This window comes from Hakea prostrata, chromosome 1, assembly GCF_041222555.1.
Source record: "Hakea prostrata isolate BN-2017 chromosome 1, UWA_Hpros_2, whole genome shotgun sequence".
In the NCBI taxonomy this organism is placed as follows: Eukaryota; Viridiplantae; Streptophyta; class Magnoliopsida; order Proteales; family Proteaceae; genus Hakea; species Hakea prostrata.
This window is the reverse complement of record NC_142600.1, coordinates 16,389,430-16,455,818: the sequence shown is the minus strand read 5'-3', so window position 1 is coordinate 16,455,818 and position 66,389 is coordinate 16,389,430. Positions and strand designations below refer to the sequence as shown.

Below are 66,389 nucleotides of genomic sequence, written 5' to 3'. Positions count from 1 at the left end.
TGCTTCTCTGGCGAGTTTAATTGCCTTTAATTTGATGATTTATTTAGGGAAGAAGTGAAGGCTGATCAATTGGAGATTTATTTATTTTTATTTCCTTTTATGATTAAGGACAAAACTAGTCAACCCATTAACATTTTCACTACGTAGCTTCAAAAGTTCTAGTATGGCCCAAGAAGGTAGGAAATTCCATATATAACATAGTAGCTAGATATTTAAGATAGACACATGTATCTTCTTTTCTTTTTTTCCCTATTTGTTTTTTAAAAAGATTATGATTAATCTAATTAAGAACTTATATAATTAATCAAACCCTAGTTGCCTACAAGGTAACTTAAAAGTATCTTATATTTAAGATAGACACAGGTATCTTCTTTTCAAATGGGTGGCATGCATATACTGAGAGATGATATTTTTGATAGACACATTATGTGGAAATCAACAATCAGTCAAATATCCGAGGCATTCTTTAGTGTTAAGACTTCTTGATGAGAATAAATCATGAAGTAAAGAAATAACAACCTTCCAGTTTCGGAAATGAAAAGATTAGCAAGCCACTATCTACGTAACCTCACACCAAGTATGGATTTCGGCTCACACGGGGCTAGCCCAGAATTAATTTGAATAACGTGTGAATTTCACCCTTTTCTTATTAGGGTTTGTGTGCAATTTCTCCAAGTAAGGTTGAGACTTGTGACCTCTGAGTAGTAGGGGAAATATGAGCATACAAGGAAGAGGGTTTTCAATTTCACGCAAATCTTGCAACCAAATGAGGCAAATGGGGCAGCTTTTGGGGTTCTCTCACCCTTTACATAGGAAGTTTGTAGAGGATAACACATGTGATCTCTTGACCTTTCGGTGTCATGAAGAGCCCAGATGCTAGCTTCATTGCCAGCAAAACACCCTGACATTGTTTTTTTTTTTTTGTTTCTTTGTTTTTGTGTGTGTGTGTGTGTGTGAAAGAGAGAGAGAGAATCCTTCTTCTCTGTCCTAAGTTGTTTAAAGAGAGTTTATAAAGTTCAAGCATTCATGTGAATGAGTGAAAAAGTGTAAAGAAATACAATACAGACATGGGTCTGATCTCATTGAAACACTGGGTAGATCAAAGCTTGTAATATATAGGTGTCGAGTACATTTATTTGCATTGAAGCTTTATCAAACATGGAAAGCGCATATGTTGCTATGTAAAGTAGCAGGGACTCCAGAACCCGAGTTTGTGAATAATAAGTGATAAGACGGTGGTGATAATCCTCAACATACATTATATACAGGACTTTGCGTGATCTGTCATGGCCCTTCACTCTCTCTCTCTCTCTCTCTTTTCATTTAATCTTTCGTAGAATCATTTAAGTTGTTTTGTTAAGGAGGAGGAGATCCATATTCATAATCATATTTAACTGTGCATGGAATTCGCAATGGGGAACAAGGCTTTGTTTTCAAGTAGGTCCAGGTTTTTTTTTACAGGGCAACACAGATTAGGGTTGAATGGGGTCGAGCATTAGACATACTTGTCGTATCCATTCTGATCTTCCCATCAAATGGGAGACAATTTTGGCTGCAGCCCATCTTTCTACTGTTGCTAATCATAGGCGCAATAATGGAATTTTCGTCTCACCTTGTGGGGTTACAAAATATCTGCTTACGCCTTCAGCATTTTCCGAACTATCTCTCTAAATTTCAAACTAAAACTTACAATTAAGCATGAACAGAACTGCAACCAATTAGAACTTTATTTCATTTTCAATCCTTAAAATTAAATCTGAAGGTCTAGAAGTAACGAATATAACCCTCCCACGTAACCCAATCCCACCATAAAACAGAAACCCTTAAAAGAACAGGAAAAGCTCACTACAGCCCAAGAGTTCAATATGACAGGCTCTATTAACAACCAACCACCAACAAAAAACTAATTTGAGCAGTGGAATATCTTCATCCATTTTCCGATAACACTATAGTTCTTTGCAGATTTTTCCTCCCATTGATGCTGATTGAAACAGACTTATCTCTCCCAGAAGTGAGCAAAATAGTAGCACAGAAAGCCACCTTTTCGATATTTCCATACAGTTCCATACTACACTGAGGGCATTTGATCTTACCATTGGATAAATCTTGACCAAAAACATATCTCATTAGTCATACTGCTTCTAGTATTATAATCACATTGCTACTAAATATACGTAAATTTCTTTATTTGATTTCAAGGTTTTGGTTGATTCAGGTTGAATATAGCTGATTCTGATTTCTAACTAATGAGGCGCTAAGCATTTTTTTAATGGTTGGATGGCCCTAAAACCATTAGCTTGATGAGGAATTACAAAACGAATTAACATCACTATCAAGACGAGACCCACTAACAAAGGAGTCCGAATCTAATAGATTTGGAGTTGCTCACAGCGGATAGTGTTCCCACACCTAAGAAGTGGCTGAGGTCCATGCCTTTAGATGTGAGGCCAATACTGTGAGAAAAAACAAGAGCTCATTATAGTCATAACACCTCTGCTACTATGAAAAGAGAGTTGTCTTCACATTTCCGCATCTCCCTGACTACGATTGAAGATATTTATTTGGGGATTCCGCTCTTTCTAGGTAAACTGAAACGCAAACATTGTACTACTCTCCTTGATCGAATTAATAATCTGTTGCAAGGATGGACATCCAAATACTTGGCATCTCCTGGAAGGCAATCTTAATACAATCAACTGATCTAGCGGCGTTACGCTCACATTGTAGGCTCTCCTAAGGTTGCAGATCTTGATTGATAATAAAGATGGAGGTCCTAGAAATTTTTTTTACACCTCTTACTTCTACTGTTTGGAATTTCTTTTTTTTAATCTTCAAAAGTTTCTTATTTTTCCATAATTTACATTAAAGATATCATGTTCCCCTCATAAATAGGTGTTGATTAATTGAAAATCAGGCTTTTTCTTATTCGCCACCATTTAAATTTTTTTTTAAATAGTTGAAAGTTGAAATGGACTGATAATATTACTTTGGTTGTATATCATTCAGCAAACAAATTAAATATGTGCAGGATGCATGGAACTTGGATAATGAAAACCCAAAAACTGAAATACTTTCATTAGTCACAGATGGCCACGAATGAAACTTTTCATTGAGGTGTAAAATATTAAGTTATTTTTATGTAAAAGAAAACACTAAAGGCATAAAGGACAATCTTACATATATGTACTATGAAAATTTATTTTAGTTGTTGTGGTGAAGAGAAATTTCACTATTCAAAATATTTAAAATCTTTAATGCACCTAGATCATTGTTCCATTGTGGTCCAAATCTATTTAGAGTTATTTCTAATATTTCTGGGCATTTTTCGGTTATGAGGAATTTTTTTTTGAGCTATGGCTTTTATTTGTTTATTAGAAAAACTCTCTCATGTTTTTGAGAGCTTGAGGGTTAGGAGACAAGTTAGGATAGTATTCTTTGATCTTCACTTTCATAGTAAAACAGTACAGTACTCAACCGTAGATGTAGCCTTTAGGTAAATCATGTAAAATTTTGTCTTGTGCATATGTGATTTTCACCATTTTTGACATTTTCTTTGTCTAGCATTTCCCACACCAGCTTTCATTTTTATTCATTTACCTTATTCTTGTATTTGAAGAGAAATTATATCTGTTCACACCCCCTAATGGAACTCACACAACTTTTCTATGTTGCAGATATAAGAAGTAAATGAATAAGAATGGAAGTTAATTTTTTATATAATCAATAACTATTTACCCTTCCATATAGGAACAAATCGACTAATGTATGTTTATCTATTCTTTTTCTTTTTCTCATTTTTTTTTTGGATAACCAACGATTTTAAATATTGGGAATCGAGGTATTACATAATAGGTGAGACCATGCCCTAGCCCCGATGGAATTTGAAACTATGATCTCCTACTTGAATTTGTTGGTTTTTTACCAACTAAGCCACCCTAAGGATTATATGTCTATCTATTCTTTTATAACTCTAGTCATCTTTCTAATAATCCAAACAATTAACAATACTTCTTAGTGTTGATAATTCCATTATGTTTAAACTTCATAAGAGTATTATAGGGACTATGTATATACTCAAGTTTCTTCTGTGCAGAGTCTACAGACTATAAAAACCCATATTATAGAGATAACCTCATGAAAATATTTTCCCCCCAGGAATCTGTTTGGACAATATTTATTTACCGATTAACTGTATTATATAAATGTATATGAGAGCCTATCCGAAAAGACGAAAAAAGAGAGTACATGACAGATCGAATTAAATGAAATTCACCAAAGGTGGGTCCTATAGAATGAATTCCATTTGATGCTTCACATCTCTTCATTACTTCATACTCACATATATAAAGATCTATTGGACTTCTTCCATTCTTTTCTTTCTAAAGTAAAAGAAAGAAGAAAACTTCATTAAATGAGCGGCAGGATAGCAGCCACATACAATATAAGCAAATAATCTACTAAATGAAAAATTTTCCCCGTGGACCATAAACATCTCTCTAGATGATATAAATCTAACCGTTGCCTACAACTAACTTCATCTATCATGAATCACCAAGTAAAAGTCGTTTTTTAAAGAGGGGGTGGAAGTTGGGTTTAGAATCACCAAATAAAAGAACAATCACCATTTTCTTCTAATCATTCTGATTATTTTTTGTTTTCTGACTACTCAACTAGAGTAGTCAAATCACATTTTTTAAGATAAAATAAAGGATTCATGTCTATTCCACTAACGTTATCTTTATTTTTATTTATTTGTAAACAACATTACCTCTATTTAGTCAACCCATTATTTAAGATGTAAGATCAAAATCAATCATGAGCAGCGATGCAGCTCCTGACTGTTTATTAATTAAGGTAGTTTATCCATGTAAAATTCCTTATAAAAAAAAAAAATGTAAAATTGAAATGCAGTACTTCTGAAAATCACAGGATAAATTTGTATATCTAAAGTATATACAATCAATAGAATTTATGACAATGAAAATATTTATTTAGTTATACTAAATTTTAAAATGTTAACATGTGACTAATCTGGTGTATTATTTTAATTTAATTCAATGATCGTATAATTTGAAATCTTTCAATCCAAAGCACGACCTATAAATTAATGATCTAAGCAGTAAGCATCAATTTGAAGTCACACTCATAAGGGTGAGTTATCCAAAGAAAAAAAAAAAGAGGAAGAAGAAGAAGAAAGAAATAAATAAAGAAATACAAACTTGGCAATGGTGAATGGCATAGGAAGGAGGAAGCAGAGCTACAGTTAAGATTGTCATGAATGGTATTGCTCAAAGCCCTTAAAGTAGACCTTGGGCCACAGGAGTCATGAAAAAGAAAGAAATTATAATAAATAAATAAAGAAATGGAAGGTGGCACTGGCATAGAAGAGGTGGACTCATTGAATTCCAATAGTGACACAAGGAGCATCACATTTAATCCATGAAGCATGCCCAGATGCTCCCGCAGATAATCCCAGCCCGTTTATAGAAATAATAAGTAAGTCAATGCTTTAACATATGGTTGAGAAACACTTGAATAGGAAAAACGAATTGCCAACCCTTTAATTGATCATATTCCTCTTAGATATTGGCTCCAGCCCTTTCTGGGCAGCTTTGTGGATGGATGGGAAAGAAAGTGTCCTTGCCCTGAAGGTGGAGAGCCATCCAGGGCACACCATTCTGCAAGACCCAGTTAGAATCTTAACCTTGTGTCAATAAGCACTATGGGTAAAGGATAGTCTCAGCTCAGGTAAGGGAGTTTCTACTGAGCAGGTGCAAAATTGTTATTAATGAGGCTAGCTAGATTGGTTGGTATACAACGATAGATGTAGTGACATTGCCATGTAAGTTTATGCTCACCGCCCACCTTAGAGCTGTTACTATTAGGGTCGTCGAGTTTGTTAATTGTAGGAATTACATGTGGTTGCTACCCGTGTTGCGAGAATGTTCCCATCATTCTAACTCGTAGCCAATAGAAGAACTTGAAAAGATATTCTTGAAAATATAAAAAAACCCAAGAGGCCAGACTTGAATCACCCAGACACGCATCCACATAGAAGGAGTATGATTTTGGCCACTCAAGGTCTCAGCATAAAGAAAGCCAACCCCATCTTCCTTAATTATATTCAAAAGAGAATCAAGCTTCTTTTTTTTTCTACTTTCCACCATGATAAGTCGAAGAGACCTGTCATCTTACTTAATGGTGATGAAAGGAAGAGAAGAAGTTTCTATTTGACTGTACCATGCATTCCTGCAAAACACAATAAGAAAAACGTGGTTAGTTGAGTTTAAATCCTCTCTAACCAACTGTCGGTCCTCCCATTTCTGTTTTATGAACGTAAGAATGAGAAAAGAGGAGAAAAGAGTGGAAAAGATTAATGGTGCCAAAGTCAGAATATGACTAGGGGCCAATGAGAATGACTGATCAATGTCGAGAACTACAAAGCCTTGTGAAAGTACTCGCATACTCGTGTAATATATATACTTCTAGACAATCTAGTCACTTATAAGTGGTTTAATGATACTATTTATGAATTTTTCTTCTGGATTGAAATATCATTAGGATAACAAATCGACTTTTGGTATGATTTTTAATCTGACATCATTATATTTTTTGGGAATAGAAATGCCATCCGATCTGGTTTGTAACACATTGATCATACCAAATAAACAGTTGAAATTAAAATAAATATTTTAAATGATTTTAGCCCATTAGTGAGAACTGTTTAACCTATACCCGCCCCACCCCATTGCCTCTCCAAGACAATGTAATAGAAAAAGATAGTTCCCATGACTTTCTTAGCAATGATCTACGCAGGAATGGATTTGATTTTTCTTTTTCTTTTTATTTAAGCTTATACGTCTAAAAGCAAGAACTACACCAAGCACAAGACCACAAAATTTTAGCGAATCTGAAACATATTAGCAAATAACCAATTTAATGCATTTTTTTATGTCTAGCTTTCAGAAAAAAACATCGAAAAAGGTTTTTCCCATTTGTAGAATGGGAAAAAAATTAAGAGTAACATGACTCGGCCTAAAGTCCATAGGTTTTTAGTGAAATCGAACCAAAAAGGCATGGAATTGACTTTTTAAAGGTTGTACAAGCTCGATTACTTCTCACAAAACTATAACCAACACTGCACATTGGTCTTTCAAAAAGCTGGTTTTGACCTGATGGCAATCCACATATGACCGATGAAGAATTGGAAAATGGAATTGGGAAAAACAAAAATGATTATCAAAATCACTAGGATGGATAATTCAGGTCCATAGATACATCATATAAAAGATTTCCCTATAATCTGCATTTCTGGAACCTGTAGCCATGCAATTTGGTAAATGATCTTGATCCACTGAACAAATATGGATGTCCCAGAGTATGGATGCCTCAGACTGTCATATAGCCACCAAATGCACAATGTAATCGTCATGAAGGAGAGGTAGTTTCTACAAGTGATGGGAGGGAGCTATAGCCAAACATCTGGATAAAAGAATTTCCATCTCATTGCTCTAATCCATTCACGCCTTTGCCTTCAGTTTCCTCGGAAACTATTTTTGAAATCGCTTTATAAATAAATTTACAAATTCTTAAAAATGAGATTTAAAAAAAAATCACCTGGGTACACGGGTGATAATGTAATGCCCCTTTTCCAGGTCATACACTGTCTTCAGTTGAGGTTTCCTCCATTTCAATACATAGAACGCAGCAATAGCTGCCAAGAAGAGAATCCCAAAAAGCGAGAGATACGTGACTCTGTCATTCCCAACAATGTGTCCCAGGATTTCTGATTCCAATTCAAGAGGCTCCATTGTCTGAAGGATGAAAGCTCCTAAAGTCCAGTCAAAGGGAGTACTGCTATCCTTAATTGCAAATCCAATCCTGCAAGGGGTGGGGGGCACTAGTTAAGCTTCCACTCATTTTATTATCAGTATTGTCCTCATTACATGTCCCATATAGATTGAACTGCTAGCTTATCCCCTAGGTTTTTAACCAGTGTTTTGAAGCCTGAAGGCCACACAAAGTAAGTACTCATTCACAGGGATGTAAGTGCAATGCTGTTCCAATATGCATTGGTGAAAGGCACCACCAAGGGAAGCGGTTGCAGTGTCTGGTAAACTTAGTGAAGCCACCTTGTGTTGAACGTTTAAATGTTGTTAATAGCATAATCTAGCACATAGTCCAGGTACAAAACAGAAGCATTTCACTTGATTTTCTGTCCATTTCTAATCTTACGTATCATCAAATCTAACATAGGTTTCAACCGAAGTTCCATCTGAGAGCAGGATTCCTTGCTTTCTCATAGAACTCATTGTTCATTTAGTTGCCAAGATCCTGTAGCTCATTTATGGATAGCCTGGCCAGGTTGATTGCTTTTAGGAACAGAAAAAAATTGGGACCTACCTGGTCATGGTTTGAGAAGATAGTGGTCAGGAGACTCAGGACAACTCATCACTGGGTTGGAATCAAGTGCTTTTCATATTTCTTGCATTTCCCATTTTCCTAGTTGTAGTTTCTTTTTCTTCTAATAGGAGCTGACTGCTTTTAAATAGGACAAATAAAATAAATAAATGCACAAGAGCACTAGGATTTACCTCTTATCATCCATTGAGATTCTGAGACTGTCGTGTAGTAGTGCTACAATGAATGCAGACGAGAAACAATATCTCAACAAATCCACCTCATCAATGCCATGATGCTCTTCTTTCAGTCTACTCCAATCATCTTCACAGTACTGCACTCCTGCCAACTCCAGTTCTGACAGTGAAGCTTTTGGAACAAGCCCAAAAATCTATAGGAGGTCAAAGGAAAAGAAAGGGACAAAGTTAAGGGTTTGAAAACATAAAATGCCAAGATATTGTAAGCAGTCCCATTATAAATTATTTATGAACTGATCACAAAGAAACAATCTGTCAATAACCTCCTCAATTAGGCTTAAAAAAGTCACAAAATGAAACAACTGATTAGAGAGAAAAAAAAATCTTGCAAACTTCCAAAGTCAATTCCTCAGACAGTCGAGACTACAAATAAATGTGATGTAATGCATAATTAAAAAAAAATGAACAGTCAAAATGTATGGCACTCTGTTGTTCCATTGGCCTAAAATGAAGGTGTTGTCATTGTTGGCAACTTAAGTGGGCTTTGATATGGAAATTAGATTTGAGAGAAAGAATCCAATTCAAATAAAGAAAACTCAAGAATCCCGTTTTTGAGGGTCTCTGTCCAGCGTTGATCAACCCTTTCATCGGATGGTCATACAGTGTCCGATTGAACCGATTTTTGGAGGAGAGCTTCACGACTTCTTGATCTTCAAATCCAACGGTGGGATTGCTCATTGGAGATCTCTAAGTTAGTCCGATTGGTACGTCAAAACACTCCTTGTTTAAGTCAGATAGGAACTCTGAGTTTGATTCAAACTCGAGTCCAGTTTTGATCAACCTCTTCATCGGATGGTCATCCAATGTCCGATTGAGCCGATTTTTGGAGGAGAGCTTCACGACTTCTTGATCTTCAAATCCAACGGTGGGATTGTTCATTGGAGATCTAGAAGTTAGTCCGATTTGTACGTTAAAACACTCCTTGTTTAAGTCGGATAGGAACTCGAGTTTGATTCAAACTCGAGTTAAATTAATCTATAAAGGAGAGCAAACTCCAGCAAAAAGGAGGGCGTTTTGAGGAGCTTGGGAATAGCGTGGAGGTCGAACCGGAGACATTGGTTGGCTATGGAGATCGAAAGCTTGGGAATAAGAAGTCTTTTGTTTCGTTGAACAAGAAAGAAAGTGAAAGAGAAGAAAAGAGAAGCGAGAAGAAAAGAAGGGAACATGGTTGTATGGCTTTTTAAAGAGAGAAAACTGAAAAAGATTGAAAAGAGAAAAAAAAGGTTGGAGAAAAAGAGAAACAAGTATTGTTACCATGCATCTTACACAAGTTGAGGTAACCCGTATTCACAAGTGATTGTCTATTATTTTCTAGGTTATGATTAATGATGAAGAACCTAGATCATATGTAATTTGGGGAACTTGAATTATTGGTTTACATTGTGACCTAGCAAGTTGGAGCTTGTCTAGGGGGTTGGGGTTGGTGCCCTTGTCCGAATTGCATTTTAGACTATAGCGGGGATTGGTGTTCCTGGACTGTTGTAGATCAAAATAATGTGACTTAGCAAGTTGGAGCTTGTCTAGGGGTTGGGGTTGGTGCCCTTGTCTGAATTGCATTTTAGACTATAACAGGGATTGGTGTTCTTGGACTGTTGTAGCAGTCAAAATATCTAAGAGTGTATTGAGTAATATACGAAACCCTAAGTTGGGTATTATTCCGTGGATGTAGGCAATTTGGCTGAACCACGTAAACTCTGGTGCATTGCGTTTTTGTTTATTTTTCTTTGTTGCACATATTGGAGTGCCTTGATTGCAGAGTGGTGGTACACTGTCTGGTAGACCCAGCCACATTGTGGTGAATTTTTGAAGACACTGATTCACCCCCCTCTCAGTGTCAATCTGGGACTAACACACTCTTATGTCAACACTTTCTCGGAAAACAGGATTCTAAATGTTGAGCTCCCCAAAAATTTCTGACACATGGTCCAAGTGAAGCATAAGTCTGCTCATCCTTCGTCAAACTTCAGAATACAGAGCCCTCAATTTTACAGAAGTCAGGAAACCTCATGTCACAAATCATGCAGGTTGGGTCTTACTTTTGGGTGAAAAACTTTCCCACTGAAATAAGATATCAGATTTGCAATAATTTTTAACCTCTCAGATTTAAAAGTTAAAACTACAGAAACTTAGGGTTCTAACTGATGCGACTTTAACAGTTTAACCTATATGGAGTGACAATTTTACCCCCTATTTCTAAAATCCCACTCATGCTGGAACTAAAGATTATCCATGTCCAGTTTGGAATATAGTCTTTCAGAAAAAGCATTACCAAACAAGGAATTAATAAAGTGATCACCCAGTTGATCAGAAGAACTGACAAGAAGAGTTGAAAATCTTCCTTATGACAGCACCCCTCATCAATATGTTTTCTGTTCATGAAAGACAGGATGACTAGCAATGTAAATCATAACTTTATTGTTGCAACATGGGCAAACCACTGATCTGTTTAAGGTAAACGGATTTCTATTCTGTTCTTGATCTTTTATAGTTCAGCTTCAGCCATTGCTGTTATGTCATGACTTTGAATCTGGGTTAGTTTAGATCTGTTTCCAATTCCACCATCTCATTTTTTGGTTTTCGTTTGCCACATCACTTTGGGCTCACAATCACTAAATGCACTATTCCATCACCTAACCATGGTTTAAATAGACAAGATTACTATAACGTGACATATAATATGATGTGTACAAGCATATGTCCATACCTTAGAAAACTATATAATAGAAATGACAAAAACCTGCATTGTCATGTCAAGCCCAAGCCAAGGGTTTATTTGTTAATTGATGAAGCATCCTTGACATCACAAGCCCAGTCTAAAAGAGAGACTGGCAGCAGACTGTTCTGCCCCCAAAACTCTCCTAGTTCATTCGTTCCCCATACCCAGCAGACCCACAACAGGGGCATGAAAGAGTGTATAAATATGACCATACCAATTTGGGCAAAATTTAAATCCAGAAAGCATAGACCATTCTAACATCTTGAATGGTAACCCAAAGATAGCTGCTGAAATATTCAGTAACTTCACCTAACCATAAGAATACTGCTTGGGACCAAACAAGCCTGTTGCCCAAGTATCTAATCCAACTCAGGCCTGAAGGATCTTATGGGTCAATAAAATCTGAACCATGAGTAACTGTTGGCTCTTAATTTGCATAACTAGAAATCAGAAAAGAAAATAAAGAACTGATATGAAATTATATCATGCTTTATGAATCCAAAAACAATAATAATTCTAATAACTTCAGATGTAAAAAAGATGCTTTCAGTTTTTGTTTTAGAAGTGAGGATCAAACACCTACTATGACATAGAGGGCCAAGATTTAGTCAACATGAATTCAGTATTGAGTATACCAAGGGAAATTAAAGATGAAAATAAACTGAAAGCAGGTTCTATTGCCATTTACAAACCTCTGAAGTGTAGAAGAAGTTCAATGGAGAAATAGGCTTTCCCTGCAACTGAGGTAGAAATGATGACACTTCATTACAAGGTGGATGTATGCATTTATCTGCACAAAAATATTGAAAACTCATCATTAAGGAAATTTTTATTGCAAATATAGAAATTCAAGATCCAACTGATGTTAAACTTATGGAATAGACCATTTCCTAACTAAAACTGTCACCCCAGATATAGAGTATAGAAAGAACGGTAACAAAGCACGTAGCAAAAGTAGTTCAAGGGAGTGGATCCACTGGAACAAAGTCTCCAACCAGTCAACCATTGTACCAGGATACTGATCCAGTACCATTAAACACTGATCCAACATTACCATTATATCCTTCTTGCACATTATATACTAAAGCAAAGTGATCAAAACCAATATCATGGTAAGAAAAAGTGCCCATCATAATAATGAAAGAATTGTCTCTATTCACCATAATGAGAGATCTGAACAGGATGTCACCTTTTTCTTTCTGTAAGAATGCCATAACTTCAGATTTGCAAGCAGAAAAGTTTCCTTCTGAGTGGGATGCCAGAGGATTCTCATTTCTTGCATTCAATCCAATAGTAGAATCTAAAGCTACTGGATATCCTTTGGGAATGCAGGGATTCTTTATAGTTCCTTCGCCAGACCTTGAAACTGCAAATATAATAAAGGCTTTACGACAACTGAAAATGTTCAATAGAAACAAACAATATGAAATAAAACACTGAACATGCATATTACTCATTTTCAAAAATAGCAGAAAACATAATAAGATGAAAGAAATTGAAATACAACCAAAAGGCTCAAGGTAACATGAAACCCAAAGGCAGGACCTGTACCATGACCAAAACACTACCAAAAAGAAAGAGGAGGTGGGTGGGTGGGAAAGGTAATAACTAGAAACTCAACATCAAAAAATTGGCCGTTCCTCCTACAAAAGAGCTTCCCATCCAGGAAACAAGGAAGGATACAGCTCTATATTCTGAAGCCACCTGATGACCATAAGACCTCAAATATTCTTCAAGTGAAGGTTGCGCTGCTTGGGGTCTCCTCTGCTGTCCATCATCAATGTCATAACAGTCATACATAGGGTTATTGTACCTGGACTCCCTAGTGTGGCCGTTTCTCTGGAATTCTTGGGAGGATAGGGCTCTGCTTCATCGTCTCTGTACCTTTTTGCACCACTTGCTTCTTCTCTGTGAGGCACGTAAGCTTGTGAATTGAGTCTAGGTGCTGGTGATGGAGGTGGTCTGTATTGGATCTCCAATTCTGGCCTGCTCCAGATGAGTCACCCTTGCATTCAGATCTGTCAATTGTGCTAGCATCTCTTGCTGGGTCTTCAAGATTTGTTCAGTTGCCTAACAAAGCTTGGCTCATCCATGGTGATTCTAGGGTTTGCTGGCAACTACAGCTCTGATACCACTGATCTAAAATTCACTTTTAGGGTTAGGGGTTCTTGAAAGAGTTCCCTAACATGAAGGGTTTGCCCAGGATAATCTTCTCTAAACCAGCAAAATAATGATCAAACCTAGATGGGATGGATAATATGGTTGAATAAAGATAGGGATCTAAATGAGGAGGTCTTGGGTAACATATGAAACTAGATGGGATGGTTTTTGTTTGTTTTTATTTGGGGTGGGGGGTGTTAAGTTTAGGGCTTAACAAATTCCTTATGGATTGATCTTGGGTGTCGAATGTTATTCGTAAGGCTGGTAGAAAAGAAGGATCAAATAATGGGGATCAACATGTGTTGGATCTTGGAGAAGGATCTCTTCTATTCCTTCCTTGCCTTCTATTTTCTTTTCTTTCTTCTATCTTTTGTTTCTTTCTACATTCCTTCTTTCTTCTTTCTTTCTTTTTTCTTTTTGATTTTTCTGTTTCTGGCTTGCTGTAAGGAAGCAGAGAAAGAGAGAGCGGGACCGAGAGGATGGGGGGGGGGGGGGGATAGGGGAGGGGAGGGTTGTGGAAGGGGCTAGGCTGCTAGAGGGAGTCGTAAGGAGGAGGGGAAGGGGTTGGGGGGTCCTAGGGAGTTTTATGGCTGCACAAAACAGGGGAGGGTCGTGCGGGGGTTAGGGGAGGTGAGGAAGGGGCAGGGGGTTGCTGTGATTGAAGGGGAAGGGGTGGGGGGAGGCCTGCGATGGTAGAGGAGAGAAGGGAAGGGGGCTGAGGTTTGTTTACTTACTTGGGAACTTGCTGAATTTCTGGAAGAAGACAATTGGAAGAAGAGTGCTAGATGGATTGTTGTCGCTGATCTTTTAAGAAAAAACTTAGAGTTTAAATCTGCCATGGCCCCCTCAACAGGAACCACGGTCCTCAACACAATTAATCTTTTTCAACTAATTAGGCTTAAGAAACTTACAAAGACAAAATAGGCTTATTTCTAGCCTACTAAAAGACTCTAAACCTAATTGGGTTTCCTTTATAAATTAGGATCCCCTTAGAATTAATATCAACCATCCAAATAAATAATCAAAGGTCTAATGGAATCTCCTTGAAAATAGATTCCCCCTAATACTCAACTACTAAAGGAACTCTCTCGTAAATAAAGACTAATAAGGGTCTATCTTTAAAGAAGATTCCCAGGGACTCAAGAACTCATCTTTGACTCAACTAGACTCCTAACTAACCAAGACTTCACTGAAAATAAAAATAAAATTTTGAAATTTAAAATCAGCAACTAATTAGGGGGCTGGGATAGACCAAACTAGCCCTCTAGGAGGTTCAACCAGCCCTAGGTGCGCCACTTTGGAGTGGGCCCCCAGGGTTTCGGCCAAGGGCTGAATTTTGGTTCACATCAGCAAGACATCAAATTGTGCAAACTGGTGAGGTTTTGACCAAGCCATGTGACCATGTTACCAACTAATTGGTTTTTTTTCAAATTAGCAATGTTATCCCTGGTTTAGATATTATTGCACAGGATACAACAAAGCAATGGGATACATTATGACATCACCAAGTAAGTGACAAAGTATAGATCTTACTACCAACACCTAAATGCGAGCTCATAAATACAAGCTTTGGGTTAGATGTATTCTTAAAATGAGGCCAAGATATTGTGAATCCAAATTGATTTCTAGGAGTCATGGCCAAACTGCTGATAAACATTAGTCTGCAATAGGAACCATATAAAAGCCAAATATAAGAACAGAATATGTGATCCCCTATAACAAGAGAAGTATTTTAAGCTGGGAAGATATTTTTCCAAAGCATTTGCAAATTTAAAGGTCTATCTCCTCTTTCCGTTGCATTATATAGGACTGTCTTACAATCAGCTATGATGTATAGTGCAAAGTGTTGGGCCGTTAACAAGCACCATACAAATAAGCCCAGTGTAACAGATATAAGACTACTAAGATAGATAAGGGTCCAATCTAGGACGGCTAAGGTAAAGAATGATCGTATTAGAGCTAGTCTGGGAGTGGCTCTGATAAATGATAAGTTACAAGAAAGTCAATTGAGATAGCACGAGCACGTTCAATAGAGGCCTCTAAATGCCCCTGTATGGAGAGGTAATTTGATCAAGATCAAAGGAATTAGAAGAACCAGGGACAGAACTAAGATAACCTTAGGAGAAGTGGTGAGAAAGGATACGCATAGCTTAGGCATTGTGTTTAGTATAACCTCAAATAGAGTTGATTGGAAGGTAGGGATCCATGTAGCCTACCCCATTTAGTTGGGCAAGGCTTGTTGTTGTTGTTGTTGCTTCATTTGCCCTTCCCCATTTTCCATTCCTCATCTCATTCTTCTTTTATATTTTCGATATTTCATTTAAGCTCCTGGAATTCTTAATCATCTGGCCACTCACAAGATAAAGACAATTTGAAACATTAAGGGTTATAAATTTATATTTGAATCGATTGGAATGTAATTGTTTTGAAGAATTCTTATTGGTTGGTTTCAATAAGCAGAAGCAAAGGTCATTCAACCTAGTATTTTTAGACATAATCTCAACACCATTGGTTGCCGTATGGGATTGTTAAGCCTGTCTGATATCTGAACGATTGGAGTAGGTCCCTTGAAGAAAATAGAGTAATTTCAGTAATCAAGTTGGCAGCAGTTGGCAGTGGCACATCTAAATATCATGCTACCTCACAGTCTCACAAGACATCTTAAACATTTGATAGTTAAACCAAATCACCTAAAAGGGTAAATCCCTAGATTGCCCTTTTGTTTTAAGTTTGGAGAGGGGGTTTCTTCTTCTACCATTGCCATATTGGTCACCTGAATGAAATGGCTGCATCTCCTCCCCAGATATAACTACTTCCTGCTGCCATTGCCATGTTCACTGCTGGTGTGCTCCCATCAGCATCTGCTGGTAATCCTCCCTGTAACAGAAAGACCCAAAATAGAAATTTCCTATCTGCTCCCCTGCCACACACACCCTCCCAAAACCACAGAAAAGAAAATACCCCCCCACCCGAAAACCCCCAAAGAAAAGGGAATGGGAACAAAAACAAAACAAAAAATCTGCCACATACAGTTTCTTATCTTGCTCAGCCCAGTCCCTCAAGACACTTCCCCTGAATATCTTTGTTAATGGATCAATCGCTCCAATTTGATCACACAATCTCCTATTTATCCTTTTCATTTTAAATAAAACAAATTTCCTAAACTATGATGATGCTGTCTTTGAAATGGCACGGATATCATTTTGAACATTGAAATGTCAAAGGGTGGCTTGAACCATTTCATGGACCATTCAAGATTTTATACCATTGGTTCCACCATGTCAGGCTGAACAACAATAAGCCTTGTCCCAACTAAATGGGGTCAACTACATGGATTCTTGCCCTCCAATCAGTTCTGTTCGAAGCCATGCTAGATACAAGGCCTAAGCTATACATATCCTTTTTCACCACTTCTCCTAAGGTTCTCTTAGGTCTACTGATGAACACATTTATTTGTGAAATCTTAGGGCATAAGGCATGCATTTTATACACTTTGAGTGGAGCTACCTTGGGTTTTATGTTGTTTTTGCAGATTTTATGAATTTTCAGGACTTGAGCGAATATTTGGAGTTTTGGGTATTAAACATGCGATTTTACACGTCAAGAGGTCCGTTCAAATTCTATAATGCGAAAATGGGCCTGACCTGGAGCATGATGGGCCAGAGATGTGATTGTGGGCCAACTCCAAAGTATTTTAGAGATAAAGAAGCAAATTTTTATCTACGGCTGAGATTAGAAATTATTAATCAAATCTACAGAGATATTATTGAGAGAGCCCTAATGGAGAAAAAGAGTCCTTGCACACCTCAATATCTTATTTCCTATTTGGGACTTGGTCAAAGAAAGAAAAAGAGGAAAAATCCCGTTTTTGAATGTCTCTGTTCAGTTTCAATCAAACTCTTCATCAAACGGTCATCCGGTGTCCAATCGAGCTGATTTTTGGAGGAGAGCTTCACGACTACTTAAACCTCAAATCCAACGGTGGAATTATGCATCTGATCTCTCTAAGTCGGCGTGATTAGTACGTCAAAACCCTAATTGGTTGAGTCAGATAGGAACCCTGAGTTTTATTCAAATTCAGCCGTGCCTCATATCTCATGTAAACTCTATAAAAGGAGAGCATACTCCATCAAAGGGGAACGTGTTCTAAAGCTTAGTAGAAGCATTCTTTCTTCTCTCTTCAGTTTATTTAGGTTTTCTTTAGTTTTCTTTGCTTGCATTTGTGAGATTTTAATTTCTAGATTGAATGTTTAGGTTTAATTTTTTATGTAATGCAATTCAAGTTCAAGTTTCAAGTTTTTAGATTCATTTTTCTCTGGGTCTAGCAATTGTAGATTTAGATCATTCTAGATCTAGATCTGGTTGTTAGGGTTGGTTGAGATTCGAATTGTTTGTTCAATTCGCAAGTAAGTAACCTTCTTCATTAATCGTCTCTCCTCCCTCCATTCCCGCTTCTACCTACCCCTCCATATTCTTAATTAGGATTTACTTTCAGCATTTATTATTGTTCTCCCTTCCCCTGGGTCCTTAATCAGAGATGCCTACAGTCGTGCCTCTCTTTGGTTCAGATTTCCTTTTCATTTTATTGCTTTGTTATTTACTTTCTGCACTGTTTTTTTTTCTCTTTAATATCCGTTCCCCCGATCGGTGGACTATAAGCTATGGCAAAGGGTCCACAGTCAAAGTCATTATTATTATACTCCCCTTCCCTCGATCCAGAGCTGACACTCGGATCACTTCCCTTTTCCTTTTATTTTTATTGTTCGCATTTTTTTCCTGTCTTTTATTTATGCATTGATTGTGTTTAATTTATTTTTCGTTTCAATTCGATTGCATTAGATGTATAGATTAGGATTGTTTAGTTTAGTTAATTAGTTAATAAAAATTGAATCATTCCACTCTCGCATTATTATTAAGAAGTTGAATTCTAAGTGGCATATCTCCTTGAGATCGACCCGTTAGCTACACGATACCGTGCGCTTGCGGTTATTTTTAATTTCACAAACATCTACTCCTAGCTCTTCTAGTTCTTTCAATATGGATTATATCACTTCTCCGTACAGGGGCATTTATAGGTCTCCGTTGAACGTGGTCGTGCCACCTCAAACAACTTTCTCAAAGCTTTTCGCTTATGAGAGCAATTCTCAGACCAACTTTAATATGATCATTTCTTATCTTATCCATCCTAGTTTTGCACCCGTCCATCTTAGCATCCTCATTTCTGCTACACGGAGTTTATTTATATGATTCTTTTTAACAGCCCAATACTTTGCACAGTACATCATAGTTGGTCAAACAACGGTCCTATAAAATTTTCCTTTAAGCTTTAATGGAATACGCCAATCACATAAGACCCCGAACGCACCTCTCCACTTTATCCACCCTATTTTAATTCTTTGGGAAACCTCATCCTCTTAATCACCTCTTTTATTTATGATTGAACCTAGGTACCTAAAACAATCACTTTGAGGAATCTCTTTATCATCAAGTATCACAACCTCATCATCTGCCCGATCATGACTAAAGTTACAAACTAGATATTCTATCTTCGATCTACTAATTTTAAAGCCTTTTGATTACAAAGCTACTCTCCATGATTTTAATTTGGTATTAATCCCCACTTGGGTCTCATCAATCAACACAATATCATCTGCAAAAAGCATACACCAGGGGACCTCATTTTGAATGTCTTTGGTTAATTCATCCATTACCAGTGCAAATAGATATGGGCTTAAAGTTTACCCTTAAAGTAGCCCAACTGTTATCGGGAATTCATTACTTTGTCCCCCCATTGTTCTAACACTAGTCACCAAACCATCATACATATCCTTAACTATATCCACATATATACTTGCAACACTTCTTTTCTCTAGTACTTGCCAAATTAACGCTCTAGGGACTCTATCATAAGCTTTTTCTAGGTCAATAAATACCATATGAAGGTCTTTCCTACATTCTCTATACCTTTCCATAAGTCTCCTAATTAGGTAAATAGCCTCCGTTGTAGATCTTCGCAGCATAAACCCAAAATGGTTCTCCATAACTGTAGTTAAGTGTCTCAAATGGGTTTCAATTATTCTCTCCCATAATTTCATCGTATGGCTCATCAATTTAATGCCCCTATGCCCCTATAGTTATTACAACTTTGAATATCTCCTTTATTTTTGTAAATTGGAACCACGGCGCTTCTTCTCCATTTATCTGGCATTTTCCCTGGGCTCATAAGCTTGTTAAACAACTTAGTCAACTAGACTAGTCCATGGGTTCATAATCTCTTCCATACTTCAATTGGGATTTCATCAGGACCTTGTGTCTTGCCGATTTTCATCCTCCTTTAAAGCTACTTTTGCTTTGGACATCGAATTCTACGTATATAAGTTCGGACATTGGTGCTTTGGTGAAAGGTGTAATCGACTGAATCATAAGTGCTTAAAGAATGCTCATTTAGTAAACTAGAGAAATAGGTTTCCCATCTTTTCTTAATGTCCTCCTCACAAACTAATACTTTACCATCTCCATTTTTAATACATCTAACATGGTCAAGATCTCTAGTCTTCCTATCCCTCATGTTATCTATCTTATAGATAGATTTTTCCCCTTCCTTCATACCCAACTTATTGTATAACTCTTCATACTTCTTTTCCCTTGCTTTTCCTGCAATTTTCTTAGCTTCATTTATATCCAACCTATACCTTTGAAGACCCTCAACATCCTTACTTTTTTGCCATGTCTTAAAACTAGCTTTTTTATTCCACTATGTCAAGCTGAAGTTGGCAAAAAAACAGAACGTATGGAGAGTCTAATAAGCCCCGAAGTTTCAAAATGATTAGGTGTTTTGGAAAATCTGGTAGAATCTCTGTTTGGTATTACTAAAATGTTTGTTAATGTGCTAAGAGAACAACAAAACCCAAGTACTTGAGTGGAACAATTGATGGATGAGACAACAAGTTGATTGAACAAGATCTGCTGACAATGGACTTCGTGACGATGCTATGGACTATATGAAGTGAAGATTAATCCAGCTATGAAGATCAAATTGAAGAACACATCAAGAAGAAAGTGGATCAAGTTGAAGAAATAGCACATGTTCTTTATTTTTATGTTTATGTAATCCTTGTGTTGATATCCAAAAGACGAGAAAACCCAAGTAAAGGTCAACTAAGGCCTACATGAACAAACCCAAGAAACTAGTAGGTTTGACTAGGAAACTATGTGACTTTCCTTGATGGACAATCAGACTTAAAATCGAGTGTCAGCTGATAGTCTTATGAACTTTCAAGACCTACTTCTTTACCAAGAAATATCATAGCTTGTGACAATATTGTGCCTCTATGACTGTCTAGTCATATGAATCACGACAGGCTAGATCAACACCCCTCATAGTCAGATGAATCTGAAGTGCACTGTCTTCCATCTGCATGACATACAAATGCTAATCATAGTGTTTGAGAAGAAATTCTCAAGCAGTGATAAGCATGCATTTACCATTATTTATTTGATTTAATTCCCCATACTTATTTAATTAAAGAGAGCTAATTGAGTATTTTTGTGTATTTTTCAGGAATAAGGTGATTTTGGATATTAGAGATAATATGGAGTAAAGTTGGCAAATATATTAGATATTGGTGGATTTTAAATCATGGCATTCAATCTTGCTGCCCAATAAATCATGAAAAGTGAGATCTTAGCCAAATTGCAGGGGGGTCTAGGAACAAAATTGGTAATAAATCTGAAAATCGGATAACGGACCTACCTTCGGTTTTTGGGCATATCTCTCTCGTCGATCTTGGATTGCGGTGATTCAAGATGCTGTGGACGATATTGAAATATCTACAACTTTCCGTTTGGGTTTTTCCAAAATCTGAAAGAATAAAGGTCAAATCGCGGGTAAAGAGAAGAGATTCATTGGTGTGCGGGAGACATAAAGGGAAGCCAACTTGGAGAAGAAAGGAAGGCGGCGGGTGCGGCTCTCATCTCTCTCATTGCTGAAGAAGGGGCCACATCTCTTTCTCTCCCTATGTTTCATCTTTATTTTTTATGAACTTTGTAATATGAGTGCTAGTTCCTTTTCTTTGGGATGTAGATGAACCATTCTTATTTCATTGTTGATTGTTCTATATCTTCTAGTTGTTGTGTTTGAGTTTGGCCAAGGATGTTCTTTAATGTGCTAAGGCAACAGGCCCAAGGCGTCTTGCGAGTGGGGCATATCTAGGAAGACCATCCCTAATTTGCTTTGAGTGTAGAGTTATATCTTCATAGTTGACGTTTTTGCATTAATTGTAGATTTAGTTTAAATTTGTTTTGTTGAATTCAATCTTAGTGACTTAGCCTTTGTTCCCTCGTGCCGTGTCGTTGCTAGATTAGTATCGGTTTTATTTTGGATTGGTTGGGGACCGATCAAATTTTGTTTGGGAAACTCAAAGTGGAGTTGTAGATATTTTCAATATCGTTCCATAGCATCTTGAATCACTGCAATCCAAGATCGTAGAGGTTTGCCCAAAACTATGAAGGTACGTTCCTTTATCCGATTTTCAGATTTATTACCAATTTTGTTCCTTAGACCTCCACTGTTTCCAATTTGGCTAGATCTCACTTTTCATGATTTCTTGCGGGGCCGTTGAATGCCATGATTTAAAATCCACCAATATCTAATATATTTGCCAACTTTACTCCATATTATCTCTAATATCCAAAATCACCTTATTCCTAAAAAATACACAAAAATACTCAATTAACTCTCTTTAATTAAATAAGTATGGGGAATTAAATCAAATAAATAATGGTAAATGCATGCTTCTCAAGCAGGTAAAGAGTTCCAAAGTTTCAGTCATCTTAACCAAAACCATGCATAACTGAGGGGTTGTAAGAGAACCTGCCTAGAGAAGGTTAAGATTCTTGAGTTACTCCCAGGTCATGCCCAGATCTCAATAAGTTTTAGTACTATGGAATCGTGAAACCCATACAAAGTAAACAAATATTGCACTACCAAGATTTTATTCACTCACCCTAATAGGTATTTATAGATTTACAATTCATAGCTTAGAACTAACTTAGAGAGGGAATAGGAGTACAAAACAGATTAGGAAATGAGCAAATTAGTGACGAAGACATTTGATGCTTGATATTCAGACTTCACAAATGGCATACAGATGATACCGCTTTCCAACTTTTCTTTTATAAAGTGCTTGTCAATCCCCACATGTTTTGTCCTGTCATGTTGTACTGGGTTATGGGCAATGCTTATGGGTAGCCTTGTCCTAATAGCCCATCATGGGAAGGGGTGTTGGTACCCCCAGATCTTCAAGAAGACCACATAATCAAAACAACTCACAAATCCCTTGAGCCATAGCTTGAAATTCTACTTCAGCACTAGATCTTGCAACAACATTCTGCTTCTTGCTTCGCCAAGTGACCAAATTCCCACCTACAAACGTACAATACTCTGATGTGGACTTTTGATCATGTGAGCCTCCCCAATCTGCATTTGTGTAATTCAACTCAAAGATGACCATGTGGGGATGGGAGAACACCCTTGCCACGAGCAAATTTCAATAATGGAGAACCCAGAGGATGGCAGACATATGATTGAAATGTGAATCATGCATGAACTAACTTATATACCACCAGCAGCAAATGTTAGGTCACTTAAGAGATAAAAACAATAAGAAGCATTGTCCCAACCAAATGGAGGCCAGCTACATGGACTAACAACAAGTAGCATTGTCCCAACTAAATGGGGGCCAGCTACATGGACTCCTACCTTCCAATAATATGGACTCTTACCTTCCAATAATATCCATTTGATGCCATACTAGATACAAAGCCTAAGCCATGCATATCTTTTCTCACCACTTCTCTTAAGGTAAACTTATCTCTGCCCCTAGTTCTTCTAACTCCTTCAATTTGGACAAAATCACTTCTCTGTACAGGGGCATTTAAAGGCCTCCGCTCAACATGGTTGTGCCACCTCAATCGACTTTCTCATAACTTATCATTTATTGGAACGACTCCCGTATCAGCTCCAATATACTAACTTTTCCATTCATCCATCTTAGCATCCTCATTTTTTCTATATTGAATTTATATGACAATTTTTTAACAGCCCAACACTCTAGACCATACATCATAAGTGTCGTACTATGGTCCTATAGAATTTTCCTTTCAGCTTTAAAAGAATACATTGATCACACAAGACCCCGGATGCACCTCTCCACTTCATCCATCCTATTTTAATTCTTTGGGAAGCATCATCCTCAACATCATCTTCTTCATTTATGATTGAGTCAAGGTACCTAAAATAATCACTTTGTGGAATCTCCCTCTCATCAAGTTTCACCACCTCATCATTCGTCTGATCATAACCAAAATTACACACTAGATACTCCATACTCCATGTTCGCTCTACTTAGTCTAAAGCATTATGATTCTAAAGTTGCTCTCTATGATTCTAACTTGGCATTAATCCCTACTTGTGTCTCATCTATCAAAACAATATCATTCAACAAAAAGCATACACCAATGAACCTCATCTCGAATGTCTTTGGTAAAATCATCCATTATAAGTTCGAATAAATATGGTCTTAATGGTGATACCAGCCTTTATCAACAGGCTTTCCTTCTTTTTCCTTGAGTTAGGTCCCAACTTCTAAATGAGTTTCACTAAGTTGATAACCCAATAGGCCTGTTTTAGATAGAAAGTCTAGGACGTACTTTCTTTAGGACAGGAATAGAAGAAACCGAAGACACAAAACTACAAAGGTCTCGATAATCAATCTCGAAGGTTTGGGTGAATCCTTTAGCTACCAACCTGACTATATATCGTTCAGCAGAGCCATCATTGTTATGTTGCATGATGAGCACACTTATGTGTGAAATCTTAGGGCATAAAACATGCATTTTACACACTTAGAGTAGAGCTACCTTGGGTTTTATGTTGTTTTTGCAGATTTTAGGACTTTTCAAGATTTAAGCAAATATTTGGAGTTTTGGGTATGAATCATACAATTTTACACGTCAAGAGGTCCGTTCAAATTCTCAAATGCGAAAATGGGCCTGACCTAGAGCATGATGGGCTAGAGATGTGATTATGGGCCAACTCCAAAATATTTTAAAGATAAAGAAGCAAATTTTGATCTACGGCTAAGATTATAAGTTATCAATCAAATCTACAGAGATATTATTGAGAGAGTCCTAATGGAGAAAAGAGTCCTTGTATACTTCAATATCTTATTTCCTATTTGGGATTTGATCAAAGAAAGAAAAAGAGGAAAAAAGAATTATATTCAAAGAAAGAAGAGGGAAAAATCCCGTTTTTGAATATCTCTGTTCAATTTCGATCAAGCCCTTCATCGAACGGTCATCCGGTGTTCGGTCGAGCTGATTTTTGGAGGAGAGCTTCAAGACTTCTTGATCCTCAAATCCAACGGTGGAATTGTGCATTTGATCTCTCTAAGCCAATCCAATTAGTACGCCAAAACCCTAATTGGTTGAGTCAAATAGAAACTCCGAGTTTGATTCAAATTCTATCAAGATTCATATCCCATGTAAACTTTATAAAAGGAGAGCATACTCCATCAAGGGAGAACGTGTTTTAGAGCTTAGGAAGAACACATTTTCTTTTATCTTCAGTTTATTTTAGGTTTTTTTTTTCAGTTTTCTTTGATTGCTTTTGTGAGATTCTAATTTCTAGAATGAATGTTTAGGTTTAATTTTTCTATGTAATGCAATTTCAAGTTCAAATTCAAGTTTCAAGTTTGAGGATTCATTTTTCTCTGGGTCTAGCAATTGCAGATCTAGATCATTCTAGATCTAGACCTGGTTGTTAGGCTTGGTTAAGATTCGAATCGTTTTTCAATTCTTTTTTATTATTATTATTATTATTATTATTATTATTATTATTTAAAGTTCAAAAATGCAAGTAACCTTCTTCAATAATCTTCTCTCCCCCCTCCATTCCCGCTTCTATCTACCCCTCCATATTCTTAATTTAGGATTTACTTTCAACATTTATTTATTGTTCTCCCTTCCCCTGGGTCTTTGATCAAAGATGCCTACAGTCATGCCTCTCTTTGGTTAATGTTTCCTTTTCCTTTAATTGCTTTGTTATTTTCTTTCAGCATTTATTTATTGTTCTCCATTTCCCCTGGGTCCTTGATCAAAGATGCCTATAGTCGTGCCTCTCTTTGGTTAGGGTTTCCTTTTTCCTTTTATATTGCTTTGTTATTTACATTCTGCAATTTACTTTCAGCATTTATTTATTGTTCTCCCTTCCCCTAGATCCTTGATCAAAGATGCCTACAGTCGTGCCTCTCTTTGGTTAAGGTTTTCCCCTTTTCATTTTATTGCTTTGATTATTTCCTTCATGTAATTTTTTTCCTCTAATATCCATTCCCCCGATCGGTGGACTATAAGCTACGGCAAAGGGTCCACGATCAAAGTTATTAAAATTATACTCCCCTTCCCTAGATCCAGAGCTAACACTCGGATCGCTTCCCTTTTATTTTTATTTATTTATTGTTTCGCAAATTTTTTTGCCTTTATTAATTATGTGTCGGTTATATTTGCTTTATTTTTCAACTCAATTCGATCGTATTAGATGTATGGATTAGGACCTTTCATTTAGTTTAATTAAGTAGTTAACAAATTTGAATCATTGCACTCTCGCATTACCATTAAGAGGTTAAGTTCTAAATGGCATATCTCCTTGAGATCGACTCATTAGCTACACGATACCGTGCACTTGCGGTTACCTTTAATTTCACAAACACTGCACCACAAAAACCCCTATGCAACCAATGGGTCTTTACCCAAAGGAAGAACAACAAGATCCCAAGTCCCATTTTTGTCAAGTGTTATCATTTCTTTCCAACATTGCTACCTTTCCACTTAGGATCTATATAACCCTTTTGCCACTTCTATGAGACAGGCATAGAAGAAAAGGAAGACACAAAAATACGACAAGAACGTCAAACATAATCAAGACAAACAACATGAGATATGGGGTAAGTGCATTTTCTAACACTTTTTCTCAAGGCTATAGGTTGTTCAAGGGAAGAGTCCTTACCAAGAGGAGGTAAAGCATGTGGAGATCCAGCATTTGGTGCTGGAGAGGATTCTTGTAATGGCAAAGGTGCTTTAGTAATGGACTCAGGTCAATGTCAGTGAACATAGGACTTCAAAACAAGGGTTTGTAGCTCATGTTTGTAAGGTGCCCATAGGAGTCTACAGCTCCCTCTCACTATGTATGTCTAATGGTTTTGGGGTGGTAGTGCTGGCTCTTATTGCTGTTGTTCAATATCATCTCTTCTGGATGTTGTTCCATGTCACCTTCGATTGGTGTGAAAACTTGCACATAAATCAACATATTGATTAGGGGCTAGGGATGCCTCCAAGACCGCCAAGACCCTAAAGGGACACCAAATCATAAGATGGGCATTTTGGTAATTTGGGCAATCCTAAACAAGCTAAATTAGGATAAATAGTTGGGTTCAGCATAACAGCATATTAGTAGGAGTCCAAATCTAAGTTTATTTTGGTATTTGAATTAGTCCTTGTTAAGTCATGAAAGAATCCTAGTCTAGTTAGGAGAGTTCAAGTTTGAATCTTATCTTAAATTGTATTCCTTCTTAAGTTAGAAAGTCCTTTTATGTTTGCAATTCATTTTAGTTAGGAGTTCCCTTCATTAGAAGTCCTTGTTTATTTTGCTTTCCAATTCGAGTCCTAGTGGGAATCCTTCAATGTAAGGCTATAAATATAGCCCAACACATGTAATCAAATCAGTTTTGAATATCGAACAAAAGTTGATTGAAGGAGAATTGAGTGGAGTCAAGGGTTTCTAGGGAAGGAAACCCTGGGACAGCTAATTTCAGCATCCCAACTCCCAAGTTCCCAACCACAGTTTAAGTCTTCAACCCTCAAAGCCCCCAAACCCCTACCCCATCACAACCCACTTCCTCCCCCCCCCCCCCCGCTTTCTCTCTCTTGTGGGATTCTCTCTCCCTACCCCAAATCCTAAAACTCCACATCTTCTAAGCCCCTTCCCTAAATTCCATCCTCTTTTAGGACAATCACCCCCACCCCTCCCTAGTATCCGACCCCACCCCCCCCCTCACCCCAATTGCCCACCTAAACCCGAAAACCTGTACTTCATCTTCCTCCAAAACCCTAATTTCCATACCCACCAAACTCCATTCCCTCTTTGGATCATCATTCCACCACCCCCATTAGCACTTGACCCAAGTATCAACCCTAGTCCACCCCCTGAAACCCTAGAAACTGAAACCTAGTTTTCCTAGATAGCCTGACCTTTGGAATTGAATCTAAAACTGAAAATAGTTTTCCTAGATAGCCTGACCTTTGGAATTGAATCCAAAACCGAAAATTCATCCGGATCGTATCCAATTTTCTAATTTCCAAATCCTAAAACCTTCTGGCTGAATGTTGTACACCTCCCCACAACCCTAAATTCCCATAAAACCCTAGCCACAAGATTTAGGCTTCCAAAACACCTTAACCGCAGGATCCTGGGAAGCCCTAATTTGTCCGGCTGATTCAATTGATTGTTCCTATAATTGGCCCTCAATTTTGAGGCTACATCACACATCCTCCCTAGAAGTATTCATCCTTTGAAGAGGTGTTGGAGTATAGTAGGAAAAAGTTTCGTGGAAGATGACATCCATGAAAACAAAGTACTTACAAGATGGAGGATGGCAGCAGCAGTAACCCTTCTGGGAGGAAAGTAGCCCACAAAGATGCATCTAATTCTTTGTGGATCAAACTTGCCAGGGCGGTGGTGATCATGAAATAGCAGACACAACTGAATACTTTTGGAGGTACTAAGGTTTCTTTCCAAATAGGACAACTCTAGGGGATTGGAAGTCAAGAATACGAGAGAGCATGCAGTCAATCGGATAGGCTGCAGTGAGAACCACATCACTCCATATTGAGACATGACATTACGTGCAAACATCAAAGCAGGAGCTTCCAACAAGTGCCTATATTTTTTTCCACTACGCACTCTGAGCTAGGACACAACTTATCTGATGGTGAATACCAGGATCTGCTAAGTATGCCTAATGTAACCGGGCAAGCCCACATAAAATCAATCGAGATTTGGAGCATAAAACAAACTCCAAAAAGGTGCACCAAGGACTAGCAAAATTCCATCCAGGGGTATTCTGGTCATCTTGACAAATTTTGGGTCCCATTGAGTCCAATGTGTTGTTTGGACCCTATATTTAATTTTATTTTATTTTTTTCTGCCTATTATTTTGCAAGATATTTGAGAGTCCTTGTTTAGGTTGGGATCCCACAATTTAATCTCCTTAGTTTTAGTACTTCATATCTAGTCTTAGAATTTGGATTGGAGTCCTTTAGAGTTAATTATAGAGTTTTTTTATGTCAATGTAGTTGAGTAGTCGTTGAGTTTGTTGGATAAGCCAATTCAAGCTCTAGTTGGTATCCTTCTCTATCTCTTATTTGTGGTTATAAATAAAGCCCTCCATCTATGTGATTTTCAAGGTGAATTGAACACAAATCTGAGTTTGGAGGAAATCCAGGTCGGAGTCTTCTTGGGAAGGCCATGACAGAATTTGAGGAGGGTTTTCTGCAATTAATTTTGTCCATCATCTTCTTCAAGTTGCAGCAGCCATTGAAGACCTTCTATTCAGAGATCATCCACAACAGACCCTTCCCTAATCAAGTACAAACCCAGCCCCCTTCCCAACCCTTAGCAACTCTCCCAAGCCCCAAAACCATAACCATAGTGCCCATATCATTTTTCTATTTTTCTAGAATTTTTCTGCAATTTTCGGACTTCTTCTTGGACCTAAAATTCAAGGTCAAATCTATGGCAATCTAACTGTTATATCTGTCCCAAACTTTAGGAACATCATTCCCCTAACTGTAGTGACCTACCCTCCCAATTTCAGCCCAATAGGACCAACCCAAACCCCAGTCTAAACCTAATCCTGGTTCCACTAAAACTCTCATGACTCCCAAACCCCTCAACAAAACCCTAAACTCTCTTAGGATTACCTTCTCTTACACCTCTACCTCCCCTCCAAACCCTAACCCTAGCTGAGAATCCTAAACTCATTAGGAGACCTAATTCTACTTGGAAAAATTTTGCAATTGCAGATTGTTCAAAACAGAATTCTTTCTTAAGATTTCAGACCTAATCCTATCCTAAACATACCCATAGACCTACCCACGTCTAGATCCAAGAGTTGGGAACCCAATCAGACCTAGCCCCAGGGTCCCTTGAGTGTTTTGAGTGCAATTTGGCCGCTGTCCTCTGAGATTTCAACCCAAAACAGCAAGTGTTTAGTCCCAAAAGTACTGCTGGTTCTATTTGAGAGGATCCTGAAGAACGGCCCAAAACCTGGGTTACATCAATTCCCTAAAACTTAAAAGTCATGCTCAAAATATTTTCTGCCATTGTCAATGTGAAGTGATCTGATCTTTCCATCGAATTGAGTTTGTATAGTATCCTGGAATACTTGGAAGGACTAGAAAATTTCACTCTGGTGTCGCATTAGATACACCCAAGTACAATTGCGACAATCAATCAAAGTTACAAACCACTGGTTACCTGAAATGAATTACGACCCCATAGATTAAAATGATCTAAATCAAAGGGATGATCACCTTTTTTAATTAGATGGAGAATACATAGAGTATGTTTGTTCAGCATATAACACACTTCACCACCGCCCCCCCCTCCAAAAAAAAAAAGAACTTTGTTACAATGTTTGACTAAATTGGGAAAAAAGGGTTTTGACTAGAGATGGAGTGTATCTGTGGTGTTGGTGAAGTTCCAGCAGTAAGAGTCGTACTGTCAAATAAGTAGAGACCATTTTGCAACTTACCATGTCCAATTGTCCACTTTGTAGCATTCTTTTTGTTTTGTTTTATGAACTTGTTTAAGAAGCTCAAAGACCTGAGCCTTATTTCCAACTTTCCAATAAGTCTTCTGTGTAGCAGTCCAAATACTGGCAGAAATCTCTAAAAGAAGGTATGATGTAATTCTGGTTTCATGGATCTAATCAGGATGCTATTACCAGGCAATCATGTGCAAGCAATCAATGCTGTGCTGATCCAGGAATTTTGGTTTTATAGTAGTTCCTGTGATATGTCCTAGTAGCCTTCTGTCATTGATAGTAATGTAGGCAAACCTTGACCACATTAAGTAATTTGAACCATCCAGAATTGTAAGACGAGAACCAAGAGTCTGGTAATCAGTCTTATCTGGGGTTTCAGTTGTAATAGATATAGGGTCTGAGGTTGTAGTTGATTCTAATGTAGTCGTCTTTTCTCCAAATGAAACATTACAAAACCTACTGAGCTATTTGGGTAACAATTTTAGGATATCAGCCCCCACTAAGTTACTTGGGTAACAATTAGGGTAGAACTACAACCAATTTAGGGTAGGTAACTTGGGCAAAAAGGACAAAATTCATGGACTATTACTAACTATGGCCCTAAAATGAAAATTGTAATGGGATAGCAACTGCTAGAGTATAGCAGGAAAAAATGTCAGGATCTGCAGCAGGGGTAGGTCTCCAAAGGGAATATTTCTAAATAAAGGGGCAAATCTCGAGGTATAACAGAGATCATGTTCTCCGCAGGTCTGAGGGGCAATTTATTCCATATTTCTTTGGGTCATAAGGGCTAAAGAGAGGACAACCATCATAAACTTCTCAGTTGCAGCCTCGAAACAGCAAGAAAAGGACTGCCACAAGGGTCTCCCAAGGAGAAAAAAGAGATCACAGCTTACCTGGTTTCATGCTATGGAGATATGGCTGATCTCCTTTTGATTTTTCAACCTCTTTTTGCATGATTGGATGAAGAAAGGAGCAGAACCAGCAAGCTGTGATGGACACCAGTTGTGATAGGAAGAAGAAAGCTGCAATTGAGATTGGAGAGGCTGCGAGAATGATAGTTAAGGCTGTAACTGAGTTGAAGGAGAAGAAACTTCATGCCCTTGCTTAACAGTAGAAGAGGGAATCAATCGTAAACCCTAGTGCTGATACCATGTAGAAAGCTAAGAAATATTGCACTTGCAAGACGATTTTGTTCACTCAATTTAGTAGGGTATTTATAGATTTACAATGCAAAGTTTAGAACTTACTTAGAGAGGGAATACAAGTACAAAACAGACTAGAAAATAAACAAAGAACTTAAAAGAGTTCTAAAAGGATAAGAAGAGGGGAGTTCTGATTTGAGTAGGACTCTCCCCAATTATTTGCACTAGCTTGAGGTTCAAGTCCCTCGCAACAAAGCCAAACCACCTGAAATTACTCATATAGAAAAATATATTAAAAAAAAACAAAAAGAGGGGGAAAAAGGCTGCTGCCTCTGATTCTAGAGTCCATCTGAGATTGTCAATACTAGCATCCCTAGAGGTCCATTTGAGTTTTACCTAATTGGCCTAGCAGATATTCACATGGCATGCAAGACTATTTCTGGGAGTTCCAATTACATATCAGAGTGTAAATAAGAATGACTAAATAACCCAGCACTTACATGATGCCAAAACTTTAGTATTATGCAGCTCAAGAAGCGATTCCCAAGCTCTATCCTACACCAAAATAAAGGTGAAAATCAATCTGTTAAGGATTTTGACTTATACACTAGAACCATACACAAAAGGATTTAGAAACCCAAAATTCATAGCAGGTTGTCACAAAACTGTCCAAGCACTATTAAAACACAAAAATAAAAAATAATGGAGCGACAGAATCATGGTTAATGCTTGGTTAACATTTCATTGAGCAGGCAGCCAATGTCGAGCATAAAACATCACAATCTTAAGTACATGCACAGAGATGGACAAGTTTGCACCCATCTGTCTTTGCATGTATTTTGACAAACAAAAGAGGTAAAAACATATTAAACATGGATGGAAGGGCATAATTTCCAACTAAGAAGATGGGTAAAGAATCTTCACCAGTAACTCAAAAAGTTCATCTCACATGCAGGATCCACTGGGAAGGGTTCCCCATTTTAGTACAAGAAAAGTGTCTATTATCAAACATCCCCCCCCCCCCCCCCAAAAAAAAAAAAAAAAAGGACGGCTAGAAGGCATTCAATATCAAACATAAACAAGTAAAGCATCATTTTCATTCATAAGAAAACTTTAATGCATGCAAAGAAGAAGTTTTTACTGCTTCCATCATATAATCATCCAATAAATATTTCACGACTGAGCCACATTCAAGTTCTCTCTGCAAAGGCTTTTTTTTTTTTGGGGGGGGTTGGGTGAATAAATAATTTATTACCCAAAGAGGAGAAAAAAAGGGGGAGGGGAGAATGTACTAAAAAATTATTACAATAACCCTAGAATCATAATAAACCGCCTTTAATTCAGTACTGATACCAGGTGAAGACCTAATCCTCCAAAAAGAATAAATTAATTGGCAAAAGAAAAAAGAACTAGAAGTTGTAGTCTTAAAACATAGTGGCTTCAAATATCATGGAGAGAGCTCATAAAACCAAAGCAAAATAAACTCAATGCTACAAATAGATAAATGGAAAAACAACTTTACATGGGAATCACCTGACCAAAGTGAAGCATACTTTGGCTATAGAGATTATAAGTAACTCCAGCAATTTTGAGCAGCTGAGAAAATTCGATTGGTGGTGGTTCCCTTGGAGCAAATGTAATCTGCGTATTAAAGTAATTGGGTAAAATTCTGATTCTACATCATCTCAATTAAATAGGAACTCAAGAAAAGTTAGCACAACATATAAATGCACCTCACTTTTTTAGATTTTGCACCTCACTCAATGAATGGACCATACAAATTTTACATCCATCTTGTGTTAATTAAATTTCCCCATTTCTGTAGCTACTATGAGTAGATATGGAAATACACCTTGTCATACTATTAAATATCATTTTATTTGATAGATCATAGATTTTACAAATGGACCGTTTTTCTATGACTTTTTTGATTCATCAGGTAAGCCCGATGGACTGAGAAAAATCATCCAAAAAAAACTGGTCAAAGTGGGGGTTTCTAGCAGGGTTTAGAGCCTTCTAAAAATTAACTTCAGATCTGAATTCTGTTGTACTATGAATTACAGATTTGAAATTTGAAATTCCAGGATAGTTAGGGTTTCAGTTAGGGTTTGGGAAGGGTCTAGGGTTGGCTATCTAGCAGTTCAGGTCTGACTTTACTGCTGTTCTGCAATTCAGAAGTTATTTCAGAAAGTAGGGGCTGGAGTTTAGGTGTTTAAGATTTTCTGGAATTTCTCAAAATTCTGCAGATTCACTTGAAGAAGATGAAGTGCAGCAATTCTAAGAACCAGAAAATAGGGCTGCTTGGGGGAGACTAGCGTTAAGGACTTATACCTAGAGGCTTCTGCGATTCTAATGAGGGTAGAATCGATTTAAAAAGAGCAGGGGATTGGGGAATCCTAATGGGGTTGGGATTCGGAAGCCGTGGGGAAGCAGGAAGGGGGAGGGACTCAAGGGTTTGAGGAGGGGACTGGGATTGCAGGGGAGAAGTGAGTTGTGATGGGGGTGGGGGAGGTGGCCTAGGTTAGACAAGCAGGGAAAGGGCTGGGGAAGGTGGAGCAAGGCAGGGGAGGGGGTAGGAAGGCTTGCAGACAGAGTTGGGGGGCTGGGAACGGGGTGGGGCTCTTGGACTTACTTGAATACTTGCCGGAGTTGCTGATTGGATGCTTCTGAGTTTGAAGATTGAATTAGAAAGCTTCAAAGACATCCGCAGGGTCCCCCTCAAAGGAACCCTGTCACTCAAGCAATTCACAAACAATTTCTTTAATTCATCAAATCTGGAGATAACTTACATGAAGACGGTATTTATAGCCTGAAAAGAAGACTCTGAGACAAACTGGGGTCTCCTTACTGATAGGGTCCCATTACATATAGAACTGGACTCTTATCAACCCTTAAGAAAAGGAAACAAATTACTATGAAATTTCAACCCTTAGATTGGAATCTCACTAACATACTTTAAGCTATCTTTTAAGCACATGCTAATTAGACAACTCAACACTGAAGCAAACAACCCAACTCAAAATAAAATACTCAAAACAAATCCTAACCAGACTCAAATTGAAAATTCTGAAATAAATTCTAAATTAAATGCAGGACTAAATTAAGAGCTAAAATGCTCAAAATACCCTCTGAAGGGTTCAGCCACTTTATGAAGGCTTCTTAGATCCTTCCTGGGGGGCCCACCTAGGGTTTCGGACAGGGGGTCCCTGCTTTCACATCAACTGGAGCCATCAGAGATTGCTGACCATCTCTCACTTTATCTTTCCAACTATCTCCTCCAATCCAAGTAAAGACTGCTGAACTTGTTTCTACCCTAGGAATTCTGGTTTCCCACTTCCCTTAATTCTGTCTGTGTTACTAACATTTTATTCTGTTGGTAATAATTGTACTTGGTCTTGCTTTGATTTCTGAAGGAATTTTAACATTTGATTTTAGTTCTATTTCTTAAATTTCTCATTCGGTTTCTAATTCCTATTAATATTTCAGGTTTGGTATTCGTTTCTAAATCCTTTTTCAACTAGTTTAAAATTCGGGGTTTCTAAATCTGAGTATTCTGAAAGTTAGAAACTGTTTCTGGGACTGATGAATATCGCTTCCTTGAATTCTGCATTGAAACCCTAATGTACTGCTATCCTGCAGTTCTAAACCTAACCAGTGGATTACTTTCTTAAACATTCATTGTCGTGGGCCCCATTTCATCCTGTTAAATACCACTTCCACCTGAATTTGCAGGTTATCTGGCATCAAGAAATCACATCTTTGCTCTTTTCTTATTTATCGAATATAATTTATATCCTTATCCCCATTTCTATTAATTTTTCTGGTTGCTGTTTGGGCTTTCTCAATAGCATAATGATGTCTCCTCAGTCATCACTCCCTGAATTTTTTAATTTCAGGTTTGCTGGATTTTGAAACTTTTCTGGGGCTTCCCTATCCAGGGCTGTAATGCATGAGCTTTGTGTATAAAATTGTGACTTCGATTCTGACCACAAAAATCACAAGATTCATTGTGCTTTCCAAATACAATCCTGGAATTAGAGAATTGAGCAAGAATTCCTGATTCTAGGATTGGCCAAAATCTGGCAATTAGAACCTAGCCCATAAGTCAACTCATACATGACCCCTAATACCATAATTACAACAAAAAGATGTCCAGATCAAAAGAGCTTAAGAACTCAGTACAGAAAGGATGTAATGGGAGTTGTAAGTGAATTGCTACATACTGATGCAGATTCATCACTGGACTAGAAGTTTCCATATAGGGCTAGAATCAGCCCACATGGAGTGGTCTTATAGGCTAAGTCTCTGCCCAAGTCCAGTCCACATATAACAGGAATTTGGGGAGAAGTCTTAAAGTCAACAAAAGGGGCTATAGTGTGAAAATGAGAGACTCCATCGCAAAGGAGCTTTCCTTTGTCAAGAGTTGGGTAGTAGTCGAGTCAATTTAGGTTTGAGTTAATACTCTTATTAGTGGGTGTTAGCTGGTGGTTGAGTTGATGTATTTAGTCTCTATGCCTTTAGAATGACTATATAGAGGGACTTATGTAAGAGGATTGATCACCTAACTCATGAATTGAATCAATATTTGCTTTTACAAGTCATTCTTGACGTAGGTCACCAGACCTACCCCAAAAGGAGTCCCAAAACCCAAAGGAAGTCCTAGGCTTGCTGCCCAGCAGTAGAAACACAGTTCAATATAAGGGGTTGTTTGGTAATTTTGGCAGTCCTACTCAAGTGGTCAAGACCAGCTGAGCATATTTGTAATTAGAAGTTAATTAGCAGTTCAATTCTGTTTTAAATTAACATTTCAGTCTAAGTTGAGATAAGGAGTCCTTAAGATTAGAAATAGAAGTCCTATTTGAATCTAATTGGATGTTGAGTACTGTTAGGAGTCATTGTTAAGGCTATAAATAGATGGCCTGTGCTTGTAACAAAACACAGATTTGAGAATACAATTAATAAAAGGCTCGTTGCAGCATAAGATCAAGGTGTAGTAGCTTCTCATCAATGGAAAGGGATTTCTAGGTGTCGAGCAAGCACTTTAGGGTTTCAAGTTGGGTTTTCTCCTTTGGTAGAGCTTTTGCTCTGTCTATGTCAGTTCATCTCCATCCTAGCCACTACACTTTGTTACAGTTAAATAACAAGCTTTTGTTCCACTCATGTTCCCCCTAAATTAAACTGTTGTTTCACTTTCATCATCCCCTACCCATTTGGCCCTCCCTTCTTCCCCATAGCCCTAGTACTCATGTCTCTTAAACCCTCCATTAGAATTCCCTTCCTTGTAGATCCACAACCCCCTGTTCACTTCCTTAAAACCCTAAAACTTCAATGCCCTAAATTACAAAACCCTAAACCTAAAATCCTAATTCTGAACTGAGAAGAATAAAGATTCAGATCTTCTAAGACCTATAACCCTAAATCAGCCCCCATAAAACCCTAAACAGCACTTGAATCAATTGCTGAAAGTTTTTTTATACTAATTTCTCAGCTGATCATCTACATGTCTTAGTTTTTTAGTCTTCATCCTACTGAGGCCACGTCAATTCTTCTCTATGGAGAAACCTTTTGTTTCATCAAGGTAGGTTGTCCTACCGATTCACCACGCTGTGTTGAAGCCCAGGTATCAATTTGTTGTCCTTATTGTTCTCTCACTTCCCACATGTTGTTCTTTTACCTTCTTCATCTATTAACAAGTTACTTTAGCTATTAATCTTCTGTTTGGCTACTAATTAGATTTGCCCATCTGCTTTATATCAGATTTTTATATCTTTCTCATTTCATTTCAGTATTCCACAATTAGCTCAATTCTTATCTACAGCTCCACCCCAACTGATAAGTTCATTTCATGCATACTATTTTGGATAATTAATTGGCTACATTTGCATGTGTTCACAATCGTTTTATATCAATTTACCCTAATATTGCATGAAAATTAATATCTCACACCCTTACCTTTTAATTTCTGTAATTTTGGTAATTTCATATATTTCCTAACAAATTCCAATTAAGATTGATTACTTGTGCCTGAAGGAAATCACCAACCAAATCCTGCAGAAGCATTATAGATATCTGAAGAAAATTTGGCCAAGATTTTATTGCACTCAAAAAATGAAAGTTTGTGCACGAAATTGGGATGCCACCTTTAGAGAGTGGGACTCTCTAGAAGACTTCCCAAATAGAAATGCAAGAAGGAGGGCAATCTAAAGGCTTCAGGGTCTTTATTTCTTTTTTTGTCAGATTGTAATTAGAAAGTGGGTTTGTTTATGAGTTACATTGGATTCTAGTTTAGGAAAGTTCTAGAATGTATTAGATTGTGTCAAAGAGACCTACCAATCTAGGTGAGCAATCTATAAAAGAGGAAGAGAACACCATAAGAAACTTTTTTTGGCTGGGAGACCTTAGAGGACGATTTTGGAGAGAGAAGGTCTAGAGGAGTTGATGCAGAGGACAATTTTGGAGAGAGGTTGCTGCTGGAGTTCTCTTCTTCTTCAACCCTACAGTGGTGTTTACCTTACTTTCTTCTTCTTCTTCTTCTTCTTCTTCTTCTTCCTCTATAATGTTCTAAATTTCTGTTGCTAGGGTTAGATGGATCCTTACATGAGATAGTTTTTTATTTTATTATTCTTTCATATAATTCAATCCTCCCTCTTGTTTTCTTCAATTTTATTCTTAATGTCTGAATGTTTGGCCAATATTCATGAATTTCGTGGTGTGTTTTAATTCATGTAACAATGAGGAATGCATGCTAGACCTAGGATTGAAGAATAGGTGATGTAAGAGAAACCCTAGAAACTAGGGGACCTACAAAGTGGGCTACTAGACTCTTAGAATTAAACACCTATTATTGACAGATAGTAAAGAAAGGAATTTGAAGCACTTGAAATCTGATTAATCATGCATGTAAGAGAGCTAAAGTAGAGAAATAAACACAATAAGTCTTACTGGTAAGCACAACTAAACAAGAATCAATAGGGAAACAAGGGGATGGGGATCTTGGCACCAAAACACTAAATTGAATGCAAGGGTATTAAGAAACTTAAAGAAAAATAGAGCTGTCCTAGTCAATATCAGATTTCTAACAAGGAATTCAACAACTAACAATGTAAAAGGAGTCTTGGGAAGTTTTTGTTTTAAACAAAACTACTGTCAAAGAATAAATGAGAAATATTTTGGAAGATAAAATGTTACCTGTTAATCCTGGCTGCAAAACAGGGATTAGAAAGCATCTAGGAACAGAAATAAGAGAAAGAAAAAATATTTTGAAGTAGTGGGGAATCCTAGGAAAGGAGAAAATAATATTTTGAAGTAATGGCGTATCCTAGGAAAGAGAGTAGGTGATAAGAGAGGGAGAGAAAGAAAATAAACAAAGAGAAGGGAAAGGAGACTAACAAAAGACAACTAGACTAACAAAGAAGGAAGAAAAGAAAAGAAGGTTTTTTTTATTCTGCCAGAAAAACAAAACCATGGGGTTTGGGGAAGAAGAAGAAGAAGATTTCCAGGAAAGAAACTAGGTCTTTTTTGAGAAAAAAAAAAAAAAAAAAAAAAGAGAGTAGATCTTTGTAGAGGAGAGCAAGGGGAAGTTTTCTAGTGGGAAACAAGGGTGAAAGGAGGAGAGAAAGCTTACCTGGAGAGAGGGGGAAGAACTAGTACCGCTAGGGAGAGAGAGAGAGAGAGAGAGAGAGAGAGAGCATGAGCTTCTTTTGTAATTCTTTTTTTCATTGATTGATTGCCAAAAACAAATTTGATACAAGGTTTAAATAATAAAAAAAATTGATTCCTCACAACCCTACATGTTTAAGTCCTAAAATAACCCCAACTTAAGTTGTAAATATCTCAAACTCAAAATAACTCAAAATTGGGCCAAAATAGACTCTAGGCTCAGCCCATAAAGACTCAAACATGAGATTAAAATATTTCAATAGTAAACTACTACCCATGGGGGAGACCCAACCCACCTCAAGACTAAGGACAAATCACATCTCGCCAAACTGCTCGCCGACTCTCAATTTTGCCTTTTTGAGATTTTGGCTGAATTTTCACTTACAACTACTCTTAGCACATCTACAACAAGGAAGATCAATCATTCTCTACTTGTCTTAGAATTTATGATTTAATGACTTATATAGAACTCAATCGTTGTATAATTATTTTATTCTTGAAAATTAAGATTGTGATACTCATATGGATGGAATTTGATAACATTTAAGTTAGTTTTTGATATACTTGATTTTCATTTATATGCTTTAAAGGTTCTATATTACATGTTGTATAACATTGCATTCCCTAATCCTACTACATTTCGGCTTCACACTATGAGTAGACTTAGAAATCATACATAGGGTTGTTTCTACATCCATGGCCCTCAAGCTCAATTGGGACCCTAAAGGGGGGTGGACCCGGGGGGCCGTTGGAAATTGTATATCTCGGGGGGGAGGAGGGGGGGGGGGGGGGGCCCCCCCCCCGAATCACATCTAATGTGTAATAGGTTAGGTTGTTTGTTCGACTTTCTTTGTGGATTTCTTGCATTCAATGCAACATGTTAAATTGATCTCCTATGCGTAATTGTTTGGGGGGGGGGGGGTTTGATATGTTAGGGATCCTCATGCATAACAAACGAGGTAATCTAATTTAGGGAATTTTGTTGGCAAGGGTGGAGATTAAATTGGTTGTATGAGAAAGGGGGGAATAGATCAATAAACTATATCATGTTTGGTGAAATCGAATCCCTAGTGATTTCATTAGCGATTTCGTTATTTCCTTCACATTTTGTTAGTTTTAATTAATAGCTTAATTAATCCTTGATAATTTGTTCGACTAGATATTTAAAGGTGTTTTTGAAGTTAGTACGTGATTTTGATTCTTTTTGATCCTTATGTGAACGACAACCCTCTTACTTCTATATTACATGGGCGACCTCGTGCAATTGCGAGTACGAACGCAACACCTACTTTGAATTATAACTCCATCCCTGTTCTCATACTATTATTCTAGAGTTATCATTATGATATGACTCTAGGTTTCAGTTTTGTTTCACATCTGATACTACAATATAGTTAACCTTCAAATCTGGAATTCATTCTCTGTGAAAAGATCTTGATTGGCTACTGTTTCAATTACTCAAATACAATACTACAAAACATCATCTCTCCTTGAAAATGTTCAAAGCAGTAACTTTAGAATGGCTTCAATTGTCAAATGAGTGATGTAAAATTTTTCAACTTACACTCATTTCTTAGGTTTCCTCATTCACTTATTCATTTTTTTATTAATAAATAGAAACCAAAAAAGAATGAGTTCACCAACACTTAATAATCAAACCCCGTGTGTAATTCAAAACCCCTTCACATCATTAAGAACAAATGATGAAATGAAAAGCCTCAAATAAATACTTAAAGGAGAATAAAACAAACTATAGAGCTAGACACTATAGAATGAATAAAACCTGAACAGAAGCTGAACCAAGTTCAATTATTCCTGTGGTTTTCTGAGGATCATCTCCCAAGGTTCCAAGAGCATAGTTTGCAGCCACCCAAGCATAAAGACCTTCTTCCTGACCTGAAACAATATTCTGTCAGAAATGTCAAGTGGATTGCCCAGTGCTCAAATGTTCCCATTAAGTGCACCATTGGAACTCAATTTCAGTTGTTAATGATAATCAAATCAGTTAACAAATCAAAAGACATGTTAAAGAAAAGAAGAAAACAAAAATGAATCAGTGAAATTACTTCACCCTAGTACAAAAGCAGTGCCACTAGCATATGAACCAACAGCTTTGAGGGCTCCAAACCAATATAGTGTGAAGAATAGCCCATGTCAAAGTTAGAGAACTCACAAGATATCTCGGTTTTTAGAGAAAACAAGACAATATGCAATGGGAACGTAAACCTACCCTAACTCAGTTTATTCAAGATCTCGACTCAAACCAACTTGACACCCAAAAGGACCCATAACTCAATCAAGATGATGTCTCAAACCAACTCGATCCAGTTTAACCCCTTTTGCAGTTGAAAGCTGAATTTTTCAAGATTTTGTTGACTTCTGCAAGAACTTTCAGTTGTACCTGCAGATGATTTCTATTGATATACTATAAATCTAGCATACTTTCAAAAACACCCCGGAGAAGGTAATCATTTTCTCCCACATCCAATTTTCAACCACTGGTTCAACAGATTCACTGACCAACTACCTCAGATTCCAAATACTCACCTATTCAAGAACCAAGCACTAATAGTACTGACTCCATGATGTCAATATTCTCAATCATGGTATGAAAAATCGCCAATATATCTGCGAAACTTGGCGAAATATCAACATGTCGGTAAGTGGCGACACGAAACAGGGGACAGATATTGATTTTTCAAAATGACACTATTGTTCAGCATGGCATCACTTTCTGATTCAGTTGATAGAACTTACTTCCATTCACATGGTTCAACCAGAAATTTCCAGCAAGAGATCCTCATGCCCAGGTCCTCAGCAAACAGCACTTGGCTGAAGGACAGTCAACCAGAAGATGCTTAAGAGGTTTAAGTACTTCAGCTGTACCCAGGTTGACAGCTCCACCAGAGTTGGTTTAAATTAGAAATCTTCCGGAAGAGAAAGTATCTGCAGCAGAAAAGTTCGGACTAAGGTCGCATAAAAGAATCAAATTTAATTTTCAGGTCTGGGACTAAGGAGAACAAACACAAGAAAGCTTGACGGACAGTGACTGGCCTGCAACTTTTGCTGAACCCAGAACAGGGGCTATATGAACCAAAATAATAGAAAAGAAGAAGAAGGTTAAAAGGGAAGATAGAGATGGAAAGGAGAAGAAACAAAGAAGACCAAGGGAGAAACATAGAGGAAGAAATGAAAGAGCGAGAGAGCAGAAGAGCAAACAACCACAGCCAAAGGGTGTCCAAGTAGAACCAGAACTGACCCTTCACGATCAAGCCAAACTGGACCATGAAAATAACTTAGTTCACTTCCATAAGATCTCTTCCATGTCATTTTGATTTGCACCAGAAAATTGACAGTTCTAAGCAGATAGGAACCGTAAAACCAGACTGAATAGAATCCTGAGATACCAGAACACATAAAGTCAATTTTATACACATTAGTGTTCAAACAAATGTTGGTTTATGGTTCAAAGAGGCTGTAGTTCTAAGGTGGCTTTTTGTGACATCTGCATCACTGCATGCACAGTAAGAAGAATCTGCAACACATACTGAGAAGGTAAGGTTTAGTTATTCTGAACCTATCTGTTAATGCTCTCAAATCAGGTGTAGAATGGATTGAATTAAAGATTACAAAGGTGAAACCAAATGTGAACTGGAATTAAGAACATTACAAATCAGAATAGCTGAATAGTACAACAGTTTCCAAAACTGACACCACAAACCAGGTGTTAGCCTAATAACCAAATAGAAAACAGTGAAACCAGACCAAATGCCAAGGGAGTCTGAGTTTGGTTGACTCCTATAGGGGTTCAGCTTTCATTTTCACCTTGTGAATATGTAACCAAACTGGACAGTCACACAAACTTCTCAAATTAATTCATTCCATAAACTCTTAAGTAGGAAATTATGAAAAACTCAACCTGGGAAACCAAATACCACATGTAGCTAAATTATGAAAATAAGAAGACTTAATGTCATCCTAATAGAGAAAACAAATAACCAATTACCCTACCACACCCAAATCCATGGTTCTTGCTTGGGGATCTCAAACTCACCTGGATGTTCAGAAAAACTGCTGCATCAATCCCCACCCCCTCGTTGTTCGGAAAAACTCACCTGGAATTTGGTAGGATGGTAGGAAAAAAGCAAAGCACAAAGGAATCCAATACACAAAGCATTGGGGTGGCATCCATGGTGAGAAAATTTGGGGGAAAAGCAAATTCAAGATGCCAAATGGATTTCACTCCACTGACTTCGATTATCACTTAATCCACAATTTCTTGTCTTCTGTTTTTGTCATCAGTATTTCTTGTTAAAGCCGGGTGTTGCCTCATGCAAACTTATCATCCTTAGCCAAAATTGACATATGGAGAAGTCAGACTGGTCCAAAAGTTAAAAACTATTAACAGGTAATAATACGGACAACAAGTCCACAGAATTTGGGATCCAGCAGACACTTCATATGTGGCAGAAACCCTGTTGGTGAAGGAGTTACTTTTGACACTCTTGGTGTAACATAACTATTACTCGAATAATAAACAAAGAAGTACACCATCACCTAGAATAAACATTAGACCTATCCCAGGCCCTGGTCCTAGTCCTACTAAGTCCTATAGCAAAACATAAAACTTCTACCCCAAGTTCCCACTGCATTGCCTGTTTAGTCAGTTTATGATATAATAATGTAGTATCCTCTACAAATTGGTTAGGCAAGGTAATGGTATTTCTTACCCTTCTATTTGCAACCCCAGTAAGTATGATAAATGCATGCTATTAAACCTCATTTTGGAAGGCCATTTCAACCAGACAAAAATTTAAGAGGTACCAAAATTTTCTCGAAGACATTACATTTTTTCCCCCTCTGAGTTGACTGGATTGGCCATTTTGGGTGCAAAATGCCCAAATGACTGAAATAATTAAAATTTCGATGGAATAATGCATTTTTTAGACCAAATCTTTCAAGTGAGATGACCCAGAGTTTCCAAAATATTTTTTCTTTTTTTTTCATTTCAAAATACCATCTCAATTTATTCATACAGAAATTATCAAAAATTTTGAGATTTCATCATGTTTTTAAACAATGTATACATGTGAACTTACAACTGGGTAAGTATAAAGTCTCTTTGCTTTTTTCCTTCTTTTTTTTCAATAAAATATGAGGACCAATACTTTTTGAAAAAATAGAATAGCTGGTAACTCAAAAGGGAATGATCACCAGAAAAGTATGGGTGGACAAACCATGCCCATGCGTGGCACAGTTCTTTCCCTCATGTACAACAATCTAAGCACAGTTCTTTGCCTCATGTACAACAATCTAACTGTGCAGTTTTATAATTTTATTCAAACTACTGAGTTCTAAATGCTATTTTTCCAATCAACAACAGATTCAACTAGCATTCCTTATTTATATATGTAGTGATTCGGTTACTGAATCCCTTCCTCCCATATTTGGCAACTTTAGTGTTCATCAGTTCCTTAGATTTTATCCTGTTTCAGATTTCCGATTCAGATGGTTGCATCTTTTCCTTGTTTGTGAGTCCTTCAAGTCTCCAAAACTTAGACCCTGCAACTTTGGATATGCAGACTACTTCGAAATTTTTCTACTTTCTACAATTTACTTGGACCCAGTACCTGCGGTGTAATAAATTTTCTATGTCAGACCACTTTTTATACCACAGTTTATAACCTCCTAACCTCCCCTATTTAACTCCAAACAATTCCAATCAACCTCAGGATATTCTAGCCGACAGGGTGGCGAACTACCGTATCTTCTATTTCTGTTTTCTATAACAAAATAATTTATTGGTCCCAACTCCCAAGTAATATGTACCCAAGAAAGATAAGTTGTAGCAAAACTGCAATGCTGCAGACGTAACTCAACCCTGTCCTAGAATCTTCGCAAAGGAACAGGCCCAATGTATAAAATCTCTCTCCACACCCCATTTCTAGAATCTGTTGAGAAACTGGAAGATATTGATTGGTAAATGAACAAGGTTTCCACTGATTTCACAAAAATCTAGCTCTCCTGACAGGGTTTTGCGCCTTTGCCACGTTGCACTAAACCCATTTTATTCAAAGGTATCCACTAAATCAGCAACAGTAAGGCTGAATTTCCCTCCACTAGGGGAGTCCATGCCTGGGATGCATACATGGTCAAAACTTGTATAATTGCCTTTAACTCTCAGTGCATTGAATCCACAGCACCTATCCTACCAACTTTCTTCGATCCTAGAACGGAAACCTTGAACCCACCATAGTAGAAATTGTGGCACTTATTGGACTCCAAACCCACATAAACAGAGTCTTTAACTCCTCTTCCTGTTGGGGATACTACTTCGTTGTATAGATTGGTAGCCTGTCCCTGGACTTATGGTCATAATTCTATAGAGGGACAGTAAATCTTTCTGCTGACAGAACTCTATATCAATATTTTTTCAAATACCATGTGATTCTATGTTTAGCTAATAAATAACTACCCAACTCATGATGATCAGAGGCCTTTAACAAGTGCCATTTAAGAACAGGAACTTGACATGAGTTCTGAGTTCCAACGAAACAACTGAAATAACCATCAACTGAATCTAGCAAGAAAGTTTATGGGACTCCAATTGTTCTCACTCCTGGAAGCACGTGAAGCATAAAATTTATTTGCTAACAAGCTCGTAAGTCATGCCAAATTAGTGAACTCCATGAATGTGGTGCATTGGTGCGAAAGGTTACGAAAAAATTTTATTTGCTTCATACTGGTAAACCATCAAGGATTTTGTTAATTTTACTAGTTTGGTGTATCTCTAGAATTCATCCAGCAGCATGTCAGTTCATGATAGCATTTGGAATTCTTAAAATAATGAACAGAGCACTGGTGGTTTAATCAACCCCTCCCTCCCAACAAAAAAAAAAAAAAAAACCTCGAAATACACACCTGTCACCACAGTAGCCCACTCATCTCTGAATAGAAAACCAGATGATCTCAAAACCCGTCTGCAAGATTCCAAAATGGCCTTCTTTGCATCGAAGCTGATCTTTCCGAAGCTCCCTCTAGTCATCAACCGCACCTTGGTAAGCTTCCACTCCGACTTAGGGATCCTCGCCTTCGCAAACTCCAAGAGGCCGGAAATTGAAGTCCTAGCGCTTTCAGGACTGGCATCAAATTCCAAAAGCCCAGGTCGAACCTTGAAAGAATGCGAACCCTTCCCATCGAACCCAATAAACGGAATCCTCCCTTCGTTGAGAAACTCAAATACATGGATTCTTGATCCAGTGCTGCCAACAACGATGATGACTCCAAACCCTTTCGGTCTTGATTCAGTGAATTTCGAGGACTGATGCACTCCACGAGCGATCGAAAAAAGATAGAAGAGAAAAGGAACCATCAACAGAGCAGCGGCGAGAATCAACCATTTGTCACGGGACTGTAAACAAGCGATCAGCGGTGGTTTCGGATTGGGAGGTGCAAATGAAGAGAAAGAATGCATTCTAGGGTGGAGCTGAGTTCTGTGAGGAGGAATATAGGCGGGCGAAACTCTAGATTGGAGGTTCGAGTAATCCATGGCGACGCAAAGGATGAATAATAGTGGAAGAACATGAGGAAATCTGGAGCCTAAAATGCTCACAGATTTCTCAAAATTTTCGTTCTAAAACTGTAAAATCGAAAATTCAAACTCCTACAGTCTCTACAACTTCGAATCCTTTCACATTTCTTTCTGTCGAAATTTCCTCTCACTAAAGAAAGACTCAAAGACACCAACACTGGTTCTCTTTCTTTTAGTCTTTGCGAAGTATCAACCGCAGGTTGCCAAGTAGAGTTCTTTCAGGCGTCAGTCCAATAAAACTGCGACCGCGGCTTTACATTTCTACCCCTCATTTCTTTCATTTCTTCCTCGCGACATATTGAGATTTTGCATTAAACCCCCTCCCAAAAAAAAACTCAATATCAACTTATTACATCCACCAGTCTTGGTCACCTCCTACTACAAAAGAAAAAAAAAAAGAAAAAAGTGTAGGTCAGCCTCCTAGAATTAGAGGAGATTACAATGAGGTTAGCCCCTTCAACAGGGGATCCCAATAAGTGGTGCACCCCCACTTTTTTTCTGGTTAACCAAGTGATTTTATTCTAGGAGCAGAGCTTGAAGAAACCAGAAAGGATACAAAGATCTTTCAACCACGCCTGATGATTGGAGAAGCATAAGAGCACTAAAGTCGTACTCAAATCCAGCCGACATTGCCTTCCTAGCTAGGTTATCGGCAATTGAGTTTGCCAACCTAGGAACATGTTCAAAAACACATGACTCAAATCTACTCTTCAGAAACAGGATATCATCTAAAATGGGCCTAATTGTGATATGAGAGGACCACTGATCTTTAGAAATAGGGCTGATAACTACCATACAATCTGATTGAATTATAATCTTATCTAGCCCATGTTCAACATTGCTGGGGGGGGGGGGGGGCCCTCAGCTTTCACCAACTAAAGCTCTTCTAATGATCTATTTGCACATTGCCCTCCCCTTGCCTAATATGCCTTGTCTAAGTCCTTCCAGCAAGCTTCTGAAGATTTTCGGACATGGCAAATACCTGGGTCTTCCCCGGAAGTCCCTGCAAATAATTCCTAGACCTCCTTTAGATCTAAAATGGGCCTAATTGTGATATGTGCACCCCCGCTTTGCAACTACACAATAGTAGTGAAATCTACCAATAAATATTTAAAAAAATTAAGAAATATAATTTTAGTGGGGCCCACTTGAATCCCACCCCTATTGTGAAGTGTCAAGGGATTGAGCACATTATTATCCATGATGGGAAGCTGATTTGAACTCCACATCGATAACATGCTCCACCTAGAATGGATCCTAACCCACATCATCGAAACAATTCCTTGCTTGAGAAACAGACAACAAGTATTGATTCAAGCTCGTTGCATTCATACACAAATTATTATAATTTTTTTTGAAATTGGTAGCTTTAATTAGGACTGGAGACTACTACATACACAACAGAGAGCATCGCCCATGACCTCTTTACCAAGAGCTACCGATCGTTACTAAGGATGGTGAAGTATTGTAACTTTTGCTAAGATTGAATATTCGGAGGCTGTATGATGTTTTTGCAAAATGAGATTAACTCATGAGAATATCATGCGTTAGGCAGTGGTAATATGAGTCCGGATCCTCACCCGCATTCGGGAGCACACATGACTATAATTTTTCGAATGGAGCTTTCATTAGACCACACAAACATGTGGGGTCCACAGGTGAAAAATACTTTTTGAAAATATTAAAAAAACTTCAAATTTTCACCTGTGGGCCCTACATGTTTGTGTGGTTGGGAAGCTGACGGGGTGAGGATCCGGACTCTGGTAATATGGGGGCACCTGTTTTGGGTAGGTGGGTGCATCGTATGGCTTATAAGCATGGTTACTGTACGGTGGTTCCCTGGCTGCTTGGCAGGTATGGAAAACGTGGCATCGTGATAAGTGCATTCAAATTGTTCGATGAAATGGCTGTTAAAGATCTCCCGTTACAGAGAGTCATGACTCATGGTCGATGCGTGCACGCTCAACGTGTTAGCTAGATGGAACTTGGAAGGCTGCCCATTGTACCCGATAACATGACCCTCAGTGGTCTGTTATGTGCACGCAGACATGGAGGTTAAGTGCAAATTAGAACGAAAGTGTGGTTGGGAATATGTACTTGAAATTATATGTCATCGCTTAGCAGAACTTCCTATTTGATTACACAGTTGGTGGATTTTGGCGATTGTAAGGGCTTGCCTGCTATGTAGAGGGACTCCAATCGCCTTAGCTTCCCAGCCCAACAAAGCCATCCTTCCATTTGAAGTTGACACTACTGAAGTGCAATCTAAATAGATCAAAAGATGCTGAATACTAACCACCTTCACGAGAAGAACAATTCCCTCCGCCTCCATTGATGTAACTGGGGTGGGGCGAACCCCCCCCCCCTGGTTCTTTATTCCAACCCCCCGGCGGTGGGGGGGGTTGTAGAATACAATCCCATCGTTCATTGAATAAAAGGAAAATTTTCAACATCACCCCGAAATTTACCTCATAATATTAATGATATCACTTGAGTTATTCAATTTATTAGATATACCCAATTACTAACACCATTAGTTTTTACTTATTCATTTCCAATATTACCCCAATATCCTAAGTTTTAAAACATTTTTTATGACTTATATCACCCAAACTTTATGAGAACTTAAGATTGGGAAAGGAAGAGCCGCAAACGGTAGAGGGACAAAAAAAATGAATCAAGTGTGGTTTTTCATTTGAAGTTATTCTTATCCTTTTGAAATATTTAATTTGATTATATCAACACTTAATTGTGATTTCCTAAACGAATGAGATGTCTTTATTGATAGGATAAGGGGTCTGATTGATAAATTGCATTACTCAAAAAGTGACTTTAATTTGAGAGGTAACTCAAGGGTAGCACCGAAAATTTCCCTAAAATAAGAATAAGGTAAGCTTTTCCAGTAAATTTTCAGGATGACTTATTATAGGTTTTCGGTAAATAACACCACCCCAAATCCAAAATTTCTCCAATGTCGCAATCCAAGATCTATGATTTGTCACTGGGTTCTTTTATTTTTTATTTAGGTAATCAGCAAAAAATACTAAAGATGTTCTTGAAATGTTAAACCTTCCCAAAATTATTTTCGCTTGGATGGAAGCTCTAGCAAAAGAGATGTCTTTCAGCTCTTATTTGTGATTTTTTTTCTTATGTTTTGCATGTGAAATACGGGATATCTAACGGCAATTGCAGAACTCGAAAGTAGTATTTATTTTGCAACAATGCTTTGCATTTAAATAATATCGATGTATTTTTATGGATCTAAGGTTCATCCAGGCCAGCTTATTTACATGCACTTCAGTTAAATTTTGTTGAACATTATCTGCCTGAATAATAGTGAATTGATGCATTATTCAATCCGCCTCTCGAACTTATGGAATAGAACCAACCAACCTTGCTCTTAGGGGCGTTTTTATATAATTAATATAGGCGGAGCTTCGTCTTTAGGGGATTTAAACTCTAACCGGCCTCCTTCATGAAGGTGTTGATTGCTTTTTTGCCAACTGAGCCAACCTGTGGTTAAATAAGACCAACGTAGAAGATGGATGAAAAGAAATCTCTCCCCAATGTTCTATAACTGTTTACATATACATTCAATTCCCAAACTATTTTCACATTATAATCAATTATTTTGATAGTTGCCAAATGAATTTTCTCTTTTGATTCAAAGTTGTTTTTCATGAGATATTTTTATAAATAAGAATGAGTGATAGTGAAAAATGATACAAAAAGAGCCCATGGAACTTTTTTTCACCGAATTTCGGCGAAATATCGCCGAAATTCGATGATTTCGCCTCTTGGCAAACCGAAACCAAGGGGCAAAATAATATCGGTGGGATATCTCGCCTTTTTCTCACCGAACCAGCGATTTCCGACAATAACACCACTATCGCAAGCTGACTTGCAAGTTGCAACACCACCGTCCATGGAGCATCAACGACTTTCAGGCAAAGATGGAGGAAGAAGATGAACAGTATATGCATTTGAACCACATGAACCACACACGTGGTTCATGTAAGACGATAATATTATTAAAAAAAAAGAAAAGAATAGTGACATCTCTTACCTGACTTGTTGAGTGGGAGACATGATTTGACTATTAGGTATTTTTTTTTTTTATATTTTAAAACATGACAGTTGACACTTGACAAAATGACATTACCATACCGTTTGCATATTTATATTATATATTATATATTACTTTAAAAGTTTAAAACTCATAAAGTTGTTTTAATAGCAACTTGGGGCTTCGCTGGGTAGCGAATTCGGCGAACCGGGCGAAATATCAATCCCTGAAAGAGCCTATGTCTTGGCTCAGTTTCTCCTTATTTCCTGATTTTTACCAAATTCTATATAATTCAATTTTTGTTATTCAATCCACAACAAAAAATGGTTTCAATTCCTATTTGCCCTGAGATATAAGATGATATCAACAGTACAAAACCATCGCAAAAAATAAGGGCTATGCTTCACAAAAATGTGATTTTTTGCGCCGAAGAATTGTTTGGTTACTTATTTTTAGTGACGGCAGAAACCATTGCCAAAAATACCTTCTTCTTTTTTTAATTAAAAAAAATCATCATCCTAATTCAGAAGAAACATATACATGGAATAACAAGTAACATTTAAAATTATTAAAATCCTAATATGTATGCACTGTTTTTCATGTACCAAAATAAAAATAAAGAAAAATATTGTAAAACCAATTAAGAAAATAAAAGCATCCAAGGAAAAATGGCCTATTCCTATCATCTTTAGACTAACGATCCCAACTATATATCCAATGTCTCACTCTGTATATTAACAGCAAGTACCAAATCTGGTCCCAAAAACTGTAGAAACAACCATGAAAGACATCATTGATCTTCATTAAATCCTGTGTACAAACTTTCAGTATATTATATTATACATGACGAACTTGCCTAAAATAAACAAATTCCAAATCCGATCAAACACATCACTGTGCAAACTCTGCAACCATTCTAACAATTATTTTTTTCTTCATTACAATAAAATTAAATTGAGCAATGAGAACTAAACACGCATTGATCCACTTCACTATAGCAGAATGACTAGAGAGGGAGATGCAGAGAGACTAGAGAGGGAACAAAAACTTACTTATCTTTCTCAAACCTCCACCTTGTTCTCATCTTTACTTTTACAATATTTTGGCTTTTGGAATATCAACCAAACCAATAAAAGCAATCCAAAACTTAAATCAAAACTGGATATATAGTTGCATACCAGATTATCCAAAACCAAACCAATAACACACAATATATTATACCAAACATAATTTATGTTATATAATAGATTATATCTTGTCATGCATGATTTATTATTATAATTATTATTATGCATAAATTAAACATGAATATAAATTATGCCAAAGAAAAAACTAGGTAACACATTTTATTAGTTGTTTTTTCTACCGGCAGCAAGTGCATATGTCCCTCTTCCACTAGCGGTGGAGATAAACCACTTGCTTTCTTTTGAAATTGGCTGCCACTTTTGGCATTTTCTGGTTTATATGATCATCAGTTTAATATTACATGACGTGACTAGCATATCTAGCAGATTTTCCTCCCATTTGCAAGTTTAATAATTTATTTTCAGTATTTAGCTTTAGGTATGCCTTGGCCTACCTCAAGTCTAGTTTAAAGACCATTTTTTCTTAACCAGCTTTTAGTCTGCTATAATATTGGTTAAGGTTGCATTAATTTCGTTTTTTCATTATTAAATTATAGGAATAATTACTGTTGCCCCCTTTAGTTTGATTTTATTACTAATAAAACCCTGTTCTTTACGAAATTACTATTGCCCCCCTCCTTCATAACGGTGTTAAGTAGCCGTTAATTTTGAATATGTATGTCTAATTTGCCCTTCATTAAAATTAAGAAATCAAAAGACAATGCTACCCCATTTATAAAAACCATATTAAATGTCAATTTTACCTAAACTTCATTTATTTTGAATTAATGAAATGGGTAAAATCGAAATCCCATTTGGTTTCCCACCATCACTAAACTTCATTTATTTTGAATTAAAGAAATGAAAATCCAAATCCCATTTGGTTTCCCACCTTCACTAAGCATCATTTATTTTGAATAAGAAATAGGTAAAATCTAAATCCGATTTGGTTTCCCCCTTCCCCTTTATTTAGAAAATATTTTAGGTGATATTCAATTTACAATTTGAGTTGAATTCATTTTCCTTCCTCTTCGGTTTCTATTTGAGTTTTATTCAATCATTCTTTATTTATTGGTGTTTTTCTTAGAATAAACGGTTATGTTATTTTTCTCCCAATTGCTAAGGGTTAATAAGTGAGTGTATAGGGTATTTTGGGGTTTTGAGGAATATAAAGATGCCACATCACAGTCTACGTCTTAACGTAGGCGGCATTAGTAATTGTGACTTAGCTAGGTTGGATTAGTAATTTTGAAAAGTATTGGTTAAGGTGCAATAAGTTCAAGTTGGCCTGTAATTATCCCTAAATTATATCTTTCATTTATAGATGTGATGGTCTCATTTGTTTCTCTTTATGATGATAAATAACTCATTTTTTTTTAAGTATTATGTAAGGTTCTGTGATATGTCCACTGTCATTGTGTTTGAATTAGAATATTCCATGCACATAGAGGTGATTGTTCTTCATTTTCCATGGCATTAGATAGCTCTGTTGAATTGGATTTTAAAAGATCTTAGGTTATTTTGATTATTTTATATTAATATTTAAATAATTTAGCATTCTCAAATGATGCAAATTAGCACAAGCTTTTACCAAATAAAAACGGTAATAAAGTCATGATGCATATGCTTAAACCTTTTCTATTTAAAATATCTCTTCCTCTCCTATATTTATTCATTTTTTTGGTAATATGTTTACTGTCTAAAAATGGTTTGATTGGTAGATACTCATGTCTCAACTCTTCTCCCAGATTTGACCTAATCTCAAAATTTTGTTTCATAAGCTCTTGGATCATGACATATGATGTTTTTGAGATCCAAAGGGTATTACATCCTAATCTTTGTAATCATAGCTATTAAATCTTTTGTATTACAATTTGAGAACCGTAGAGATATCAAACAAAGACCCCTTAATTTCATGGTTAAACTCATTTTTGTGAACCCATATTATGAAATTTCGTGACACTATTGCTAACTCATTAAGAAAGGAATTAAAAAAATCTAATTTCACATGAGATAGGAGAGTGAGAAATGAATACTTTAATTTAGAAGATTGAATTATAAAAGAAAATGAAACTAAATATATACAAAAATAAGATATGAAACTAATGTTCCTAAATCGTGTACAAAGTGTATGAAGATCTCCTACGTACACACCATTAACCTTGTGAATTTTAGTTTTGAAACCCCAATCTAATGAAATCTATAGACTTTGACTATTGTTTCTGAAAGGATACTCAACGAATCTGGTGTTAAAGACTTCCTCACAAGTAGAGTCTAGTCCAGGGGTTGGTTCCATAATATAACCGTTACAAGAAAGTTATAGGCTTCTGACTAGACGAAATCAATAATTAATTTCTATAATCTTATCCATTAAACTCCTATCTGTCTAGTCCAGTAATTTGCAAAAATCTTCTCAGTACTCAACACTGTTATGACTCTTATTTTGCTAGAAAGTATCCCATCCCCACTCCAACCCACCCCCACCATAGCCTTAGTCAGAGTTTTACATATAGAGTATGATAGAAAAGCCTTCCTGATCTTTACATGGATTCTATCAAACACAAACCTAAAAAAGCTACCTAGACATGCATATTTAGGCATAGGGATCTCACCAACTTCATGCAAATAATTTGATTTGTAATCGTTGGTGAACCTCCACGAGCCCCACAGGGACTCCACCACAACAAATCACAGAGGTCAAGTTTGAAGAGTTTTTATCTCATGTTGTTTCAATCAAACATGGAGATCTCATTTCAAATAGATTCAAATTGAAACTCAAAATCAAAGTTAAATCAAATACCTCACGAGTTGGACTCTCCAAAACGGTTCTCACTCTTGTCCAATCGAGATTTAAAATTCAGGAATTGTAACTTAGTGTACATTCCATTCAATATCAATAATTAATACAAAATCATAACAGCTTCTCTATCATGGACGTAGGGTGAATCAAGCAACTGAACCACATTAAAACCTTGTATCTTTTTCTCTATTTCTCCTTCTTCTTTCTCACATAAAATATCGATTTCAACATGGCATCAGAAGCCCAGGTCGGTCTCCATGCCACACGTTTCCCTCCCTCAATAATTTTTTTCTCCATCAAGCTGAACGAAAGTAACTATATATCTCATGTGGAAGTCTCAACTTATTCCACTATTGCGTACCTACAATCTATATGGGATTATTGATGGGAACGATTCATGCCCACCACCCACTGTTATAGGATCAACTAGAAAGGCTCTACTTCACTTCCTCCACTACATGGGTCATACAACTTCGTCTTCATCTTCAAAATATTAAAAAGGGAGGTAACACTATTCATGAATATCTTTTTAACATTAAAATTGTTGCAGATCAATAAGCTTCTATTGGCAAGAATGTAACCAATGAGGATTTGCACTTATATATTTTAAATGGTCCTCGTCTGGAATATGTTGCACTTGTTACCTCTAGTTCTATTGGTGAGAATCCAGTTTCTTATAATGAATTGTGTGGTATGCTATTAACCCAGGAGATCCAACTAAAAGTTGAGTTTGCTTCCCTTGATTTACAACCCTCATCCAACGAATTTGTTGTTGGTTCTGAAACCATTGTTGTTCTTAAACCTAATCTACCCCATTTCCCAACCAATAGAGGTTGTTTTGGTGGCCGAGGCCGCAATAATAGAGGTTGGCCCTTTTCCAGTCGTTATAATTAGTCCGCTACTCATGGATCAGACTTTCCCTAATGCAAATGGATTTTAGAATTTTAACAATATCAGTAGATTTTAGCATTTTTCAACTGCTGAATTTGTCATTGCAACCGAAGAGGGCACAAAGCTTTGATCGAACTGGAGGCAATGTTTTAGCCATGCTTTTCAAAGTAGGTCAAATGCATCTATTGCAACAAATTTTTCAACTTATAACTCCACATCAGTTATGGATCCAGCCTGGTATCCAAATTCAGGTGCAACCCATCGTATGACCTCTGATTTTGGGTCCATCAATTCACCTCAACCATATCATGGAGAAGATCAAGTGCAAATTGGCCATGAGACATCCTTGCCCATCATGAATATTTGGTGATTTTTCTTTAAACCCATCTGGTTCTTTGATTCTTCAAGATGTTCTACATGTTTCTGATAATAAGAAAAAATTGTTCTCTATTTCACAATTTACAAGAGATGACAATGCCATTTTTGAATTTTATCCTAGCGTACATTATGTGAAGGATCGCAAAATAGATAAGTGTTTCTAGAGGGTAGGACTAACAATGGGCTTTACTAGTTTCATCTCTCCCCCTAGCAGAATTTTCACGATCATGCAAAGGGTCTCATTGGTGAAAGGGCTAGTCTCTCTTAGTGGCATTCCCGAATGGGCCACTGCAATTTTCGAATTGTTCAACATTTAGTTACTAGTTTTGATTTACCGTTTACCAGAGAGAATGATTTTTCTTTTTATTTATAGTGTTTGTCAGCAAGGGAAGAGTCATAAACTCTCCTTTGAACATTCTACTTTCCATTTTTGAACATCTGTTAGACTTGTCCTCAGTGAATAATTTCTTAATGATTGTCCTCAGTGAATAATTTCTGTTTGTCTCCAATTTTCTCATTGATTCAAGGATTGACCATAAGTTGCTTTGTCCTTATTAGGGATATGTATGGAAAATCAACCAACATCCTAGCCACCACTTCATCTCAAGCATATGCAGCTATGATTGATTCCAAGAGTTCCACTACTGATCAAACTTCTAAAAGTTCTACTGTTGTTAGAAGTCCTACAGCTGATCAAACACCAGTTATTACATCCAAGAAGAACTCTACAATTGGTACTCACAAAGACACTAGGCAACTCAAAGGAGAGTTTGATACTAATTGCTACAGACTCCTAATCAATATTCTATGTAAACTAAAACACTAGAGTCCTAGCACCACAACCACATGACTCCTAGAACTATACAAAGAATGACTCCAAGAACACTATGAAGAAGGACTTTGTTTCTATATAAAGCTATGTATTAATTCATTGTAAATTAATGTAGTTATTATTTTATGTGTTCTCTCTCTCTCTTCTTGTCTCTTGCTCTCTTTAATTATTATTATTTTCAACGGTCCTCACACCCATGAGTAAAATGAGACTATTGTACAGAGAAATACATATACTGTTGAGACGTGTTTGACATTATTAGTTCATTCCTGCACTCCTCAAAATTATTGGGGTCATGCTTTCAAGACTACAGTTTTTAGGGTTTTGGGAAATAATCTCCTTGTTTGGCGAAACCTTAATTGAAAGTGACCCACCCAAGAAATAATTGAAGGGCATAAACAAAATAAATGACGGAGTGAAGTGGACGAAAGGTGGAAATCGTACGAGCAGCAGCTGCTCCACTAAAAGGTGTCCACCACTTGGACGGAGACTTCCATCATTGATTGATTCCAGGTCTTCTAGGGCATAAAAAGAAGATTACAGAAAATCCCAGTTCTTTGATTGTTTCAGGTCCTTGGCTAAAAGGCAATTGATTGACCATCATATACCTCCCGCACAAAAAACTCGGATAGAAACACAGTCCTACAGTCACCAGCATCGGCTTCTCTCTTTCCAACACTTCCAGGTGGGCTAGTGTAGTCTTCAAAGGCGAACCCAGAAAGTATAACAGGCAACAGCAAGGTTGATTGATATCAAAAGAAGCCGTTCAATCTCTTCCTCAACGATAGATTCCTGTAAAACATCCGAATTCGACGTGCAAAGAAGCAACTTATTAAATTCTTCACATCTCTGCGGCTGTGATTCAACTCCGAAACCGTATCCCAGTAAAAAAAACAACTTGGCAAGTGAAGCAGAGGTAGGATTCCTAAGATTCAGAACAAGCCTAGTGTAGAAGGGGAGCAGAAACAGCGAACCTATAAAGTGGGCTTTGGTGTAACTTCCGAGCATGTAAGGACTACGCCTTATGGCCTACTTTCCTTACTGTAAGGACTATATATATATATAATCAATTCAATTTAATTGACAGGGGAAAGATCCTTATATATCAATTCAATTTAATTGATAGGGAAAAGATCCTTACCTTGATTCGCTTTCTTAAATAATGAAGTATTCACAGCGGAAGTAAATCTGATCCACGTTCTCGTTTCACCATCAAAGCTCTACAGGAAGATTCCACAATCACTAACAAAGGGAATAATTTCCACATCTTTTGAAAACTTACGTAATGAATCACTATTTTTCTAGTGATGCGGTAGTTACAAATATATAACCTATATTTTGCAACTGTTATAATATGTGAGTTTCCAGATTTGCCCTGGACATTTAATTTATTAATGAATTCCAACACATACAACTTGCTCCACTTTTAACTTATGACCTCTTTGGCCTTGTTAAGGCCTCTATGGCTTATGCTTTGTCAAATTTCCTTTTGTAGTCACTTGTCTTCTTCCTATTCTCTCTTTTTATTTGTCCAGAAAAAGAATGAGAGAATGTAAGTGCGTGCAACTGTTCAAGGCCTGTCTTTCCCCTTTCTTATTTCTTCTGTTTTGTTATTAATGGTGTAGACTTGGTCACATGAGGAGTCCTGTGCAATGGGAACCAACGATGAATCGAGTTCTAATTATGGTAGCTGAGCCTGAGATTCTGCACGTGATTGGTAGGATAGTTGGATAGATGATTGCTACTCGACAAATGACTTTCTTCACGTTTATTATCATCGTTGTTATATTAACGCCTAAAAAGAAGCATCATCTAGGTCATGATGTCTCTATAAGTAAGGCATCTGCGGCTCTTGTATGTCATCGATCTCTTGTGACTTCAGAACCCGAAAGAGAGAGAGAGATGGGTGCTGGTAGTGGTGAAAGTGAGAGCAAGAGGGTATGTAGATGCTGTGAGAAAGAGGAAGTGAAGAGAGGAGCATGGTCTGTTGAAGAGGATGAAAGACTTATGAACTATATTAACACCCATGGTGAAGGGAAATGGAGAGTGGTCCCTCTGATGGCAGGTAAGGTCTTCATTCATCTCATCTGCTCTGCATGCATGAAATGGATACGTAGTGATGAGACAATGCATGGGTACGTGGTGGTAAGTCTTAATATTAATAAAATTTTGCAGGTTTGAAGCGATGTGGGAGGAGTTGCAGGCTCAGATGGTTGAACTATCTAAGGCCAGATATAAAGAGAGGTAACATATCCGAGGATGAAGAAGATCTCATTATCAGACTTCATAAGCTTCTCGGTAACAGGCCAGTCACCTCAACTTTGATTTTTTCTTCCTTTTTCTCTTTAATTTATTACTTTCTTAGATTGAGATGAAAGCACGTAAAGAATAAGGACACAAAGAAAATATGCTCCAGATCTTATATATATATATATTAATCTAGTGTATACCTTGTAACAGTCTCTATCATCTCATAATTTATTAATAATCTTACTTTCTTGTGGTGCCAGTACTTGTGGGTTCCATGCAAAATACGTTTGATTATTAAAGCCAACATTGTAACTTTCTGAAGAGATATTTTCTGTTGTTGAAATCGTAGCCAAATATACCTACTTTAGAGGTCTAAAATTGCAGTTTTTCATTTCCAAATGATGGTAAACCTTAATTAGAGGAGAATGGATCCTCTTTTGTACAATCACACGCACACGCGCCTACGCTGTATAGATGAGTTTTTTTTTTGGTCAGAGTATGGATGAGTTAAGTGTAGCTGTGTTTGGTGTCTATTCTGGGAACTAATTCTGGGACTGAAACACATTCTAAACTGAAAGCAAAAAAGGAGGATCAGGTTTTGAAATATGTCGTAGACCCAGAGTCTTCAAATCAGTGATGGTTAGATATGTTAAAGCTGCAGTCTCAATTCATTTGCAATGCATTAGCTCGATCTTAATTATCATGAGATGCACATTTTTTCTCTATGTTTCAATGAATGAGCAGAAAATTTTATGAATTCCCAGCAATTGCCATAAGCTCATGGTTCATAATTCATAAAAATGTGGACTGATTGGATTTTGATGATCATAAAACTTTGATTTTGCAGATGGTCTTTGATAGCAGGAAGAATTCCTGGAAGAACAGACAACGAAATCAAAAACTACTGGAACACGATTTTGAGCATAAAAGTTCATGGTAAAAAATTAAGAAAGAAACCTACGAGGCCTAAAAATAAGAAACTGGAAGGAATTTCATCATTGGAGTTGCCCATAGAGAAGTTAGAAAACAAAGATCAGTCCATTCAGGCCAAAGCAACAGAGTGCAACAAGGGTTCTTCCCCAGAACGTGAAGGAAATCATATGAACTCTAATAATCTTGAACTTGCAGCGGGTGGAGAGAATTCGATCCTGGGAGTCTCAGACTTCTCAGATTTGTTCATAAATACCGACACCAACGAGCTTGTTACCTCAGATTTTCTAAATTCAGATTTCTTTCCAGTTCCCTGTGATGATGAGATTCAAGTAGCCAAGGTTGCAACGGATGATGGAGGTATTGGAAGGAAAACAAACCCATCTTGCTGCAGCTTTGATGTTGATTTGCCAACTAGTAAGATGATTGCAGTAGACTCTACTACCACTACTGAAGCAAGGCTGGAAAATGGAACAAGTAATGACAATGTTCAAATCAATTCAATTTGGGATCTTGATAGCGTGTATTCATTTTTGGGTTTAGAGGATGAAAGATGGAAATACAATAAATAAAACTTCATTGAACTCCTTGCGTGTCATTTATCCTTACCCTAAAGGAGTAACTACCCTATCATATTTGTCACATATATGTATTTTTAGGGTTTTCTTGTTCTTCTTTGAACTACTTTGTCATATTTGTCATATGTATTTCTAGGGTTCTTTTATTTCAAAATCAATGACTCACATACATCTTCAGTATTAATTGATTAAGTTATTGTATCTAGCTAGATATAGGGGTAGTTTTTCTAATATTCTTGCCAAAGATGATCTCTATCCTAACACAACGTAAGTATCCGCAACATAGTACATTGAATTGTGTTGAAACTTTTTGAGTAAGTATATCTCAATATCCTCTTTTCGCAGCTCAAACTTTATCCCAAATAAAATCTATATATATAATCAAATATAGAAATTTTATGAATAATAAATATACAGATAAATCTAAGCATGCAAATTTATCACTTATCCCATCCAAATGATTGCAATTATCACATCAGACCCCAAGACTTCGTGCTGAACAAGAGAAACAATAAATTTTGCTGGGAATTTTTTGTTTGAATAAATAGAGAACTTTATCACTATTATTTTTTTATTTGCTAAAATTACAACATACTTTTATGTAATATTGTCTTTTTTAGTAAAAATGTTGCATTGTATTGCGAACATTGTTACATATTTTCATTTTTTTTAGCAAGCTAACCATTAAAAGAGGAGGATACATTTTTTTTTATCCCAAGGTGATGTATGTTTTTCTCATGTTTGAACAGTAGTGGAAATAATCAGCAAGTGTTGCTTGATTATTAATGTAATCAATTTGCGTTACGCCCAAGATGGTTGAATTTGGTGTCTAAGGGTAGGTAGATGACAGTGTTCCGTTTGCCTTTCTTTGTAGTTGCTAAAAGACAATGTATGTAAAAACTTAATGAAAATAAAATAAATTAAAACTTAAAAAATGATTGTTAATGGTAGTAGATAAGATTAGGTGAGAGAAAGGAAAATAAAATAACATAAATAACAAGAGAAGGTGAGACGAAAGAGAATACAATAACGTGAATAACATGGTAAACCTTGGGTGAAGTGAACATTATTTACATTAGCCATGTTTGAATCTTCAACACCACACATTCTCTTTTTTTTTCTTCTTTTTATAATTTGTGGCAACCAACCCGAGATGACATGAGAGAAAGAAGGAGAGAGGGGTTGGTGAGAAATCGTGCAAAATCACTAAAAGTTGTGAAATTTTGATAAAAAAGCAAGATATCGTTGAAAAATTGGAGATATCTTACATTTTCGAAATTCAACGGTTGTTTCGGTTCGCTTCTTAACGAATCAGGCAGAGTTCACTGAAAATTCGGCCAATTTTGCCGAAAAGTTTTACCTTGCTCACTTGTTAATTAATTTGTAATTCATTTTTTTGGGATAAGAGTTCAATTCATTTTATATTAGAAACATTTTAGGAAGTGTGACATAAAATTGTGGTTTCAACCAATAGATATGTGGATTTTTACCAACGGGGGTTGGTCCAAGTGGTAAACAGCTTGGTCCGCAAGGTTCAGGTATCGAAACCTTGTGGATGCAAAAAATCCCCCCTGGGAGACTCACCCACCATAGCTAGGTGTGCAACCCGGATCGAACGCCAGATTAGTCAGGGCAAAACCTTGGAAACCGAGGTTGGCAAACAAAAAAAAAAAAAAAGAAAAAGAAAAAGATATGTGGATTTTTTCACTGCATTTTTTTTTTGATTTAAGGTTCATTCGGGCCAGCTTGCGTGTACCACGATTACATCATCAGGAGAGCTTTTATATAATTAATATAGAAAGGGGCTTCGCCTCTGGACCCCGAGGGATTCGAACTTTGACTTCTTATGTGGAAGCTCCAACAACTAAGCCACCCCTCGAGGTTGATTTTTTCAATGCGTTGTTACCGGTGCCAAAAGAAGTTCATTTAGATCCTGGGGACCTGCTTCAGAGTCCCTCAGTTTCATTAGGAAAGGGACTTGTGATAAAAGATTCTTTAGCTTTTAATTTGTTATCTAATATATTTTTTCTATTTTATAATATAAATCTAACACAGTTTTTTTTTTGTTTTTTTTAATAATAATCTTTTCAATGCATATATGTGATTTGAATAATGTAATGATAATGCAAAGTTAGCACAAACAACTTTAGTGATCCAGCATTTAGTGCATTATCTTACCATGCTTACTTATAAGAAAAGAAAAAAAATTCTGATCATGTAGTGTTTTACATCAGCATAAAGGGATACTGACATGCAAGGGATTTTTTTCGTTTCACTTCTTCTCACTCCAATGTTTAATTAAAAACCACGCAACTAATTAAGTAGTAAAAATATGTTCCTTTGATAACCCAAAGATGTCAAATAAATTAAAAATGATCGTGCCATGAAGAATTGTTTTTATTTTTATTTTTGGGTGATAATGATGTGTTAATTGTGCATCAAAACGTGATCTTAGGGGTTCCATCCTCCTAGGAAGTACTAAAAACAATTCTGTCAGTCAATTTAATCTGCCTTGCCACACAAACATAATTAATTAGAAAAAGACTTTAGAGATCCCAGATGTAATTTTGTTGAAGATGGTTTCAAAATAGATTGATGTCGACAATTTTGGGGGCAGTTTGGTCAACAGTAGTTAAGAGTTAAGACCATACCATGAAAATGTGAAACCAAAAAAATCTCAAGGGTTAAGGCTTGAGCACAGAGTTTCAAAGTTCCATCTCAAGGGTTAGCGCCTGTTTGGTTAAGTGAATCCAGAGATTTCAAATGTCTGGATTCACAAATGGGAGATTTTTACCCGTTTGATTGTGTGAATTCTTGGATTCATGAAATCTAGAGATTCACCTTTTTATACTAAAAATGTGAATCTGTAGATTTATGGGTATGAGGTGAAATCCAGAGATTTCACCACTACTATAAAAACGTTAAACATTTGAACCATAACTCAATAAATATTTTTTTAGGATATTTGAAATCTCTGGATTCATGAATCTAAGAATTATACCCGTTTGGTTGTAAAAATCTCCAAATTCATGAAATCTAGAGATTTACCTTTTTACACTAAAAACGTGGATCTGTAGATTTATGGGTAAGGGGTGAAACCGAGAGATTTCAAAAAAGCTATACATTTGCACATTCACAAAAATCACGTCGATTAAATAGTTTTTTAAGATTAATCCACAAATTTCATTCAACAACCAAACATTTAATTTTATAAATTAAGACTCCATAGATTTGAAATCTCAAGATATTTGAAATTTAGAGACTCATGTAACCAAACAGGCCCTTACTAATTTCATTCCAAAGATTCAGGCTATCTAAATAGTTAATTTTATGAACCATGACTCCAGAGATTTGAAATCTCTAGATTTTTGAAATCTACAGACTCAAGTAACCAAACAGGCCCTTATTAGACAGTACGAGTTTCAACTTTTCGACAATTTTTGGTACCTTTATTTTGGGGCTTCATTTCGTGTCACCTATAGCGATATAACAAAAATATTACCCATTTAATTTCAGCAATATTTCGTTGATTTTTTCTTCATTGGTTTTTATTCCATTCCCATTGGCTTGTCTTCTTTTTTTTTTTTTACTCCCTGAAATAATCACTTCATTCCATGACATGTCTTATTTTGGTAGAATTCGTGAATCAAGATATTTTATCCTAAGGATAGGGAATATCATGATTCTAACATTCATTGATTCGCTCTATACATTCAAGAAGGTTCTACTTTTGAATATTAATAAAACAAAACCCTTTAGGTATATGGTAACAATGGATCAAAGTAATTATGTCTTACCTTCAGAATAGAAGAACTATACTCAGAATTTGTTACTTAGGTTCACCAAAGCTTTATGCATTTTGTCTACCAACAAGTCATTGCTACGTTTTGATACGCAGTTCCATATCCACCATCTATAGATAGCTTTATACTCAAAACCTGCAATTAAATTATGGGATTTTTCACGTGTTTCATATATTATTGACAACTTAACTTTTTGAGTTTGGTGTTTAAAAGCTTTATCAACATAGAGAAAGAGGCACAACTTGACAGACATTCTAGCAGCCATTGTTGATTTATATGGTTGATTTTGATTGATGATGATCTGTCTTTGGAAAGTAAGTTATCCTTTCTATTTTTGGAAGTCCAAGTTAGGTGATGAATGAGAGAGAACCTAAGGATTCGCAATTATGAAGGTGAAAGATCAAAGAACGCTAAAATTTTACTAGTCTAGGAAATTAAAAGATAAGATTGAGGAGACATTGAAGTAAGAATCCTAGGTTACTTTTTCTTTTAATTTTTTCATTTTTTTAAGGTAGAAATAGGTCTATGTATACATGTGCGACCACACAAGGCATCAAGATTAAATAAATAAAGAAATCCAGGATCCAAACTAGGCCAAAGAGTTCGGCACGCTACAAACACAACCTTACCAGCAAGGAAGTCAGCCACAACATTGCACTCCCTTTTAACAAAACAAAAAGAAACATTTTGGAGCCAAGATGCAAAAATTACCACATCCCACACCAAGCTTTGAATGTCCACTAGAATCAACTCCAGCTTGGTCATGAACCTAATCACTTTCGTAGAATCTGATTCCATCAGGACATTGCAAAAATTGTCCTCCAAGGCAACTAAAATAGCTTCACGCAATGCCAAAATCTCACCAACAAGGATCGAGTCGAAATAGGTTGGGATTGCTAACCCATTAATGGGCCTTCCCCTCGAATCTCTACAAACTAAGCCCTACCCACTCCCACCCCTGTTAAGAGCTGCATCCACATTAATTTTCACGAACACAATAGGAGGACACATCCACCGATCACCAACACAAGACGACTCCTCCCTTCGGTTCAGGATCTCTGCCCTTTGATCGCCTCCACCACCGCTTTCTCAACAACCTTCTCCAGAGTCCATTGCACACCTTCGAAGATAAGTTAGTTTCTAGCTTTTCAGATTCTCCAGCAAACATAGGCTATAAGCGATGAGACTTCCTTAAAACCCTTTTTATCCTTCGGTAAGCATAGCTTCCATTCACTGATCGCCTTGTGCATCATAGGATTCGGGCGGCGAGAAAGACAGAGGGGATGCGAACCACACCCTATGCGCAAAATAACAGTCCAACAAGATATGATCGATAGATTCCAACTCACCACATTTGCTGCATCTAGGTCAAAGTTCTCGATCCTCTTGGATAACTCAACCGCCAAAGGTAATGCTCTTGCACACGCTCTCCACAACATATATTTGATTTTTGGAGCTGAATGACAATTCCAGATTTTTTCCCATACCACCGAATCAATTTTAGCTTTGTAAGAAACCACTGATGATGATAGCTGGATGCTTCTTTCCCTCTCTTTCAAATTTAGGATGTGATGATAAGTAGATTTTACAGAAAATATTCCACTTCTTGCTGAACCCCAAACTCTTATGTCTTCCCTAGAGATTAAGCTGATTCTTCTTTTTAGAATCTCCCTCGCATCCGCTTGGTCAAACACTTCATTAATTAGATCCCTCATCCATGTTCTGACTCTCCATCAATTAACTTAAAGACCCAAACAATTCCCCTGTGATCTCTGGTTGCAACTTTTGATTTTAAAATCTGACTTGAGAGGATCCACAGATCTTCCCATACTTGGATGGATGTTCCATCCCCCACAGTTCATACTAAGCTTGTTTTAAGAATCTTCCTGCCCTCTTGAATACTTCTCCATGCCCAAGAAGGGATTAGAA

At 37.0% G+C, this 66,389-nt stretch overlaps 2 protein-coding genes across 2 annotated transcripts; one reads left to right on the top strand and one right to left on the bottom strand.

Annotated features, from left to right (window-relative positions):
• Positions 1-6,764: 6,764 nt before the first annotated feature.
• Positions 6,765-47,044, bottom strand: LOC149027876 (putative apyrase 6). Its single transcript, XM_089166732.1, has 8 exons — positions 46,139-47,044; positions 41,001-41,113; positions 33,092-33,199; positions 32,059-32,113; positions 12,563-12,739; positions 12,066-12,163; positions 8,595-8,791; positions 6,765-7,881 (listed from the first exon to the last, which is right to left on the bottom strand). Exons 1-8 carry the CDS (start codon positions 46,764-46,766, stop codon positions 7,614-7,616), a joined length of 1,644 nt encoding a protein of 547 aa, XP_089022858.1. The 5' UTR covers positions 46,767-47,044; the 3' UTR covers positions 6,765-7,613.
• Positions 47,045-58,801: 11,757 nt separating this feature from the next.
• Positions 58,802-60,651, top strand: LOC149027875 (uncharacterized). Its single transcript, XM_089144047.1, has 4 exons — positions 58,802-58,964; positions 59,075-59,204; positions 59,997-60,466; positions 60,515-60,651. Exons 1-4 carry the CDS (start codon positions 58,802-58,804, stop codon positions 60,649-60,651), a joined length of 900 nt encoding a protein of 299 aa, XP_089000173.1.
• The last annotated feature ends 5,738 nt before the right edge of the window (positions 60,652-66,389 follow it).

Coding starts and splice junctions, on each gene's coding strand:
- LOC149027876 (XM_089166732.1), bottom strand. CDS start 46,766: ATGGATTACTCGAACCTCCAATCTAGAGTTTCGCCCGCCTATATTCCT. Junction 32,114..33,091: donor GTATGCTTCACTTTGGTCAG/GTGATTCCCATG, acceptor ATTTTGGTGTAG/GATAGAGCTTGGGAATCGCT. Junction 12,740..32,058: donor TACTAAAGTTTTGGCATCAT/GTAAGTGCTGGG, acceptor TTATATTTGCAG/TTTCAAGGTCTGGCGAAGGA.
- LOC149027875 (XM_089144047.1), top strand. CDS start 58,802: ATGGGTGCTGGTAGTGGTGAAAGTGAGAGCAAGAGGGTATGTAGATGC. Junction 58,965..59,074: donor AGTGGTCCCTCTGATGGCAG/GTAAGGTCTTCA, acceptor AAAATTTTGCAG/GTTTGAAGCGATGTGGGAGG. Junction 59,205..59,996: donor CATAAGCTTCTCGGTAACAG/GCCAGTCACCTC, acceptor TTGATTTTGCAG/ATGGTCTTTGATAGCAGGAA.